Source organism: Megalops cyprinoides, chromosome 16 (assembly GCF_013368585.1).
Source record: "Megalops cyprinoides isolate fMegCyp1 chromosome 16, fMegCyp1.pri, whole genome shotgun sequence".
In the NCBI taxonomy this organism is placed as follows: Eukaryota; Metazoa; Chordata; class Actinopteri; order Elopiformes; family Megalopidae; genus Megalops; species Megalops cyprinoides.
The window spans coordinates 7,761,214-7,813,474 of record NC_050598.1 but is presented as its reverse complement, the minus strand read 5'-3'; the positions used below and the strand labels follow the sequence as shown (position 1 = coordinate 7,813,474).

The 52,261-nt window shown below is 45.6% G+C and overlaps 3 protein-coding genes across 5 annotated transcripts; all 3 read left to right on the top strand.

The window, feature by feature from the left end:
* The first annotated feature begins 1,601 nt into the window (after nucleotides 1–1,601).
* leap2 (liver-expressed antimicrobial peptide 2) lies at nucleotides 1,602–4,120 on the top strand. The gene is made up of 3 exons (XM_036548553.1): nucleotides 1,602–1,785; nucleotides 2,360–2,526; nucleotides 2,656–4,120. The coding sequence occupies exons 1-3, from the start codon at nucleotides 1,717–1,719 to the stop codon at nucleotides 2,693–2,695; spliced, it is 276 nt and encodes a 91-aa protein (XP_036404446.1). The 5' UTR covers nucleotides 1,602–1,716; the 3' UTR covers nucleotides 2,696–4,120.
* A 7,768-nt stretch (nucleotides 4,121–11,888) lies between these two features.
* phka1a (phosphorylase kinase, alpha 1a (muscle)) lies at nucleotides 11,889–34,182 on the top strand. Of its 2 annotated transcripts, XM_036547750.1 has the most exons (36): nucleotides 11,889–11,932; nucleotides 12,095–12,116; nucleotides 12,478–12,551; nucleotides 12,868–13,046; nucleotides 14,533–14,691; nucleotides 15,869–15,916; nucleotides 16,409–16,577; nucleotides 16,734–16,816; nucleotides 16,986–17,066; nucleotides 17,690–17,788; nucleotides 18,065–18,211; nucleotides 18,298–18,351; nucleotides 18,498–18,620; nucleotides 19,135–19,230; nucleotides 19,599–19,706; nucleotides 20,074–20,152; nucleotides 20,400–20,534; nucleotides 20,670–20,779; nucleotides 21,295–21,439; nucleotides 21,850–21,928; nucleotides 22,252–22,412; nucleotides 24,126–24,296; nucleotides 24,375–24,463; nucleotides 24,608–24,753; nucleotides 25,154–25,307; nucleotides 26,965–27,044; nucleotides 27,636–27,714; nucleotides 27,843–27,972; nucleotides 28,748–28,849; nucleotides 29,500–29,615; nucleotides 29,940–29,978; nucleotides 30,459–30,515; nucleotides 30,950–31,120; nucleotides 31,906–31,959; nucleotides 32,113–32,313; nucleotides 32,899–34,182. In XM_036547750.1, exons 4-36 carry the CDS (start codon nucleotides 12,969–12,971, stop codon nucleotides 33,070–33,072), a joined length of 3,717 nt encoding a protein of 1,238 aa, XP_036403643.1. In that variant the 5' UTR covers nucleotides 11,889–11,932; nucleotides 12,095–12,116; nucleotides 12,478–12,551; nucleotides 12,868–12,968; the 3' UTR covers nucleotides 33,073–34,182. The 2 variants fall into 2 exon arrangements, with proteins under 2 accessions (XP_036403643.1, XP_036403644.1); XM_036547751.1 differs by lacking the exons at nucleotides 11,889–11,932; nucleotides 12,095–12,116 and having other exon boundaries at nucleotides 12,410–12,551; nucleotides 12,896–13,046.
* Nucleotides 34,183–34,698: 516 nt separating this feature from the next.
* hdac8 (histone deacetylase 8) lies at nucleotides 34,699–50,566 on the top strand. Of its 2 annotated transcripts, none has more exons than XM_036547752.1 (11): nucleotides 34,699–34,898; nucleotides 35,240–35,292; nucleotides 35,924–36,054; nucleotides 36,633–36,774; nucleotides 37,869–37,981; nucleotides 38,369–38,446; nucleotides 39,201–39,309; nucleotides 39,483–39,655; nucleotides 40,393–40,487; nucleotides 46,397–46,502; nucleotides 50,315–50,566. In XM_036547752.1, exons 1-11 carry the CDS (start codon nucleotides 34,785–34,787, stop codon nucleotides 50,335–50,337), a joined length of 1,137 nt encoding a protein of 378 aa, XP_036403645.1. In that variant the 5' UTR covers nucleotides 34,699–34,784; the 3' UTR covers nucleotides 50,338–50,566. The 2 variants fall into 2 exon arrangements, with proteins under 2 accessions (XP_036403645.1, XP_036403646.1); XM_036547753.1 differs by lacking the exon at nucleotides 34,699–34,898 and adding an exon at nucleotides 34,953–35,013.
* Nucleotides 50,567–52,261: the final 1,695 nt, after the last annotated feature.

Below are 52,261 nucleotides of genomic sequence, written 5' to 3'. Positions count from 1 at the left end.
CTCCTTCACATCACCTCCTCTCGCCTTTTACAGTCAGCCATTTTCTCCAAGTTTCAATGTTTCTGTGCCTCCTCTTGTCTTCCGCTGGCATTTACTCTGAAAGTATAGTACTGGGTTCTTTACTACTGAGCTTTAAAATTCTCTGACCAAGTTGGTCATAGAACAAGTCATAGAATGTTGATACCTTATATTTATTATCTAGCAGAGTGAGACAGACCTGTATATTATTATGATGATTGCATGGAACAGACATTAACTATGATTATTAATTTTACTAGCCATTAAGTAACATTATTAGTAATATTTTTGGCTATATTTTATGGTTCTGCTCATAGGGAAATTTAATTTGTTTACCATTTTCCCTTCTCTGAACAAGTTATGTTTCCTGGTGATAGCTGTTAAATTCAACACAAAAAACCTTTGAATTTGAATTTAAAGAACATTATGATTAGATTGAATTTAGGCCTGTTTCATATCAATGGAAAGCACTTGAGTATGAAAATCTTCAACAAGCTTTTATACTTAAACTGTTTTTCCCTGTTTGAGATTTATATTTAATTTCTGTATTTAGACACAGACAGCTGTGAGGACAATGCCATGTGACATTAGATTGCCAGAACACTTGAATAATTTACCCTTCCAAAATCTCCTTCGAAGATACAGGAGAATTAGGGAGGATGTCCTAGCTTCCACAGTGCTGGAGCTGCTCGAATATCCACTAGGAGAAAATATAAGTCTCCCTGGATGAGGATATCTTTTAAAAAGATAATAATGATGCCAATGGGAGTTCAAAGTAAAGAACATTGAGTACAGAGAGCTCAGCATTTTGACTGTTCCCGGGTTCATGCTTGTACTGCGTGACAGATTTTTTTTAAAGGCTGTCTAATTCCGGCAATTTTCACGGTTCACGGTCTAGTCATTTGTCAGCATAGCCTTTTTGCCTGCGAATACGTGACTATGGCTGTGTGCTTGTAGGTATTTCATGACTGTGTGATTCTGTGCTTGTAGATATGTCACGTCAGTGTGACTTCGTGTTTGTAGATGTGCCACGACTGTGTGACTTTGTGCTTGTAGATGTGCCACGACTGTGTGACTTTGTGCTTGCGGTCATGAATATGAGGGTTTTTGGCAAGCATTCCTCTCACATAGTGTTGTCTGACTGCACATCAGAGTGAGACAATGACACTGGAGTGAAGTACAAAAGGAACACCGATGACTGTCATGTCTGTCTTTGCATCTTGTCATACAGCAACCGGAGGTGTGGAGCCTGTCTGTGAGGAGCAGTCACACAGCAGTCACCTCCGTGATGTCCTGTTAACGCTTTATGTTGCGCAGCCATGGAAGAGAGGCTGGAGTTTACATCTTCTTGAGTCTGCAGCCTCCTCTTCCCCCCGCAGCTCACCCACCCAGGCCTGGGGCGGATCCCTCCACAAAGATGAGCACGCTTGCTCTTATCCGCTTCCCCGTGCCAGAATGCCAGAAAGGGGGGGGGATTGCTGAGCAGTTTATCTGTGTGACGCTCAAATATTTACCAAACACGTGACATCATCGAGGGGCAGAAAAAGGGCGACCCGGGAGCGAGGGGGAAGCAGATAGCCCGAGCGTCTCCACGCGCTGGATCAGGAACATAAAGAGAGGAACACGCCGTGCCACAGCCTCTCCAGAAGCTCCCCCGAAAAAGTCGCCTGCCTCACTCCCGTTCCTCTCCCACTCAAGATGCACGGCCAGAACTGCGGTAGGGCGATGGCTGCCTGGTGCTTGGTGGTGCTGGTCCTTCTCCAGCAGGTAATGCTCCTGTTGTATTTCACCTTTTTAGCTGCAGCAATTGGGTTAACATCAGGACTTTGTCAAGACTTAACTATGCAATCAAGCTAGATTTAGCTGACTTAGCAGTGAACTGAACAAAGACGTACCACAGAAAGACATGAAGCAATGACACCTAAATTGTGTCAAACGTAAAAATACATAAGTGTTGCTGATCATGAGCATGAAATTTTAATTGAATATGCTGGGACATAAGCCAATGCATGTATTTTTTTGGACAAAACTTTTTTTTGCCAATTTACAGCTGAAGTTGAAAAAATTCAATATGAAAGGTGAAATGCAATGTAAATCTAATTCGATCACTGTCTGTGTGCATTTTTTAAATTAATTACCCTGAATTCATTTCTCTTTGCAAAAAACTGAGTTTACAGCAGACCTAAAGATTGTGTAGCTTTTTCTTTTCACCCTTTTCCTTGCACAGATTTTTAATACAACAATCTGTATGTTTTAGTGTCATAGTCAGTGTTTACTGTGAGTAGGCTTCCAACATATTGTTGACTGTGCATGTGTGTATGTGTGTGTCTGTGTGTGGTAGGTGTCCACTAGTCCTGTTCCGAAGCAGGACGACCCCTCTACCCACCTCCAGAGTGGAGGGCTACTAAGGCGGGTCGCCCGCATGACTCCCCTATGGAGGATCATGGGAAGTAAGCCCCACGGGGCCTACTGTCAGAACAACTACGAGTGTTCCACAGGAATCTGCAGGTAAGGCATGCCCTCCTCACCACACCCCGTAGGTAGGGGTCCTTCTTTAGGCACAATTATCTTTGTGCACTTTTACTGACAAGATACGCTTGTAATATTCACAATTTTTCATCTACATTTTTTTTCCAGGGGTGGCCATTGTTCCTTCAACCAGCCCATGAAATCTTAAAAGCAGTAACAAGCTGCCGTCATTTTTTCTCCAGACAGAGAAGACTGGTCTCCTGTAGACTAATAGCAATTTTTTTTACGCAAGTCTGGCTACCAGAGCACAACACATAGAGATGCAATCAGATGAAACCATTTCTTTTTCATTGGAAAAAAAATCCTATTAGGGAGGCATGTTGGCATGTACACATGAATAGGTAGAGGTGGGACATGCTAAAAAGCTGGACATGCTAAATGCAGCTGCAAGGTGATTGAACAAAAGTGGTATTATCGAATGACTTCAAAGGAAGTATTTTTTTTTCCTCTCTCAAAAAGACATTTTTAAAGGAAACCAGCGTGTCCAACAGCTTAGGGCTTTAAGATATGGTTTATAGCTACTGTTTGACATAAATTTTCAGTCTCTTCCAAAAAGCTGAGCATGGAAAGACCATAATTGTAGTTGGAATCAGGGTGAGCCAGCTCTCTCTCTGCCAAAGCATTTTTCTGTGATAACGTACTGCATTCCTCTTCTCTGGTGTGCCTTGTCCCTCCGACACCGGTGTTATTCACAGCGCATAAACAGAATCGTACTTTATAAGGTGCTGCAAGCACGCAGCTTGTGAGGCACTAGCACGATTTCCTTGCTGATGTAACTGGAACGGTCTCTGGAGCTGAACGTGAGCTTTCAGGCGATGTGAGCAGAGAGAACAGATCAAAGTCAATGTCATTGAACCACAGATGGACACGGAGTGAAAAAAAAAGGACAAGGGTCTATGGCAGTATTTTAACAGGTCCGCTGATGTTTTATATGTTTGCACACACATTTATTTTTGTATTTAAGCTGTTTAACTGAGTGCCTATTTATCTAATATATGAACTTGTCTGTTTTAGTGCTATCAAATACTCAGGTGCGTGAAGTGTATCTTCAAATGACTCATCCTCTACTGTTCTCCAGTCTCATAAATGCAGAACAAATACGATTTTGTTCCAGTTCATAATCTTACAAAGCCCTATTTTACTTATTTGACTCATTTCTACTCTTGGTGTTCCTATGTCACATTTCACTTGCACATTTCATATTTATGAATTGGGATGCATGTCTGTAAAGCTCCTCAATCCATTGTACGCAACAGCTACCGGGTGATACATGTAATATCTTATGTGTTAACAGTTTGATTTGAAGTGAGTTTGGTGAGTTTATGCTTTTTAGAACGAAGAAGTGTTAGAATGAATGGCACATTGTTCGTTGATTTGCCCTGGGCTGAAGACACTGGGTTGCCAAAGCATACAGATATGTTCTGTGATGCCATCTCTTATGTGTTTAGCTTAGATATTTCTGTAAAACTGTACTGTAAAAAATTACCATCTTTGTACTGTGGCTTAACACATGCACATTGCATGCTCTTTGTTGAATTAAAAAATGTAAATCTAAGTTTGACATTTTCACAATAATAAAGTTATTTTCCGGAAAATTTTGTGTGCTATCATTTCAACACCATTGGATCTGTGCATGTATTCACACACCACAAATAACAAAAAGCAAAACAAAGAAGAAAAAGAAAAGTAGAAATGTCCTGGCATTAAGAAATCCATCAACATTGTTGACAACACAGTTCACTGCAAACCAGGACATGAGTGTAGCTGAGTGAACATGAGCAAATGTGATTTAGACACTCCGTTGGAAGAAAATATTCCAACAGCTGATTTTCATTTGGGAGTGACCTCTGTGTCTGTGAAGGGTTACAGGCCGAGAATTCAGACAGTGATGTGGTAAATTGACCTTTATCACATCATTTGTTCAACACCAGAAAAAGAGATAAAGGTGACCTTTTGTCCACCACGGGCTAGCCAAGTGAACCGCGTAGCTCTGCATGTTCAAACAGTTCTAACTGGGACATTACCTGGGATAATGCTGATGGTCATTATTTCGTGGGGCTTTTGATAAAAAGGGTCGCGGTGTGGGTTTTAAATGTGTACGTGCAGTCCCAAAGGTCTGATGTGAGGCTTGGGACTCTCTGGCTCCCATCACTGAATAATGAAGTCAGAACCAGGCCAGTCAGAAGCAGTATAGCATCTATACTTTCCATGATATACTTGCTCCCTGAGAAAGGCTGTACTGTCAAAACACATTTCACAAACCGAGCATGCAGAAGTCATTTTGCTTTTGCTCATTTCTTTCTTGTCTCCACCATGAGAAAAAAAACCCCAATAGTTTTACAGTCTTTTTTGCAAGGCAAACATTGCTCTGTTCTGTTGATACTCTTCAACAGTCCATAAGGACCACAGAACCTCACAAATCAAACCTTTGGCATACCAGCTCACAGAAAATTGCAAAATGAGTGTCAGCGATGGTCTCTTTCTCTCTATAGCGGGGCCAGGAATGCAAATGAATCAAAATGTCAAAGCCTGCCATACAGACCTGGTTTGCATTAAAAGAACCCCCAACTAATTCTAAAGGTTGATCCCACTCATCATAAATTGGCCTATAATTCCCAAGGGACTCCTCTGCAAGCTTACGCAACTAACACACTGGCTGTGCTCCACCGCAGAAATTCTCTTCTAAAAAGTGTGTGCATCAGTGTGTCTGTTTGTGTGTGTGTATGTGCATGCAAGAATGAAGACTGTGTGCTCATACAGTTTGCCTCCCTGGAGTTTGTGGGGTGTGACGTGTTGACCATAAAACACAGAGACAACCAGCCTCGTTAAGGAGTGTTTTCTTGTCAGAACAGATGTTCTATCCAGAGCTGGCTGTGAACCCAGGGACCAGAATTCTGGCAGCAAGCGTTGGAGAAGGGAAAGTACACTATCTTCCCACTAAGGCGCAGAGCTGGGGGGACCAGGGCAGTGGGGGACATTCTCTGCAGGCCAGGCAGCGAGTGCAATGGTCTGCCCAACACTGCCAACAAGTCCCCGGACCTCATGGGCAAGATGCAGTGGATAGTTCACAAGGCTCACAAGCTGAAGGCCCTCTCCATCCAGCATGATAGAGTCTCCAGGGTTGACACTGCTGTCCTCGCCCTCACCGCAGTGTTAGAGAAAATGGCCAGAAAGTGTTCCCCTTGGAGTGAACAACATCATGTTCAGCTACACTGTGGGGTTTGTGTGTGTGTGTGTGTGTGTGTGTATGCGTGTGAGCAACACATGAACTTGCCTTGTTGGAAGGTCCCTGAAAAGCAACCATTACAATCATTATAAATAATACTGAACTGGTGCTCAATGAAAGAATGAAAGAAAATGGGTTACATCCGTGGTCCTTGTCTCACGAAGCACGAAGTGTTCATGCGACTGCACGCACGTGACAAACCATTATAATACTGTAGGGGAATACTTCTGTACATGTTCCATTAACTTACATATTATTTCTTTCTTTGGAAACTGAAGTTGAGGCACGTCTTTGATGGACCTTATTGACGTCCTCTGGTAGCAGCGACGACAAAAAGACTGAGAACCTTTTTCGAGTCTGCATTATTTAACATATCACACAAAGGGAAATGATCAGTACTCTGTGACCTCACTGCTACGAGCAAATACTACTGCTTAGGGTCTGGTCTAAGAGAGAAAATCAATCAAAGGAAGAAATTCAATTTAATGAACTGGCGTTGGTCTCTCTTTATGGCATGTCAAGGTTTTCCTTTGGTTTCCATTTCTGACATTGCTGTCTGAGTTGTTGCGGTCGCGTATCTCCGTCCACAGCCGTTTGTGTACTTTGAAATAACCTTCTCTTTTTAACAACACACGATATATTCTTTATCTTGTTTGACCTGTGTGTAAAACAAAGAAGTCATTTCAATTTCAAGGGCATGGCTGTTTGTGGAAGCGTCTGTTGCTATTTTCGCACTTGTTTTCTGCTTAATTGTCGGATTCTTTTCAGTCGCATATTATCCTGTTGGGAAGGATGAGAGACGCTGACTTCCTCACAAGGACAGCTATGGGAGACATACAGTAACCTTCCCCCCGAACCATTTTAGCACTAACACATTGAAACTGATTTTTAACAACGTGATGCATGCTGTAGATGTTTCTTTTTTCTTTTCTCGAAAAATGTCGACACTTTAGCAGAGTCTCAACTGTTTCTTTGAGAAACGGTTCTCCCGTTTCCTACGTTTACAAGGCTCTGATATCTTGTTAAATTATGAAGAACAACATCGAGACTTGCGGACCTGAAATGATATCGTTGGACTGATTTTTCAACTGCTTGCATAGCTCTTTTTAAAACCTATGGTCGAGTTTCCTACGTTGAGTTAATGAGACTGTTTTCAAACTCATTCCGGCGATGACGTGCTGTTGTGCCTCCTATAGGCCTACTGTGTTAGGTGCTACGAAGTGGTATCAGTGCCAAAAAGAAGCGAATTTACTTGAATTTTTGAACATGACTAACCTTTAAACTTGTATTTAATTTCGATAAATTCGAGCTTTACCTGTTTGGTCAGAGTTTGATCAGCTTCCGATTCAGTTAATATATTCAATAATCAGTGCTGTGCATGAACGCGTTAAAGAGCGCGTTCGTTGAACATGTTCACTTTTTTCGGTGAACGGTGAACTTGAACGTATCGTGAACTTGAGCTCGTTCAGTTTTGCGCGAGATTCGGAATCCTTGGGTGTGTTAAAGTTACTGCTTGATGAATAAACACGGACGGCGCTGTTCCATACTTGAGTCGTTTTAATTAGTGCAACTCATCAAACAGACAGCTCGACAGCTCGCAACCAGCTGCCCATATCCCGTGTAACAATTACTGCGCATGTAGACGTACGCATAAAATAGTCCCTGGAGCAGCTCATTTAAAAAATGGAAGAAATGAACTGGGACTGTGAACTTGCTCAAAATTCAAAATTGTGCACTATGAACGTGAACTTGTTCATTTTAATCTGTGTGAACTGAACTTTAAGATAGCTCTTGTGAAGTGTGAACCTGCACAACACTGTCACAATTGATACAAACACAAATTCAGTTTTATTGGGCACGGATTTCACCCCATAAACTGTTCCGCTCATGCATGACATGTGTGCCAATGCCCTCTTGTGGTTGTTGAGTGGAGTGTTCAATTCCTCTTATGAGGTAACAGAACTTTAGCTGTTCATTATTTCGAAGTGCTGTGTTAAACACACACACACACACACACACACACACAAATACACAAATCACGGGGTGTCTGAGGGCAGTGAGACAAAGAAACCCTGGCTGACCCGCCTGGTTCCCTGGTGGAACAAAGTCAATGTGTTAGCCTCTGTCGCAGTCATTGTCTGCAAATGAGACAGCCAGTTTTGGGATGTAGGGTTCAGCCTGCATTCAAAGTGAACACCTTCTCAGCTGAGTCACTCAAAACTACTAGCCCCTGAAATTTATTTATGCCTCAGCTGATTTTTAGAAAAATTCATGGCTGCTTCTCTTTTCATTTTTTAATACAGAATGCTGAAAGCACTGTCTGTACCTCTTCTGTAACAGCCCATATTTTATGTGTGATCCCAAAGGGCCCCAAGTCACACCCTTGTTCACTCTGATTGCGTCAGTGATTAAAGAGTCGCTGCCAGCAGCCAACCCTGATTCCACATTTCTGACTGAGGGGAGTTGTTTACAGACTGCTGATTCTAAACATTCAGCTCTCACGGTTAGATGGGGAAGGGTTTTTTTTGCCTTAATCTGATCTGATCATCTGATTTGAGTGGCCTTTATTTTGTGCAGTTATTCCAGACTCCATCCAGATATATAAAGCAAAATGAGAAGCTTCATTTATCATAGATTCAAGAAGTTAAGATCTTCATAAAAAGCAGTGGCTGCAACAAACATGGCTTGTTATAAATTGAAAGCTCAACTTTGCTGTTGTCTGACTCAATGCAATGGTGCAATGGATAGCACATTGGACTTCTAGACAAAGCCATAGAGTCATTTAAAGGGTTCAAGTCCCACCAGAGTCATGTTATTGTCTCTCATTGTGTTAAAAAATGAAATGTATATATGAGGTAAAAAGCAATCTCTACAAAGCAGAAGAGGAGATTATACCATATAAAAAGATTTCAGTCTCATGTAAACTGAAGCTTTCTTGAGTTTGCAGACAATTGTCTATTCTCTGAAACTTCTAAAAAAAAACCAATAGCATGAGATCCACCAACATTATCCACAATGAACATTACTTATTTTACATGGGAGGAAAGTTGGGTTTATGCATTAACACAGGTCTCTGTGGTGCCATTAGCCAGCACACTTGGTTAATATCCAAGAGGTTGGTGGCTGCTCTATTACCACTTGGTAATAGAGCAGTTTTTCTTGGACTTGCATTTCTTGGACTTGCATCATTTAGGAGTAATGTTACACAAAACACGCCTGTTCACAGCTGCCAAATTAATGTCTGAAATTTAAGATCTGCTGGACTCTGTGGTTCTCTGGCAAAAGTTGTACATGCTAATTCTCACCTTTTGAGGCATTTACGCTGTATAGTAACACAATCTGCTGGTGATAAACAGGATGTCTCACTCGCATGGAAGAGAAAACTAACAAAGCAAAAAATCTCCTCTGCTGCAATCTCATAATCAAGCATGAAAAGGATCTTTGGACACATTTTTTATCTTTGAAATACTGAACACCATGTTGACATGGGGAAAAAAACAGTAGCAAAAGACCTCTGTAAACCAACCAGGCAACCTCATTTGACCTTGCTCTGGCAACACTTTGGCACTAATTACCAGCAGAACGGACAGGACCGACACGCCTCCTACTGACTTAACCCGGAATCTTTTTATTCTCCACAAGGAGCATGAAATCAACATTCAAGTACACCAGATGGCACTCAAGTTTTGTTGTTCTTATCTTTCCAATGCAAGGTAAACACCACACTGGCCTGAATAATAAAGGTGTGGCATTTCCTCAAAACATACACTGTATATATGCATATCTGTATTAGGGACTGTTGGGAAAAGGAGTAGTTCCTTGTTTGTCTTTGCTGGTGCATACCTGTCTGCATTTTATGGTATTCCTCCTGAAACATGGATGCGCTTCAGTCACAAAAAATATATTCTACTGTACTGCACACTGTATAAGAACATAAGAACATATGATGATGAGAACAGGCCATTCGGCCCAACTAAGCTCGCCATTTCTTAATTAAAGAGTATCCAAAACTGCATCAAGTCTAGACTTGAACACAGCAAGGGTCTCTGCCTCAACTACATGACCTGGCAACCTATTCCATGTATTGACAACTCTTTGTAAAATAATATTTCCTTATATCAGTGCGGAACTTACTCTTAACTAGTTTCCATTTATGTCCTCTTGTTTTACAGACTGAACTCATCCTAAAGAATCTATTATAGTTAACCTTATTGATTCCTTTTATAAATTTAAATACCTCAATTAAATCACCCCTAAGCCTCCTCTCCCTTAGTCTAAATAGGTTAACTCAAGTAACTTGAGTCTTTCCTCGTAGCTTTTATATTTTGTGCCAGGAACTAATTTAGTTGCCCTTCTTTGAACCTTTTCAAGAACTTTGATATCTTTTTATAGTGTGGTGCCCAGAACTGCATACAGTATTCCAAGTGAGGTCTGACTAAGGCATTGTATAATTTCAATATAACCTCTTTATATTTATACTCAATACTTTTGGCTATATATCCCCGCATCCTGTTGGCCTTTTTTACTGCTACAGCACACTGCCTAGATTCTGTTAAGCTTGGGTCAACTATTACTCCCAAGTCTTTTTCAAATTGAGCACATTCTAGTTTTTTTCCACCCGTGAAGTAGTCTTGTCTAAGGTATGGTGGTGGGTGGCAGAGAGGTGGACTAGAGAAATCCAGCCAACGGTGGAGTTTGGGGCTGGGGGGTTGCCAGCGGAGACCTGATGACATTTACATTTACATTTATCCATTTGGCAGATACTTTTATCCAAAATGACTTACAAGTGAGGTAGAGTACAACACAAGTAAAAACTAGCGAGGAGTGTGTAGTGCACAGTGCCAGTGTGCTGCCTCCCCTCCAGATAAACAATGATTTCTTTTTCGATGGCGGTTGGTGTGTGTGAGTGAGAGAGAGCATGAGAGCATGAGAGAGAGAGTGAGAAAGAGAGAGAAATTCTGAGGGACGCTGAGAGTCCAGAGCTGAAGATTTACCAGTTGAAATGGAAAGAGCTGGTGGGCTGGCAGCGAGGATCTGATGATGCAGCCGGCTGCTGCTATCGAAAATAGTGACAGAGGAAAGGAACCAGAGGTGTGTGTACATATTTATTGATGGTGCTTCTGAACTGGCAGCATTTCTATGTGGGGACTGCGTGGGGCTTTGCTTTGCGCCCAGTAGGAGAGAGGGAGGGGTTGCTCAGCCAGGTGACAGGGCCTAAAGGGAAGCCCAGTAAAAGGATTTAGGATTGTGCAGTGTAAGCTGTGAGTAACCTTAGCCATCAGTGGGGATCACGGTGAGTGGGTCTGTGTGCAGATTGGTCCTACTCTACCTGTGTGTGCCTTTCTAACATTCATTTTGGCATGTTATGAATAAATAAAGCTGCCCTGTAAATTGTTCCTGTGTGGTCCTTGTGTTTTTGATGGGTTGGGCACCAAATAACTACAAAGGGGACAGGAAATGGCCCACACATTTTTTGACAGTTTCAGTGTTAAAAAAAAGGCCAAGATACTCACAGGTACAGACCATAAGTCTTCATACCCACAGCTGCAAAATTAGCTCTCTCACTCTGTAATGTCAATATGAGGACTACTTGGAGCTGACCAATTTGCGGACATTAAGACGCATGCTTCACTATTCCATATGAACGGTGCCAAATCTTCCCTCTGTCCTCATCGTGACCTGGCTCGGTGGTTTACCATTTTAGCATGCAAAGAAAATGCTCTGCGGGAGAATATGAGACGTGTCTATATGCTGAAAGCATATTTGTTAATTTATATGTGTGTGAGGATTATTTACAATTGCTTTACGCGTGCTTGTGCAAGCTTCCTGCTGAGTATGCGCACATGTGCGTGTTTGACTTCACGAGTAATGTGCCAGACGCGCCACACGTACCTTCCATTAGAAATGTCATCGATGTGTTCTTGTGTTGCCATCTAGCGGAAGAAACAGTAAAAAAATACATGTAGAAAGAAGCATTTGTAATAAGTACAGTTTAAGTACTCCTGAGTGTAAATCATGGACCAATTACCTGGATTAGGTCAAGAGTCATACTTCCAAGTAGCTTGCTAAATTTATGTTTCACTGTCAACCCGGTTTTCAAAGAAAATGTGCCTTGTATTTATAGTCTGATACTTTCTTCTGTTTTGTACCGATCAAAACGTAAGTTACTGTTTAATACATTTTAAACAATGATCATGTTTAAGTTTTTTAAATTATAACAAATAAACGAACATGAAAATACTTCGTAAGTTTACAAAACAGTAGGCTTCATTAAATCACTATGCTCCTCCTCCTCTTCTTCTTCTTCTTCGGCTAAAATAGACACAGGACGCATCGGAAACCGGTAAGTCGATATTTTCATTCAAACATATTTCTAGCTTTTCCAGGAACAAGGTTTTGGAAAGCGACGAATTCTGCCACCGGAGACGCTTTACGATATGCACCAATTACACTTGTTTGAGTGACCTCACTGCATAATGAATCTCCCAGTGTCCTGAAAGTAACTTAAAAACGTAATACTCTAGTTAGCACGCTGCCAACGACATGCTATAATTTAGCGATGTAAATATATATGAATGTATTTAACTTTGCACGAAACATCATATTCCGGCTTGTGAATCAGCTTTGGGTTTTATTCTACGTATATAAGTAGTGTTATGTGTTCAATTATTTTAGGATCTGTGAGTTGTCAATTTCTGTTTGAGGTTGCAGAGCTGGAGAGCACAGCGGAGGAGGAAGGGAACGTGTGGACTAAAGAGTTATTTTTTGCGTGTGAAAGGTAATTGTCCGAGTCGTATTTCCGATGTTGATCAGTTCATTTTAGCTCTACACTTAAAATCGAGTGCGTAGGCTATATGGTAGAAAACTCACGAGTCTACTTCGTGTTCGTAGTGTATACTGCTGAGCTTGTTTTTAGCTATTGTGAGCCCATAAATGTGTTTTCCCATGTTTTAATCAGAAATTCAGTTTTTAACTTCCATGGAAACAGTGAAACAATAGCACAATTTTCAAAACGTTTGAGAGGTCGTGCGAACTATAAGTGACATGAACTTCATGTTGAATGTTACTGTGTTGACATTTCCTTCCTTTTTAAGTTGGCGGTCGTGCCTTGCAACATTTTAGCGCATTGTGACAAGTGAAAAACGATGTCTGCAAACACCAAGAACTGAAGTTCGGTCAAGAGAGGACGAGCGACATGAGGAGCCGTAGCAACTCCGGGGTCAAACTTGACAACTATGCCCGGCTGGTGCATCAGACTATCCTCAGTCACCAAGTGAGTGATGCGATTTATTATCAATGTGGCTGCGGCTTTATAGAAATAACTTTAAATAGGTGGTAACTGTCGGAACTTTCTTGAACATTGTTAATGTTGTGTACGGTGCAGTGTCACTGTTGCACAAGAGAAAGCATCCTTGCAGAAGGCGTGTAAAAGCAGTTTGCGGTGAACTACCAAGTCTTTTACGTGGGTTCAGTTCAACTTTTGTACACGAGGAGAAATTGTATTGCACAGTGTGTGCATTCCCACACCACAAATTCACCCAGTAATCCACACAAAAGGTGTTTAATGTTATTAACACGTAATGAAAGTAACGAATAAACTTTGCAACGCTTGTGTTGAAGGCGATCACTTTAAGATGAGTTCCGGACTGTGAATGAGCTACATTTTTCATTTGCTATAAACAGTGCTAGATTTCTTTGTGTTGTCTTTTGTCGCGCTTGATTTGTTTTCGCTCTTGGCGGTCGTATCCTGAGGGTTGGTGCCAGTTTCCTCCTATTCCACTAACGCTTGTAATCCGTTAAATTCTATTCTATTGGGCTGAATCGCGACATAACGCGTGCACATTTCCAAAATTTTCCATGTGCAGCTTAGGTTCAGTATATTTCTGAAAAAGTACAACGACTGGAAAACATGTATTCTGCAGGGTTACCATACGTCCTCTTTTCCCCGGACATATCCTCGTTTCGGGACCTAAAACATGCGTCCCAAAAAGAGGACATGTCCGGGAAAAAGAGGACGTATGGTCACCCTGTCACTTAGAGAAACCACAATCCTGTCAGCTAACCAGAGACAACCACTGGCGATTCAATTACAGGGAACTCATTTGAATTGTTATTTTCTGTGTTTCTTAGTCATCCAGCCCTCGCAGTTCGGTGATCCTGCGCGATTCGGCCGTTATTATGAAGTGTCTAGCTTTAATGGAAGTTCCGAGGTTATGTAAACTGCAGAGAACAAGTGTGGGTCTATCTGATAAAAATGCTTTCAGTCTCGGTCCTCCCCATAATTTTCCTCTCCATTGCACTCAAAAGTTACATGGGTGGATGGCCAACTTTAGGTGGATCGACTGCGACGAGCACCGGAAAACGGTATAAATATATACGCTTTGCTTTCAGTAGCAAGCTGAAGAGTTTTTCCAGAGGAGAAGGAAAGGTCTAAGTGCTTTGAGCACGTTTATAGACTGTGAAAATGGGGAGGTGACGAGTGCAGTGAAGCCTTTTGATGGTGTATCCTGATAGTCCCTTTGGTCTCAAGTCTCAAGCAGGGCTGAGCAGCTAATGCACAGGAGAAGCATTTACTTGATTTACAGTATATGTGGTGAGAAAACTTCTAGCATATGTGTGTAAATATAAGTATGTCTTTCTATATATAACTCAGAGCACTGTATATTACCAAGACCTCAACAGTGTCAGCAACCTGATGTGATCTGACAGGACTTCCTGTCCTCACTGCACCTCTTGGCCTGTGACTGTGTGACACCCAGGATCCGGTGACAGGGCTGATGCCGGCCAGTGGGGAGCAGCCAGATGCCTGGGTGCGCGACAACGTGTACAGCATCCTGGCCGTGTGGGCCCTCAGTCTGGCCTACCGCAAGAACGCTGACCGGGACGAGGACAAGGCCAAAGCCTACGAGCTGGAACAGGTGTGAGAGGGGCGGCCAGCTGACGTGTGCGGCAGTCACGGCGATGCCCTTAGTAACAACATAAACAACAACAACACGATTATTATTAGTATGAGTATGATATTATTATTGTTGTTGCTGTTACTGTTGTTAGTTGTAAACTGCTTGTCACACTTCAAGCACTCCAAAGACAAGTGCTTGAATGGAAGAGCAGTGTATGACTAAGAGCAATAAAAATCCAAACTTATATAAAAACACAATAACACAGGAGATTAAATTCAATAAAACAAGAAACGCAACCAGTGAATCAGATGCTAAAACAAGTGAAACACAGAGTGTGTGTGAAAACATTTGAGGAGTTAGCAGGCTAGAAGTCAGTGAAGCATTAAAACCCTTGATAGTTGGGTTTTCAGGACAGCCATAAAAACGGCTTCAGGGTTTGTTAAGTCTGATGCAGCTTTGGAGGGAGGCCCACAGACAAAGCTCTTATGTGGCTCTGATGCTTTGCCAAGGCCAACAGGACAAAAGGAAGGCTTGCATGTAGGAAGTACAGTGCGGTGGGACATGAAATTACTACGGGGTGTTTTGTGGGAGAGTGTCACCCAGTGTTTGCCTGCCAGGAGCCCTGTGTGCTGTGTGGGAGAAGAGGGCATGGGGGGGTGGAGGGGGGAGGCCTCACGGCATCTCGAGTTACAGCGTTTGAGGAGGGAGAGGAGGCAGAGGAAAGGTCAGGGGTGAACGTGACTGCTGACTGTAAGCCACAGTGTCCTTCTGCTGGACTCTGTGCCTTGCAGATCCAAAGTCAATTTGAAATGCAGCTTTATTGACATGACAAGAAACAAACTGTGTTTGCCAGAGCATTTAGCTCAATAGACAATTGTCAATATGACCAACCATATATGTAGACATATGATTTGTTTTATGTATTTATTTGTTTATGTATTCTTTTATTTACTCACTGCTCCTGAGATTATGGCAGGATGGGTAGGAATTGATTTCTTGAATTGTGAGAAATATTGTGAACAGTATAACACCAAGTGCTCACTTGCAGCTCACATTGACTGCGCAATGATTCTCTTCCTCTCTCCCTTTCTCCCTCTCTATCTATCCCCCTTCAACATTTCTCTCTCTCCCTTTCTCTTTCCCCTTTCCTCTGTCTTTCTGCCCCCCCCCCTCTCTCTGTCTTTCTCTCCTTCAGAGTGTGGTGAAGCTGATGAGGGGGCTCCTGCAGTGTATGATGAGACAGGTATGTTTTGACCGCTTTGCTGGGTGTGTGCTTGAGGAGGGAAGCTCCGAGAGGGACGTAAAAACGAGGAGCTTTGGCGGGAGCAGTGCCTCACCCCTTTCTGTAAACACACGCTGCCTGGCCCACAGCCAGATGCCCATGACTGATAACCAGTCAGAACAAATGGACACTGTTCAGCCCGGATTTGTCACAGTGTCCATCACTGGCTCCCATCAGCGTGACCTTCTTAGGTAAAGGAATTACACTGTGTGCTCTACGGCATAATGCATCTTCCTGCAAGCAGATGGTCTTTTAGTCCGAATGCGAATGGGTTTCAATACGGACAGGAACACAAAGATAATCATGGAGATGTTCCTACTGTAAACGCTTAACACTAAGCATTGAAAACTAGCAATGCACAGGACGATTGCTGCAATGTAAAAAGCACAGACATTGTAAGATTTGTGTTACAGCTTCTCACGGTCTGGTTGTTTTTTGTGGACCTGCTCCCAGTTGGATAAAGTGGAGAAGTTCAAGTACAGCAAGAGCACCTTGGACTCCCTTCACGCCAAGTACAACACGCATACCTGTGCCACAGTGGTGGGCGACCAGGAGTGGGGGCACCTGCAGGTGGACGCCACGTCGCTCTTCCTGCTGTTCCTGGCACAAATGACTGCCTCAGGTACAGCTATGAATAAAATGTAAAACTGAACCCTGCAACCCATAGCTCCATAGCTGTCCCTTAACACACTAGTTGTGGCTTTCTGATGTTTCACTGAGTATCATTCAGGAGATCTGAGGAGAGGGGTGATTTTTCCGTTGATATTCCTCCCAACAGGCCTGCACATTGTGTACACTCAGGATGAAGTCGACGTCGTTCAGAATCTGATGTTCTACATTGAGGCAGCTTACAAAGTCGCAGTAGGTTCCTGTCGCCATCTGGCTTGCGAGTCCTGTTCTTTCCTTCCCATTTCAGTGGCGCACTTGCACACCTTCACTCTTGCGAGTGTTGTTTTCAAATGTATATGCGGCAGTGAGTAAAACGTTGGGTGAGCTGCTCAGCTGAGGTTCGACATCTTCTGTCCCGCAGGATTATGGGATGTGGGAACGAGGAGACAAGACAAACCAGGGGATTCCAGAGATCAATGCCAGCTCCATCGGCACGGCCAAGGTGAGCTGCTGACATCTGCTGTGCAACCGCAGCCCTTGCTTTGGATTGGCTTGTTTAACCGACATCTTCATACATTGCAGATCAATCCTGCACCAAAAAGACCTTAGAAATGCTAAAAGTTTTCAGAAGGAAATTACATTCCCAAATGAATTTGTCACAAGGCCAGTCCGTCCTACGTCTGTGTTTCATTGTCGGAAGGAACGTGAAAGCGATTCACGAGGTGTGACATGCTCCCCAGTGCTCTTTGTCACACTGTGGCTGGAGAGCTTAATGAAGACTGGCAGCACCAAGCGGTCTTCTGGAACTGAGCGTTCCTCTGCCACGTGTCCGGGGGGGGTTGGGGACGGGCGGAGCCATGGCGGTGACTCCGGTTACCCGCAGGAGCAGCTGGGAATGCTGCCGTGATTGATGGGGGACCCCACGCGCTTGTCTCGTGAAAGCGTTATCCTGCCATGCACCTAACCAACCCCACCCCCTGCCCCACCGACCTTGCCTGACCCTTCCGTAGCTCCACTACCACAGGACCTAGCCCTGGGCCCTGGGCCTGGCCCAGAAATGGTCCTCAAGCAGAGACCCCTAATCCCTTCATCGAATGCCAATCTCCCTGTTCTGTTTGGCCACAGGCGGCGCTGGAAGCCTTGGATGAGTTGAATCTGTTCGGCGCCAAGGGAGGTCCTGGGTCTGTGGTCCACGCGTTGCCTGATGACATTCAGCACTGTCAGGTACAAAGTGGCTGCATTATGGCTCCGTCCTGGCAGAGTGAAAGCAGGGCTCCCGTTACACCTCTGAATAATTCATCCCAGGCTTCAGTTTTGAGAAACATGAGCTGACTATCTCACTGACTTATCTCCGAATAACATACCTTCAATAAGCCCAAGTGTTACAATTTCTGCATTTTCTCATATATGCTGATTCATCTGGGAGGTTTATATAATAACAGCCAGTATCTATAACCTGTAACAGGAGTGTTATCATTAATTGTTCTTTCTGTGTCTCAGTCCATCCTTAATTCTATGCTGCCAAGGGCTTCAACCTCCAAGGAAGTGGATGCAGGGCTCCTCTCTATCATCTCTTACCCAGCCTTTGCAGTGGAGGACATTAACCTGGTCAACATCACCAAGGAGGAGATCATTTCCAAACTGCAGGTTACACATCATCCCCGCCACCCCCTGGCTGTCTGTACCAATCGCTACGTTTCTTAATTTTTTCATTGTCTGTCTTTCCTCCACAGGGTCGGTACGGATGCTGTCGGTTCCTCAGGGACGGTCACAAAACTCCAAAAGAGGTGAGGAGATGCTGAGGTGTGAACAGACAATGTTTTGCTGCCTGTTTGTGATGTTAGTACTCTGCTGTGTCCTGGTGTCTTTGAGGTGAGAGCTTTCACCATTTCGTGAGTGACGCCTGCCCCCCCCCCCCCCCCTCCCCCACCAGGACCCCAGCAGGCTGTATTACGAATCTGCCGAGCTCAAGCTGTTTGAGAACATCGAATGCGAGTGGCCTCTCTTCTGGACCTACCTCATCCTTGACGGGATCTTCATCAACAGCCCAGAGCAGGTGAGCAAGGAAGCATACGACTCTTGCCCACAAACCCATGTCCCTAGGGCACTTGAACATGGCTGCACTATTAAGTTCATTTACTCTTACATCCAGCTGTAAGTGGTTGAGAGCAGTTAGATCCAGATGGTGTTAGCTGCCTAGTACTCTGTGTTGCCAGAGCATGGCTATACTATGTTTTGCAGAAATAGGCGTGTTCATGGAACTTTGACGTATTACGAAGAAGGAAATATCCTGGCACAATGCCATGTTAAGAATGCAATCTGACATAAAAAGAAAATGTTTTTGGTATTGAGATCCAAAGAGAACATCAGAGTAAGCATTGAAAACGTCCAGCTGTACAGCCTGTGTGATCGTTCTTCTTGGAACAATCTGATTTGCTTCTCTCACAGACAGCACTGTCTTGCTGTGGATAGGAACCCATAACCCTCTGCTCTGTGCTCCTGGGCTACTGCTGCAGACAGGAGCAGCAGGATGTGGCTGTGTGGTCAGCTCCTCCTCTTCTGCCTTTCAGGTGCAGGAGTACCGTGATGCTCTGGATGGGATTCTCATTAAGCAGAAGCAAGGGGTGCGCCTGGTGCCTGAGCTCTACAGCGTCCCCCCGCACCGGGTAAGGCCCTCCACCTGCACGGCTCCTCCACCTGCATCTGTCTGCCACCGTGGGCAGCCGTGGCCTTTCCCAGTCATGCAGATCCACATTCCTGCAAGTTCCCTAATTCCCCTCTGACCACCCGCAGATCCACACCTGGAATATCAGGGGATTCAGTTCCCCTACCAGCCTGGGGGGCCTCTCCTGTGGGGCGGTTAATCACTTGGGGCAAAATGAAAGCAGAGACCACCCTGGACCTACAGGGCTGCTAGAGGCCACTGTTAACACAGTGTGTTTGTGTGGATCAGTCACCCATGATGAATCATGTTCAGCTGAATGATGCCTCTATTGTGTCTGACCTCCCTCCCTCTCCATGTCACTCTGCACAGGTGGAGGAGGAGTACGTGAATCCCCACACGGTAGAGAGAGTCCCAATGGGCAAGTGCCCTCTAAAGTGGGGGCAGTCACTGTACATCTTGGGAAACCTGCTGGCTGAGGTACACCTGGCTTTACTCTGCCTTCTGAGCCTGCGGGTGAACATACTGTGTATATATTTGGTATGGTGTGCGTGTGTGTGAATATATACAGTATGTGTACATTTTTTTTTCTCGCTGTCTCCAGTGAGACACATTGGAGAAAGGGCTCTGCAGGACAGATCTAAATGTAGACTGACAATGTATAAATATTTTCATATATACTGTATACTTCAGGGCATTGTGATTTGTCATGTGCCTGGATAGATGTTTCTTTCTGTGCCACAAAAATAGATGACCAGCAAGAAACACTTTGCATTTCTTCCTTATAAGCTGTACTTTTATGGGTAGCTTTTATTGAGTTTTTTAAAAGCTCTTCTCTGCTTTCCAGGGGTTCTTGGCTCCTGGGGAGATTGACCCTCTCAACCGCCGGTTTTCCACCATCCCCAAGCCTGACGTTGTGGTGCAGGGTGAGTCTGAATCTCTTCCATTCCTTAGAATGGACCAGCTTCAATAAAGGCATCCTCCTCTGGTTAATGGTACAAAGTAACCTGACTATCAAGTCACTGAATACACTAAAGATGTCCAAGCTACTGTCAATAGGGAAAAAGTCACCGGCATAAAAATTGGTTTATAAAAACAGGGAAGAGGACCATCTTGAAATCATCTTGAAACCAGATGAAACGGGTGGAATCTGATCTGCTTATTTGTTTTCAGTGTCTATCCTGGCGGAGACGGAGGAGATTAAAGAACTCTTGCAGAAGCATGGGATAGACGTGCAGACTGTGGCAGACATCCATCCGATTCGGGTGCAGCCCGCCAGGGTCCTGAGTCACATCTACGCACGGCTCGGTAAAGACAGCATGATCCTGTGGAGCTCTAATACTGATCCAGGACCTGTGTTATTTTAGAGGAGCATTACTATACCACTTCCCCAATGCATTATTATTAGACTTTATTTGGTTTTTCATCTAAACACTTTTGCAGGTCGCAACCCCAGGCTGGGGCTAACTGGAAGACCATACCGTCGCATGGGGGTCCTGGGAACCTCCAAGTTCTACATCATCCGCAACACCATCTTCACCTTCACTCCTCAGGTGAGCCTACAGGTCTGCAGGTGGGCGTCTGGAGCAGGGAGCCTCCAGCTTTCCCCATACAGGAAAGATCACCATGAGTTACCCTAATGATATTCATAGCTGAAAGTATTTTATAGAAGCATCTTTACCTCAATACTTTGTTGGAGTTTTAATAGTTTATTATGTCTTGTCTAGCTTGCTTTGCCTTCACCTGAGTACCGCTCTTTTCCAGCTGCCTCATGTCCAGTCAACCATTGTAGAATGCTTCCAGTTCAATTCATTCTCCTGCATGCTTTGCTAACATTTCACGTACTTCTCCTTTTTTCACTGACTGTGTAAAGTATTAGCCCAACTCTAACCCAATGATGAAAAAACTATGTTAATACCTATTAAAGGGGAACTCTATGAACTAAAATTGAACTAAAATTGTGCATGTTTCTAGGGCTGGAATTGGACACCTACCGTAAAAGTGTGTAAAGGGCTGTAACTAATAAAGCAGCCGTGGCTTTTTGAGCTCATTGTCCCTTGCTCTCCAGTTCATTGATCACCAGCACTTCTACCTGGCCCTGGACAACAGGATGATCGTAGAGATGCTGCGCACTGAACTGTCCTACCTGTCCTCCCGCTGGAGAATGACCGGCCGCCCCACTGTAACCTTCCCCATCTCACAGACCATGCTGAGTGAGTTCCAATCACGCTGTGCAGTTTTAGAGGTCTCCTGGAAAAAAAATAATAAGCCGTTATTTTCCTTTTTGTCTGTTAACCCCCATTTTGACACTAGGACACACAACACCTTAACACCTTGACACCTTGACACAGCTTCTGATCAATCACTGATCTGTAGAGATATGGAACATGGGAAAAGCATAACAATACAGTCCACCCCACCATCTCGAAAAGACTTACTGAGTCTCAAACTAAAAACTGAATTTCCCTTCATTTCAGTTTTTGCATCTGTAGTGATGACAGGTACCATGTTGAGCAGGTGATGTTCTCATTGAGACTGGATTCTGTAGCTCAGTCACTGTCTTTGAGCTGGCTGTCTGCTCAGAGTTTGTAGTCCATCAGTCTCCTTCATCCACGTGTTTCAGCTGATGACCGCTCTGACCTGGATCCCGCTGTGCTGGCCACTCTGAAAAAACTACAAGATGGCTACTTCGGAGGGGCGAGGTAAGGGCTCCAGCAAAGAGGGTGACACTCCACGGAGCACCCACCTTGCTTCAAGCTTTAAATCATGTGACACTAAAAGGATCTGTGGAACTCTGTCCTGCTCTGTGGTGCACTAATAAGTGTTAGCTGAAACTGCGAGCAAGGCAAAATGGCCAAACTGGTTGTCAACTGATGCTCACAGATTACCAGTCCAGGTGGGAGCAGATGTCACTAATGCTAAGTGGAGCACGCCAGAAAAAAACACAGCTAGGGCATGGTGTACATCTGTGGGGCCTTCCTGTTATCACCCACCCTCTGTGGGCTGGCTTCCTGTCCCCTCGCAGGGTACAGACCGGGAAGTTGTCGGAGTTCCTGACCACTTCCTGCTTCGCTCACCTGAGCTTCATGGACGGCGGTAAGCAGCAGCGCGGCGGCTATGGCAGTGATGACGAGGATGACGACGGCTGCTTTGGTGAAGGAGCTCTGCATGACTTGCACTTCGATGGTAAGGGGAGGATACAGAAAGGACACCACCAGCTACGGGTGGGCTCACCAGCTATGGGTGTGATCTGTTCTGCCTTCTTGAGTACGAGTGTCACGCTGGACAGCAGGCTTCGAAGGCAATGGATAAATGGTGCAGCCGTGCCCAGGAGCACAGAGAATAATGGCACTGCGTGTGTCTCGTTATTTGAAACATAATTGCAGGGTATCAGTTTGTTTCATTTTTAAGGCGGCAGCCCTTTGAGTTTTTGTGTTACAAGTGACAATTATGGAAGTCCTTAGGTGCTGATGAATCATTTTTTTTCTGCAGTGTCCTGGTATTTTATTCAGACATCCATTTAAGCAGGCAGTGAGATGAACAGTGTGTGAATATACGGATGTTTAATTTGATAGACAGTCTGACAAGCAATGGTTGGTTGGTTAAAGAGAAGATTCAAGTCTCTCTCTTAAGCTGTCAGCCAGAACTCTGTACCATTGAACAACCGTCAGATAACATCTCACTAGCAGTACATAATTCGGCCTATGCAGCAGGGATAATGTGGACAGGATGCTGGTTCATTTTCGGTCTCTTTTGAAACTGGGAAGGGGGTGGGGAACATCTCACAGCGCCTGCTAACCCCCATTTTATCTCTCCATTAAATCACTGACCCCCCTGAGAGTTAACTGTGGTGTCTGTGTCCTAACGTCCTTACCATCACTGCAAGAGGAGGTGAATCTCAGGTCTGTGCACTGCGCTTTCATTAGCAGACCTGTGACTGTGGCCGTTGCTGGTGTGTCGAACACAGGCTAGCGCTCATGCATAATGCCTGGGAGAGCAGCAGGCTAGTATTTGCATATATAGCATGTGCCTGTCAGAACATCAGACTAGTACTTGATCATTGAAGGCCCCTTGCGGAATAGCAGGTTAGCGCTTGTCTGTAGCAACAGCCTCTGGCCTCAAATGTTCAGTATGAGCACATGGAAAAGTACAGCATAAAGGTGATTCTTGCATGAGTAACAGTTTGTACTGCATTTCACCTGAGCTGTGCACATGCATGGAAAGTTTAAATACTTGTGTATGGTCAATTTTTTGAACAGTTCGGAAGCTGGAGTGGTTTGGCAGGTGATGGCATATCTCATCCTCACTCTGCAAATGCAGCTTGCGTGGGCAGAAAACGGTTTAATTTGAATTAAGTATTTTAACCATTTGAGTGAAGTATTTTATGTGTAAGTAAAAATAAGCCCTGATAGCTGAAGATAAGGATGCTCTGAGACTGAGATAAGTGCTCTCTTTATGCGCCTTCTTGAAGAGAAAGAGTCTTATTTTACCACCTTACGCAGGTATTCTGTTCATCTGGCACTGTGCTTTTAAGAGCATAGAGCTCATTGGTGTGTTTAGAATGACACCATCCTTGTAACAGGAGCCAGTTGAATTAACCGGGATAATATTTCCCCCATTTTAAAGCATGGCTTCCTTACTTTAGAATCCTACAACATTAATAATATAAATTTAAAATAAATAAAAAATGAATGATTAATAAAATTTGATGTGATTAATAAAATATTAACTTTATTAAAACCCTGCCCCCTTAAAAAAAACCAAAGGTGTATTGCAGAAAGGTGGTAGTAATATAGACTTGGCTGCACATTGTAGGTGCAGTTAAGTTCACGGGACTCTCTGTTTCCGGCTGGGGACCCTCCCCTTTTGGACCCCCCCCCCCCCCCCCCCTCCCTGCAGAGTCTGACGACCTGACGCAGTACCTGGACCAGCTGCTGATGATGACGGCGCCCAAGCCGATCCAGAAGATCAGCGGGGCGAAGGCCGGGCTCGGCCGCTTCAGGGCCGCCGCCCACAAGACCCGCGAGATGGTGTCGCTCGTGGCCAGGGCCAAGGATCTGAACATCCACAGTGAGTGGCCGCTAATATCACACGTGCTGCAGCATGTGTGCCTCCCATCACGCTGAACCGCGCCTCTCTCCTCCGCAGATGTGCACATGTACCTACCCACCAAGCTGTTCCGGTCCCCTCAGCCCTCCCTCAACCTGATGGACTCGTCAGGCCCTCCTGATAGCAGGGTATGTTGTCTGTCCAGTGGTGTGTGGTTTCTTGGGCCTGGATAAGTGTTTGCTCATTTGAGCTGATATGCTGTGTATGGAACCTTGTGTGGTCGCGCGGTCGAGATGCGGTCCGTGTTGACGAGGAGGTCGTCGTTTCCCCAGGGCCCCCAGGTGGTGGTGACCGCAGAGTGCAACCTGCCCAGGGACGCGAGCGGGAACATCGACTACGAGGCCCTGGTCCAGCTGCTGAAGGAGACAGACAATCTCCAGGACCAGGCGGATATCCTTTACATCCTCTACAAGGACAAGTGAGGCTCACTCTGTACCAGCAGACACCTCCTTAACTGCATTTTCACCCCTGTCAGCCAACTGGAAAGTCTGCATGCACAAGTTGCAGAAAATAGTGTTTTAAATATAAGACACCTGATCATCGAATTACTTCACATGTTCTCTTCACAGGTTCTTTAAAGGACTTTTCATGATCAATAATCAGTTGTCAATCATTTGTTGATTCCTAAGGAATAGAAACAAGTAAGATTACTGGTGTATTACTTTTATAAGTGGCCATGCTGTAGGTCATCTGGGTTATCTAAGAGACTACCATATAGTCCTGGGGATCCAGGTGGTCTGAGAGACTAGGCTGTGAGTTGAGCTGGCTGTGAGGTCCTCTGTGTAAAGCTGCCCCTGTCCCGTGTCTCTGCTCCACAGGGGGATGGACTGGGACACGCAGCTGCATGGTAAGGGCACGCCGGTGCGGAGCCTGCTGGCGGACCTGTACGAGAAGGCCGGAGAGCTGCGGCACTGGGGCCTCATCCGCATGATCTCGGGAATGCTGAGGAAGAAGGTGGAGGAGCTGGATGAGGTAATGCGCCTAACACGCATTACCCGTGTGGCTCAACACCCTGCTGTAACCCACTCCACCCCACCGTGGCCTTTTACACCCTGCTGTATCACTACTAAATGTGTATCGCTACTATCGCTTTACTTTTCCTCACTGTGACCTGCTACGCCCTGCTGTGGCCCTTTATACCACACTGTGGCTTGCTTTGCCTCCCTGTGGCCTGCTACGCCCTGATACACTCAGCTATGGCCGTCTACACCCGACTGTGACTCGCTTCACCTTTCTGTGACCCCCTATGCTCCAGTACACTCCACTATATGCCTTGCTTTAATATTTTGTTAAATCTGGCCCCTGAAAAAAATGTAGTTGATGAAACCAAAATCTGATTTTTGCTGTAAACATGAAACAGCATGTCAGAATTTTGTCTTCATTAATAAATTTGCGTTATTGTGTCAGCAACCTTTTACCTACTGAACTCCCCACCACAGCTTTCCATTTTAACCAGAGAGGGTCTGTCACTCATTGCTTCCTCTTTATTAAAGCCATTAACAGCCTCCTGCCAGGAAATAGTTTTGTGCTAAAACAACCCCATGCTAAATAGTGAAATAGCATAATATGTACATAGCATATGTACATAGCATAATATGAAGGCCATAACCTAAGTTGCATAAAATGTAGGCTCTAGCGCCTTCTAACTATTACATGAGATAAATCACCATTCTGATATTAACGATAATATCTTGTGTAGTGTGTGTGGATATCAGAGTGCTTTTCATTTAATAAGGTAATATCTCTAACCTTGATAGTTAATGCTGTAGGATCATTTACAAGCAGTGAGTCAGGACCTCAGTTTAACGTCTCATCCGAAGATAGAGACTGTTTTGTCACTGTTTTGGGTAGTTCCTCATACTTTGTCCGAGGCAGGAGCGCCCTCTTCTGGCCCACTAACACTCCATCCAGCAGGCTTTATAAAGGCCATTGTGGGTCAATAAGCTGCCAGTTGCTGATTTGTATGAACCAATCAAATGACGTTGCTCTCCATAACAAGTAAGTACTAGTTCAAATCAGTGAATCACAGAGAATCAGGGAATAAAAACAATATTGTAACCCACTTCGAACTTCATGGAGCCTCATGTAGCCTCAGACATGGGAAAAGTTTCAAGGATGTTGCGGCCTCTGGCAAGCACAATAGAACATAATCATACAATTACATCTGTCAGCTCACACAACATCTATTACGTGACCATAAAGTAAAGATATACAAACAAATAATAATCTAATAGTAATAATAAACTCTCTGCGAAAGTCTACCAAGGGAGGTCCTGTCACCTTGCTGCCTATTGTTCACTTAATATAAACAGCTATGCCCTTTCCTCCGCATGTTCTCCATACTTCCCCTTGCACGTCTCCTCTTGTAATCAAGGGAGCAATCATGAGTAATGTAATGAGCTGTAATGTAATATAATGTAATGTAAACTTTGTGAGTTGCTCTAGATAAGTGTCTGCTAAATGATGAAAATGTAAGTGTAGATGCAATACCTGTGATCTTGTCTTGCGCTTGTGCTGAGGAGCAGATCTTTGCAAAGCAGGTCTGCGTGTTACATGGAGAAGTTGGGTGGGGGAGGGCAGCGTGTCGATAGCAGACTGACACCGTGGTTGCTCTGTGTGCTGTCTGCAGGCCTGCTCCGATCTGCTGGCTCATCAGAAGCACTTAACTGTGGGCTTACCGCCAGAACCCCGAGAAAAGACCATCACCGCGTAAGTGCCGTGAAGACAGCCCTAAAGCTGAGGATCTCCTCACCATCGTGCCATGTTTTCAAACCACACGCTGAAGACTCACCAGGAGACAGAAATATAGGAAATATTCACCATTTCAAGGGGATAAACTCTAGAGGCCCCTGCAAATGGGCAAATCCACAAACACTGCACCTTACGGATAACAGATTTGTTCCCCACACAAAAACTGACTGAGGAGTGTATTCACATAGTAATACCATTAGCATGTGTAATATGTGAAATGAATGTAAGAGTGTGGGTATTGGCAGGGTGCTCTGCAGCCAGGGAGCAGGGCGTGATACAGGGAACAGCGCTGCCTGCTGAGAATATTCTAAACCACAAATGTTTATTTTAGGTTTGAGTTTAAGAAGATAAATCAAATCATGTTGCAGCATGGATTTAGCTCATTTTCACATCTTCCGTCTAACAGGTCATTAAAAATGACTGTCATGTCCTGTTTTGCGATGTGAAATTGAGGCTAACGGGGGGAAACGGGGGGAAAAAACACAATGTGGTTTGTCAGGTTTTTCCTGCACACTCCTCAGCCACGTTCTGCATCTCTGCGTCCTACAGCCCTGTGCCTCCAGACCAGCTGGCGAGGCTGATCGACGAGGCCAGCGAGAGCAACATCAGCATCGCCATCCTCACGCAGGTGAGGGAGGGGGAGGTCCTCGCCTGAACGCCCCGAGGGGAAGCCGGCAACGGGGCCGGTGATTACGGCCTGCGCTGGTGTTTGCGATGGATGCTCGGATGCTGACCTTTGACGCTCCCGTCTTACAGGAGATCATGGTGTTCCTGGCCATGAACATCCGCACCCAGCCCAGCCTCTTCAGCGAGATGTTCCGCCTCCGGGTTGGTCTGATCATTCAGGTCATGGCAACCGAGCTCGCCCAGTCGCTCAACTGCTCAGGTACCCCTCCGCCGGCGGGAACAGCCCAGCAGTTGTGCTGGTTTCAGTCCCTGTCCAGCAGGTGTGCTGATCTCGGGTCTGTAGCTATGCTCATTGTAATCTCAGCCCAGCAGGTGTGCTGATCTCAGGTCTGTAGCTATGCTCATTGTAATCTCAGCCCAGCAGATGTGCTGATCTCAGGTCTGTGGCTATGCTCATTGTAATCTCAGCCCAGCAGATGTGCTGATCTCAGGTCTGTAGCTGTGCTGTCTCAGCCTCAGTCCAGCAATTTTGCTAATCTCATTTCCTCTGCTCTTCCAGACAGAGCGCTGTCTTCTGTCACTCTGTGACAGCTGATGTTGCAGTGAGGCTTTGCTATCTGATAGTGTCCAGGAAACCCATGCTTTCACCACATTAGGGCCATTATAACTGTTCTGTTTTTTTCCACCTCAGAATAATGACTCTGTTTTTGAAACTTTCCTTTTAGAGGAACCAAAGCAACAAAAAACATAACCATTAATGTATATTTTGTGTATATTTTCAGTTTTAAATCAGTTAAAAACAGGTTTCTAGTGAAAAAATGAATGGAAATAAGACAGAATAGGAAAACCATTCAGTAGAAAGGGCTTGCTTTGATGCATACCTGTGTGTGTGTGTGTGTGTGTGTGTATGTGTGTGTATGTGTATGTGTATGTGTATGTGTGTGTGTATGTGTATGTGTATGTGTGTGTGTGTGTGTGTGTGTGTGTGTGTGTGTGTGTGTGTGTGTGTGTGTGTGTGTATGTGCACTCTGCAGGTGAGGAGGCCACAGAGAGCCTAATGAGTCTGAGCCCGTCAGAGTTGAAGAACCTGTTGCACCACATCCTGAGTGGGAAGGAGTTTGGAGTACAGAAGAGTGGTCAGTACAGCAACCAGCTCAACACATCTACCCTACCTCTCCACAGTACAGCAACCGTCCCAACATATCTACCCTACCTCTCCACAGTACTGCAACCAGCCCAACACATCTACCCTACCGCTCCACAGTACAGCAACCAGCCCAACACATCTACCCTACCTCTCCACAATACAGCAACCAGCCCAACACATCTACCCTACCTCTCCACAGTACAGCAACCGTCCCAACACATCTACCCTACCTCTCCACAGTACTGCAACCAGCCCAACACATCTACCCTACCTCTCCACAGTACAGGAACCAGCCCAACACATCTACCCTACCGCTCCACATTACAGCAACCAGCCCAACACATCTACCCTACCTCTCCACAGTACAGCAACCAGCCCAACACATCTACCCTACCTCTCCACAGTACAGCAACCAGCCTAACACATCTAGTCTACCTCTCCACAGTACAGCAACCAGCCCCACTCATTTAGCCTATCTTCACCACAGCACTGAGGAAATAACCACACCCACTTTATAAACACTGTGTATTGCGTTACCGGCTGTTCAGTATTACTGAGATGCTTTTTGGTGTGTGTCTGTGTGTCTGTGTGTGTGTGTGTGCGCGCGTGCGTGTGTGTGTGTGCGTGCGTGCCATGTAGTGCGCTCCGTGGAAACCGGCGCCAGCCCAGCCATCTCCATCCATGAGGCTGGCAACGTAGGCGCTACCAAGAGCGAGAGGGCAGGACTCACCAAACTGAAGAGTGACATGAAGATGGTACGGGACCTGCACTGTCACCTCCACCCCCACACTCTCTCTACTGTTTCCAAGAGGAAGTGAAAAAGTCTCTGATTAACTGTGGTACACCATGTCAAGTCATACCCCACAATATTTAGTAATGCCAATCCTCATGACCAAGGCATTGGTAGTATTTATCCACAGTAGAGCATGTTTACCATGTTTAAAAAGAAAAGAAAACAAAAAAAGCATTTGAACAGTTCATCAAACGAAGAACAGCTCCCTGGGCTTTGAGAAGATCAAAGCTAGTCATGTTTGTGGGTTAGCAGAAAAACCCAACATATAATTCTGTTTCCCTTTCAGATGGAGGAACGTAGGTTGTCATGGTCGGACCAGAGTCAGGTGATGGCGCGGTCTGGTTCAGTCTTGGGCCGGTGGCTGGGCATTAATTCTCCAGACCTCTTGCTCAGCCTGTGCTGAAAGCCCTAGTTTCATTGCTGCCCTCTAACAAGCTACTGCTGGTGTTTTGCGCTTCCTCACATCATTTGACATTTGTTTGAGAACAGTCTGTAGCAAAAATGTTTTGACTGAACCAGCGACTTGTTGGTCAATGTCCAGTTAGGTGCTCCTCACCGAAGGAGCTGTTTGTCAAATGTCAATGGATGAGCAGCAAACTGCAGCCTTCAGCATCAAAAGCTCACTTGTATGGCACGCAATCTTCTCCGCTTTGGGCAGTTGAGGGTTAATATGACCTGCTGCCTTGGAAAGATTCTTTGATGGCTGAATATCACGTGATTGGAAGGTAATTTGCTTGTCAGCGTCAGCAGGTGTCTCTATGCTTTACTGAGAACCCGTAAAACTTTATTGTGTTTTTCCTTGCAGACAATACCACCACGTTCACCTGACTCGGAGAACACTGAGTCCGGAGTAAGCGTCCAGGTCGGTGGGGCATGCAGCCGGTGCAAGAATAAATGATTAAAAAATGGACCTGAATTATTTTTAAAAATTGTGGAGGGTGGAAAAGGAGGAAATTTGGGACTGAAAAGTAGTATTTGCATTTATAATACGAAAAGCTGTTGGCATTATATCATACTTAGTTTTAACCATGTATTTGCAGTATTCGTCTGTACATTTAAAAATTGGTACTTTCTAAATTAGACATTTAATACTGTGTCATCTCCAAAATGATGCATAATCAGTGAGTAAATCGGTAGATATTGTTACTTGGCCAGGAGGACTCAAAGGGTGAATCTTTTGAAATGGTTTTAGGGGCTACATTGTGTACCCAGTAGTACGCAGGGTCGTGCCTTTCATGGAGGAAGGCTGCCCACTGCCCTCCTCACTCATCCCGTTTTGTCTTCTGTGTGTCGTAGCGGGGCAGGCTCCTCTCGCTGGACGGGTCCGAGGGCTCCGTCACAGTCCCCGTGGCCCCCGCGGCCCTGGACACCCGGCAGGGCCAGTGGCTGCGCCGGAGAAGGCTGGATGGGGCCCTCAACAGGGTGCCCGTCGGCTTCTACCAGAAAGTGTGGAAGATCCTACAGAAGGCGAGATGGCTCTGTTCTTACATCTCTACATGTGGTCCAGGCAGTCAGCTCCATGCACATCAAAATTCTGTCTCTGCCAGAGTCGGGCTCAGTTACATTCTAGTTCAGTCAATTCATGGAATGCATTGAAGTTCAATTCATGAATTGAAGAATATTCATAGAAAATGAAGGGCAATTTCAGTTTTTTAATTGAATTTCAATGTATATCTTGAATTGACTGAATTGAAATGGAATTTACCACAACTCTGGTCTGTGCCACTGTTGAAGCTACAGTTGTTTTGATCTGTGGATGATTATGAACACTTCTGAAAGGGGTGTGCTCTAAAACAGAACATCCATAGTTAGCAAAGGACGGGAAGACAGCATCAGAACCTCCTGTTACCAACCAGAGCGTCCTAGATGAGGGCATTAAGAATGCAGGAGCTCAATATCTGGTCATAGATCTTAGATTGATTATATTGCTTAGAAAGCAAGGATGATCTTTATTATCTCTGTTCTCATGCAGTGTGCTTGTGTAATGTAAACGCTGAACAGGCAAGGCTATACAGGTACTGATGGGAGTTGGAGTACACGGCTTTCCTAAATGTACTTCACATCTCCTGGCTGTGGACTTCACTTCCCATGAGCCCCCCACATGAAACGCTCACATCCTGAATATGAGACAGAGATCAGGGTATCTTAGAAACCAGACACATGCAGCTTACTGGAGGTTCACAGATAAACATGCAAAATGCTGTAATGCTCAGGCCAACTGACCTTTTGAAGTGTTTGTCTTTCTCTCACAGTGTCATGGCCTGTCCATTGAGGGTTTCGTCCTCCCATCCTCGACCACGCGAGAGGTAGGCCAAATGCAAGTATCTCTTTCCTTTCTTTCCAAACACCCAGTTGAACCCATACTCAACCTATTTTACATCCCTCTGTCTACCTGCCCATCTTTTTTCCCCTCTCTCTGTCTTTCTGCTACCCCCCCTTCCCCCCCGTCTGTGCTCCAGATGACTCCTGGGGAGATTAAGTTTGCGGTGCACGTGGAGACTGTGCTGAACCGCGTTCCGCAGCCTGAGTACCGGCAGCTGCTGGTGGAGGCCATCCTGGTGCTCACCATGCTCGCCGACGTGGAAATCCCCAGCATCGGCAGCATCATCCACGTGGAGAAGATCGTGCACATCGCCAACGACATATTCTACCAGGACCAGGTCAGCGTCTGCGAGTACAGCGCAAAGCAGGGGGAGGCAGCCCTGATCCTGGAGTGCCTGAGCTCTTTCTGTTCTCTGCTCCATGCCAGCTCTTAATGCCATGGTCAGGTTAAGTATTAAATGTTTAGGTAGCTATGTGGGATTGACGGAATGCCAGGCACCTCTAGAGCCAGCAGTGATTTAACATAGCAATCAATCCAGTTTTACAATTAAAGGCTCTCCATATGAAGATAAACACAGTGTTATATTGAGAAACATGTTGTTCAGCCAAAGAATATATTGCAAATACATTTAAAATACATCAATGCAAAGCATAAATATATTGTAATACCAAAATAGCAATGATTTACATATTTTAATATATTGAGCTCAAAAATACATTCTTTAAAATCAATATATGATTCTCAATAAATGATTTTTAAATATGGGTGAGGTAGAACAAAAAGCAGAAAGGTCTCCAGTGCTCCTGGTCCACACAGTGAACCTTTTCCCTTTTCTGTCCTGCACACATGTATTCTTTGAGCTCTAATACGTGCTCAGCCCATTCTCATCAGCCTGCTACTGTGTTACATGTAACCACTGCAGAAAGACCTGGGAGCAGAAGAGAGCCTGCTGGAGAGAGACCAGTCCAACGGGATCTGCAAGCTGCTGTACGACAGCGCCCCCAGTGGTCGATTCGGCAGCATGACTTACCTCACCAAGGCCGTGGCCACCTACGTCCAGGACTTCCTGCCCAGCGGCTCCTGCGCTCTGCAGTGATGCGGCATCAGGGAGCGTGCTTATAGGTCAACCGGTCCAGTGCAAAGATCTGGAGCGGGTCGCTTTAGGATCACGGTCACTTTCTTTGATTTTGTACCGAGGCAGCTCCTCTCTAAGGTGTCAGTAGGTGCAGTCCTTAGCGAAAGAGTCAGTTGTGGTCAGTTTACTATCTAATCCAGTGTTGAACAACTCAGTAATAAATTATCGTATGTATAAATTATAAAACGTATGAAACTATTAATGCTGTCAAACACTACTTTAAGTTATTGTTCTTTCATGGTCACAGTAGATAATATTTTGTTACAGAGTGTTTTTGTTTTGTTTTGTCATAAGTCTTTCTTTTTAATGACATCAGCCAGCATGGGTCTTGGAAGAACATTTTCCTTTGAGGAAATGCTACATGTTCTCACCTTGCTTTTCAAGTAAAAACTAACACTTCAGCAGTTACAGAAATGGTTGATTTTAGTGGTATTTAAAAGGTGAATCGAATAATGTCTGAATAGTCTTGGAATGCACATCTAGTTGTTTCTTTTGTCATTTTTATAAACATGTTTTTGAAAAACAATTACATAGACGTATGTGTTTTTAATATGAATAAATATAGAAAAAAAAAACTATACGGTACAGCTCAAGTGTTGTCTGACCTTTATAGTTAAATTCATGCGGGTGATACCTGGAGCAGAAGAAATTCAGAGCAACACGTTTTGAAAGAATGGTGGAAACTACCCTGTGAACTCTTAACTTTAAAGTTCTTATCATTGGCCGACTCCCTATTCTGAGATCATGACAACTGTGATGTAGCAAATTGTAGCATAGTGTGCCTTGCTGCACGGTTTACAATGAAGAGGGAATGGTATGCCACTTAGTCATTGTGATGCTTGTGCCTTTATTTGGAAAGAATAGAAAAGATAACGATCTGCCGCTTACGTGATTTAGTGTCACACTCCTGAGTAACAGCACAAACTTCGACTGAAAAGACTGATTTGCTTGGTATGTCATAATTTCAGTGATCATACATTTAACCTATAGAGCATTACATGTCAGTCATTTTACAATTTGCTTCAAAATGGTGGCAGGGCTGCACTTTGTGTCCGATGTAAACACAATAAAACTTTACTGTCTCTGAATGTGTTGCGTGCTTGTGTACGTCTTTCGGTTGACGACAAATGTTGTAAATAGTATTAACGGTAAGGATAATATTACGAATATTGTTTTAACGTCAGCGTTGTGATTGTTATCCTTAGTTTGGAGTCGTCGGTTTGTAATTAAGCTCAAAAACATGAAAATTAAGAAATGCGCTTAGAAATGTAACACTTACAGACACTCAAAATAAACGCTTAATAAACATCATCTCCCAGAAGGCTGCGGTGACTTTGAGCTCCAGTAAAATGGGTGTAAGTGGAAACAAAATTTAATACAGATAACAAATACCTGATAACTGTCGGAATAACAACAATAAAATAAGAACAATAAAATCTAAATTATTTTGTGAATTGCCCCATAAAACTATCGGAAATTTTGTCAATGTTTTCGCAGATTGGTTTCACTTCATGACGGTAGAGCAGAACCGTGTTTTATTGGTTATTGTCTCCTTTCATCCGTGGAGTGTTTATAGTGTGACACCACCGCTGGACCGCTCTGAAAGAACTTGGTGTCAACACAGCGAATATAGAATTTTTGCTAGTCGCTCAAAAATAAATTTAACGAATCTAATGAATACGAAAAGCGACTCTCAGAATGACTGCCCTTCCGAACGTAGTGTGGCTTACATTTACAGTCCGCAGTACATCGAAACTTGCGATTCCCTATCTAAAGTCCCCAACAGGGTAAGACATGAATTAACACACGAGGAATTGACAATAAATAGCTGGCTAGAGATACCTTACTAACGAATCTAAAGATTTGCTTCAGCTAATGGTATCTGATGAAAAGAAGAGTGAGGTAAGGTTGCTTGCTAGGTTATGGCTAACTTAGTTGTTGCTAACCAGTAAATCCTCTTGATTTCTTTTCACAAATGATTTATTTAACTGTGAATTGATAGCTTGCTATCAAAATAGAATTCCCGGAACGAAAAAAATCCTAGCAAGCCGGCTTCTGTGTTTGCTGTCCTTTGGCTAAATTAAGTACCCAACATTAATACAATTTTGCTATCATTCTTTCTGTCCAGGCAAGTATGGTGCATTCTTTAATAGAAGCCTACGGTTTACTGAAACACATGAGGTAAGTTAAGGTCGCAGAAAGTTTCCGTTGAAATATATTTGAAACTGTTTAGTAGCGAGGTAGCTAGATATCTGGCATGTAAAATCACAAGTTACATCAGTGAGCTTACCTTTCCTTGTGTATTCTTTCACCCAAACGGGAGAAAGAATTTCACGAATTGTTTGCGAGCAGCTACTCTCCACTTAAGTCAAAAGTTTGCCCATGGCCATTCGAATCTTTGGCTTGTGAGTCAGTTAGAACGTTATTTTTATGTCTAACGTTAACCCATGTAATCGGTTTTGGGACTTGTCGATCAAGCATGCTAATTGTTACTTATTTTGGAAATGAAGTAGTGCTAGCGAGCTTGCTACTTTTGCAACAGATTGTGAAAAATAACAACACAGAGTGTAGCTTTTGGAAAAAAAAATCTGAAGCGGAAAAGTGGGAAAAAACGCCTGTTTATACAAGATCGTTGAAATCCATGATAGATTCATAACTTAACCGATATGAAGATTAGTAAATCTAAGCAAGTGTCTTGCTCTTACGGGTTTATAAAATATACCTCACCTTTTAGCTTATCATTTTCCTGTTGTGGTTTTTTTATTTTCTTTGAGCTGTTGGTAAACTCTGAGGATAATGTTATGTGTACCAGTGTGGTGAAGCCCCGGATAGCCACCATGGAGGAGATGGCGGTCTTTCACACGGACTCGTACCTTGAGCACCTAAAGAAAATCAGCGAGGACGGAGACAACGACGATCCCCAGTCTATTGACTTCGGTTTAGGTGAGTTGAAAGGGAGAGAAAAGCATGTTAGAATTCCTATGGGCCAAGTCTGTGTCACAGACTTGTCAACCATTCTTCAGTGTACATGCTCTACTGTCTAAAAGCAAATATCAAGCCACCCGTAGGCTCACAGTAAACTTCAGCTACATTTTCTCGCAGACTGCAGGGGGCGCACTTTAGCCAAAGTGCAGAATCTGTCAGTTGCCTTACAGTTGAGTTCGTGATGTTTTTCAAGCTGAGGTGGCAGCGAATGTGAAGATTAGTATGTGGGGAATGAGTTTGTGTTGGCAAACATCACCTATTGTTTTGAATATCATGCTGATAAAGACTGACACTCGAGCCTTTTGTCTTTTGTCTGAAGTGTCAACACGAGCAGCACGTTGCGCGGAGGGGAAATGAAAAGACAAAAAACACGGCGAGGAGGGACCGTAGCTGGCGGACGGAAAACGTCTACCTTTTGCCAAAATGTCTGCACTTTCTAATGACCCTGTCTCCCCCTCTCCTTTGTCTCTCCTCTCTCCAATCTCTTTCTCTTCTTCGACCACCCTCCTCCCTCACCCCTCTTCCTCCCCTCTCAGGCTACGACTGCCCCGTCGTGGAGGGTATTTTCGACTACGCCGCGGCGGTTGGCGGGGCCACCTTAACTGCCGCCCAGTGCCTCCTCGACGGGAGCTGTAAAGTGGCAATCAACTGGGCCGGGGGCTGGCACCATGCCAAGAAGTAAGAGTCAAACAGCCGAACGGGCCGCCCACTCACACCGGCTGCCATTAGGCTAAATTATGCCTCCGGATTGATTCGGGCCTATTTACAGGTTCAAGACGGGCTATTTTAAAACAGCGTCCGGAAAGGGCTGTTGACACGAAGGATTTTGCTGGAGGCTGCCACGCAGCTCCTGTTGGTGTGATGGGTAATGGAGGTAGTGCCACATGCTCACGATCACTGGTCAATCCCAGAGACTTCATGGCTTTAGTGTTGGTCTGTTACATGGTTCAGGATGGCGGCTGTTGCCACACCGTTGAAAGGTGAAGGACTCGGTTGTGCCCTTTGCATTTCAGGCCTGGTGTGCGAGGGACTCCTGCACGTGTCCCAGATTGGCAGCTGTTCCCTTCCCTGTGTCCCCTCTGCTCTCCCTGTGCTGGTGTCCCCTCTCTCTTTGTGACAAGAGCCCCTTTCACGGCCGGGAGGTCCATCCACCCCCGCGGTCAGTTGTGCTCATGAGGCTCCGCTTGTGTAAAAGCCTCCTCGGGAAGCGAGGGTCCTCGCCCTTTGACCCCCCTGAGGTTCATCTGAGTGCCCCCTTCAGCGCTCCCACTTTAACCCCCTCTCGGTCGCCCCTCGGGCCCGTCCTCCCACACCGCCGCTTCCACGGATGACCGAAACGCATGCGGTTGCACAGTGGCTGCTTTCACCCCCTCTCCGGGGCAGCCGTCCCAAAGGCCGGCTTTGTTCTGCAGCTATTTCTGTCCCGCTCAGCTTGGTGCCCTCTCCCAGGCCAGCCTACGGCGCCGACGCTCCGCAAACATTCTCTGATCGGCCCCTGATGCTTCCCTTGCTCCCGAATGATGCCAAGTAGACACATGAAATGGAAGGAAATATGATGTCGACTGCTTATGTCAGCCAGTATAATATTGCATTTTCCAGTTCAGCACCTCATCCTCTGGGAGTGGGTTATTTTGTATTGTCTGCTGTAGTAAGGTTGTTTTGTATATGTATATTTTTCTGGATGTGATTCAGCTTTTTCAGCTTGGGTTTGCTGTTCAACGCGCCTTGTAGTTATGTGCGTTTACAGTGTGATGTCCTCCCCTCTGACTCAGGGACGAGGCGTCGGGGTTCTGCTACGTCAACGACGCCGTGCTGGGAATCCTGAGGCTGAGGGAGAAGTACGAGAGGGTGCTGTATGTGGACGTCGACCTGCACCATGGCGACGGTAACCGTGCCAACCGCGAGACAGTGGTGGTGGTGATGCAGGTCAAAATGGCAACAGCTGCAGTAAAATCTCCTGACTTGCAAAGGGGGAAGGGTGGGAGGGAAAGTGATCCGATGAACTGATGAGTCAGTAAAGGACTCCTCTTGATCACAAGCATCGTTTTCCAGGGGTAGCTTGTAACGTACCTGTCATGATTTTGTATAAGTCACATACTATATGCCATAGCATAACACTGATGTTTTAACAGGCATTGCGAACGTAAGACTACATACACTAAAATGTGAAAACAATACATTGCATTGCACAGTACAACACAGATAGGGTGAAAAAACTGCAAAAGTGGAAGCCAGCCAACAGATGGGTAATGGTTATTGTTTTTGGTAACAGGTGTGGAGGACGCTTTCAGTTTCACCTCCAAAGTCATGACTGTGTCGCTGCACAAGTTCTCTCCTGGCTTCTTTCCAGGTGAGTGCAGCTCCAGCCACCCTCTGCTAATGAGTGGTTAACCACAGGGGCTACAAAGTGGGATTACTCAGAGGGTATGTATACACACTGTCCTACCAAAAGCCATGGGACACAGATAGTATAACGTTCCTTTAGTTATTATTTTTTAATTATTCCATTATGATAACATTTCTCCTTGTTCACAATTGGCTCGCCTTTGAGCTTAACGGCTCCCTCAGCACGTTGTGGAATATTGAGTATTAATTTTTGGCATAAAGCTGGTGGTATTGTGCTCCACTCCTCCTTTAAAGCATTAGTAAGCTCCGCTGCTGAGGAGGTTGTCTTAGCCTTGCTGTAATGCTTTGGGATGAAAGGGAACACAGATGTTCTGTTGGGTTGAAGTCAGGGCTCTGCACTGGCCACTGCAATGTTCCAGTGTCATTCTCTTCAAACCACATGCAGTCACACTCGTACTCACACACATTTTCCTGCAGTCAGATGGGGGTCCCATGACTTTTAGTCAGATAGTGTACGCTGTGGCCAAAAGTCAGATCAATCTGAAGTGATGCAGATTGTTCGGAAGCTATCGTGAGTAGAAATGAGGCGTTGAGTAAGCAGAGTGCCCCAGAAGTGATGATGGGAGATGAAGTCCACTGACACATTAAATGTTTCCCACAATTTCCACCCTTGGACTTCACTACCCAGGAACACCTCTGTAGATCTGTTGAATGTACCTCCCAGTCCTGGAGTTCTGACTGAGCCTGTGGTCCCTCAGGAACTGGGGACCTTTGTGATACCGGGCTTGGGAAGGGACGCTGGTACGCAGTCAACGTCCCCTTGGAGGACGGCATTGGAGATGACAGGTACTTCCAGGTGTTCACCAGGTCAGTGTCTCACCCCTAGTTTTATTACAACTCTATTTTTATAATAACGCCTGTATTATTTCATACTGTACGTCCTGTAATTCTTGCTAATGGGATGAAGTATTACTTAGTGTGCAGACCTTCAGAAACATGTCTGCTTTGTAACTGTGTAACGCCTCTGACTTTGGGTTTAGCGTCATGCAGGAAGTGCACGCGCTGTTTAACCCGGAAGCGGTCGTGATGCAGCTGGGAGCCGACACCATGGCGGGCGACCCCATGTGCTCCTTCAACATGACTCCCGTGGGCGCTGGGAAGTGCCTGCTCTACGTGCTGGGGTGGGAGCTGCCGACGCTGCTGCTCGGAGGAGGTACTTGCGTCTGTCTGAGTCCGTCTGTCTGCATGCACGTGCCAGTCTGACTGTGTGCTGTCTGTGTGCGTTTGGTTGCGTGCATCTGTCTGTATGCATATGTCTGTCTGTCTGCATCTGCCTGACTGCATACGTCTGACTGTGTGCTGTCTGTGTATATTGGATTGTCTGCGTGAGTCTGCAGTGTGTATCTCTGTCTGCATGTGTTTGTTTCTCTGTTCTTCTGTCTGTCTGCCTGTGTGTGCACGTCTGTCGGCGCACGTCTCTGCGCGAGCTCTCAGCTCTCATCTTTCCTTTCCAGCCCTTTCAAAAATGGGAGAAACTCCAGCGAGAGTTTGGCATAAACATCTCCAGCCACAATGTCTTGATAGAAAACGTCCAGGGAAAGAGAGAGAGTGAGAGAGAGAGAGATCACTAGACAAGGCCTGAATCACAGAGACCTCCTTTTTTTTGTGCCACAACCATCCCTTGTCCCGTCCAGCTTTTGGCCAGACCGTTACCGTTTCCAGAAAGGCCATCAATGTGTCATTAAATTAAAAAAAGATAACTTAGGGATTTTTATCCCCTTTTTTTTTTTTTTTATAAAAACAAGATCTCCACTCCAGGCCCCTTATCCATTGGAACAGATGAAAGCTTCTAATTAGACATGCACAAAGAGGCTTTTTTACTGACTTCACTCCCTTCTCTCTCTCCCCCCGCCCTGGCCTGTTTGCTCCCTCGCCTCCTCCCGGGGACAGGGGGCTACCACCTCGCCAACACCGCCCGGTGCTGGACATACCTGACAGCGACGGTGCTGGGCCAGATGCCTTCCTCCGAGATACCGGACCACGAGGTAAGGGTCCCTGCAGACCCCCCCAACCCCCCCCCCTCGGCGCGTTCAGTGTTCGCTGAGTCATCCGCTCTAATCAAAGACGCCCGAGCGCCTCTCAATAAATGGGTTTGTTTTCAGGTGCTCGGGCTGGGGGGGTGGGGGGTGGGACAGAACAATGCCACTCTGTCCCCACAGACCGACAGAGGGGAGTCTGTGTTTTTTTTTCCCTCTCTCCCTCACGTCTTTCTTGGACAAACCTTGTGCTCTCTATTCCAACATTTTTTTAGTTGTTTTTTTGGAAGAAGGATTGTAAATTCCCAGATAATTACCTTAGGAGAGAGAAAGGTGGGCGGTGGGAAGGGGGGGTGATACAGTCACTGGAATATCTCTCTTACCAGCCACACAAAGAGGGTCTTTTTATTGTAATTCGGGGGTTTTTTGGTGGTCAACTAAATAAAAGATGTGCTTGTTTCTCCAAGTCCAACCTTTAACCCTTGCGTGACATGTGACCTCATTAAGGCGTGCACATGAAAACAAGGCCGCTCCAGTGACCTTGGATGCTAACGTGGCTAATGAGGCTGCTATGTCTCAGAGACAAACCGGAAAGATGCAAAATTAGCACTTAATCACACAATCATCCTTCTTATGTCTTTGCATCAAATGTGCATTCATGAGTTAGAAGGTGTGAATATCCTACCAAAGTAAGTATTGCATTACCACAATAAAATTACTTGCATAATTCACACTTATGTTATTATATGTGCGGCTTACAATGCACAGTATATTTGCAAAAATGTTCCCTTTATGCTTTGAGATAGGGTGCTTTAATTAGTGCCTTAATTATTTAATTTGATCGGCTGAAGCTCAATGAGATTACAGAGATACTGTGAAGTGTATATGTATATATTTATAGAGGTTTTCCAGAAGCTAAAAGTAGTTTACAAGTTGTAATGATAAAAGATTTGTTGAAAATTATATTATTATTTCCCTGATTTTAGAAGGGGAAGGGGGGGCAGAGACATTCTAGAATCTTCTCATGACATGCTCCACACCAGCATTCTTATGACATTTTTCTTTCTGGTTAGTCACTTTTTCCACATAGCTTCGTTTTCAGAGACATTCTCTTGATAATTAGGAGCTGTGTGTGTACGCTACGGGACAGGAAAATTCATTTAACCCCCCCTACCAAAAAATTGACAAATTAAGATGGTTGCTGTCATCTTTGCGACTTTCTCTGCCTCTGTTAATTTAAACTGCTGTGTCAGTCCATTATGGTATATGTAGGAGCGTCACTCCCATTCATACCGCAGCATGACTGAAAGGCCGAGATGAAGAAATTACGTCCTTTTTGTAGCCCTCAGAGACGCTGCGAGGGAGCGGCCCTCCCGATCAAGGCAGGGTCGCAGGAACCCCAAGCAGCCAAGCTGGACATGACACAGCGAACTGTCTCTCTCTTGCTCTCTCTCTCTCTTCCCGTCGTTTCGCCAGCCAAACGGACAAAAGCTGACAATGGCAGCGTTACCCCCCACAGTGCCACAACAGTGTGTCACTGCCCCCCTCCCCAGCTTTCTGTCCCTTTTTCAAGCACTTGTGAACGGTGCTCAGACAGAGGCGACCGGGATGAGTCCTCTCTCGCCCTTGTGGCCCTCTCAGCACCCCCCCTTGCCCAGCACCCCTTTGTCCCACATGCCTGGCGATCAAAGGACAAGACCCCCCCCCCACCCCCCTGTTGAAACTACCCCCCCGCCCCCCCTTTTCAGCCACTGTTATTGTCTGTCCGTTTACGCCAAACAAAACGCAATTTAACTGTGGCGCGCCTTGGGAAGGCGAAGAGAGCCGAGCAGGCAGCCGAGGGAGAAGAGTAGCCTTTAGCGGTGCTGCTAGGGGGGAGAGAAGGGGGGATGAACAAAAAGGACTTTGTACCTGACGGCCGGTTCCCGCCCGCTCCCCCAGCTGCTGCCTCTGGGCTCTCAGAGTGCTGTCAGCCCAGGACAGAGGCAGCCCTCGGAACAATGGAGCCAGAGACAGGGGCGCACAAGGGGCCCTTTGAGCCCCTCGGAGTGGGACAGTCTCGGAGAAAGAGAGGCTGCTGTCTTATCGCAGGAGATGGGGCGTCGGCAGACCCGTCCGGCTGCCCCCCTTCCACCCCCACATGTCCACGCTGAAGGCTGGCCAGCGCTTCAGGAGATGTCTTTTAAAATGTGGAGCGTGCTGAAGATATTTCTCTGGCGCGGTCGCCGTGATCACAGAAGGCACGGCGCTTGGGTTCCCACAGTGGCGGTGACCCGCTATGCCAGCTGTGGGTACCCAGAGCAGCCTATGTTTATTTACCTGGCCCCTAAGCGCGCGTGAGTCAGCTCGCAAAGTTCTACCCCGTGCGAAAAGATTTAATGCCTCCCAGGAAAGACATGCTGAAACCATTGAAGGGGAATGCGGGCGCAAGTCAAGCACTGTCAGATTCTGGTATGAGGAGCCCTGCTTCCCTCTGTTTGATACTGGCTTAAACCAGTGACGTCCCACGAATTCCACTTTCCCAGACGGTTTGAGGCTCCGCCACAGAGGGAACCTGGCACCACTTCAGAGTTCCGTGATTGGCGATCAGTGCATGGGTCAAAGGTTAAAACAACAGCACACGGGCAGGGTGACGTCTTCCACTGTTTTACAGATGCATAAGGGCGCTCTCTGTGTATGCCCCCCTACAGACCAATGGATGCCCCCCCACCACACACACACACACACCCCCTGTGGAGTTCTAGTCCATAGGTCCGCTTTCCGAGTCGCCAGCCATTCAGCCTCTGTGTATCCGTTCCCCGTTCTGAAACATGTTTTCGCTGGTTTCCGCTGAGTGATTCCCAGCACAGCCCTGGTGAGAAAACAAGCGCAAAACTCCAGCTTCCCTCCCACCTTTATTCTCCTTCTCAAAAACTGAGGCACTGAAGTCCTGTAGAGGGCCGGGAGGGGAGGGGGGGGGTGTGAAAGAGAGAGAATCGGCATCATTTCCCCCCATTGTGTGAGCGCTGTCGGGCCTCCCCCCTGGAAGAGGAGCCTGCGGCGGCAGTGAAAACAGAACGAGCCGTGAGGAGCTGGCCACAATGGCGGCCGCGGCCCCCCTCAGGACGCACTGTCAGTCCGGGCGGACAGCTGTGTCCGCGCGACTCCAAACCGCTCCTAATAAGATTATGCAGAGCCTCATCTTCCTGCGCAAAGAGCTCAGGGTGCAGGCCGGGGCCTCCCTGAATAAAAAGCCAGCGTCTCTCACATGGAGAAAGCACCAGACGGTTCTTTATGGCTGAAGTCATTCCACTTTAACGGCCTTAAGAGCCGTCGAGTAGATGCAGGTGTGACAGCAGGCCTAGCTCAATCAAAACTGTGAGACTGTGTCTTTAACACTGAGTTATGGCGCTGGTGTTGGCACCAGCGGCCTGCTGAGGATTAGGAAAGCTTCTGTAGGTGGAAGGCTTGTCGCTTGTAATGAGCGGGTGTAAGTTTAGATCACAGCGCGTCTCTTGTTTAAGGTGACGTGGGCCACTGGTTATTTTTTGCCTCCTTCCAAAGCCTCGCCTCACGCCTTCTTGCGTGGCCAGTCTTGGCCGATAGGGTTCCTCGCTCCAAGGTTAGCGTCGCTATTTTCGAAGTCCACCGGGCTGGCGGCATTTCGGTCGGAGGAACGCATGTTTCTGGAATCCTCCGATTGTTCCAGCAGATAGGGGTTTTCCCGCGGTCAGGCCGGGTGGAGCCGGGAGAGGAAGCCAGGCGGACGGGCTGCACTGCGCCGCATTGTTCGAGGGCTCGGACCCTGGCGCACTCACGCTCTTGCACTCCTCTCCAAAGGCACCCATGGATGAGGTCTTGCACCCACTCGAGGCTCGTCCACTCCCCATTGAAAGAGATGGTGTCTCTGCAGAGGCATGGATTTGAAAATGGCATCAATGTATCTAGAGACACCTGAGTTATGCACTAAGTCATGCCGAGGTGTACCATCTGCTTTTTGGCCATGAACACCTTAGTGCACACTTTAATACAGGATCTGTTCTACCCCAGACCCCAGCAATAAGGAAGAATATGTTTACTAGTTTTGTGTTTACTTGTGCATTTTTTTAGCCATTTTTATTATTTGCACCTGTAAGTTCCAGTTTTCCTGCATCTCGATCTCACACTAAAATTGGTTCTGATGGCCATAATTTCCCTCCTGAACCGAAAAAGCACCAGAGGCACCTTGGCAGGAAAAGTCTTTTGTCCACTGGCCCCTTCTGATTGGCGGGTGGGGCCCGGGTTATTGAGCTAATCAAATTCTTGATGTTTAGGAAAACTCCGTCTCCTTGAATAACGGTTTGGCCGGCACGCAGGAGCGAGGAAGGACACTGTGTTCAGAGGGGGGGTTCGGGATTGCTCCCCCCCAACGGGCCTGTTGCCATGAGTTTCCAGATTGGTCACTGAGAAATATCCGGCCCCCTGACACTTCCTACCCTGACTAGGGTGTGTCCCCCTCTGCCGGCCGGGGATGTGGCAGACACCCAAAAGGCCTAGGCTGAATAAATAACGGAAATGACAGGGTTTGGGTTAGTGGGGGGGTCAGCGGTCACGTTATAAGGACAGATGAGATGAGCGGTCACCAATGAAACAAAACATGGTGCCTGAACAATGGGATTTCCAATTTATCGCCTCTTGTTGCTCTCGCAAAAGATTCCTGTTTAGTTTCGATTTTTATCTGAAATGGATATCGAGCCATTCAATTTATTTACATAAAAAACTGTTTTTCGAGGTATTTTTAGAGGCATACGGAGCTACAAATGTGTAGATCCCTACGAAAAAATAATCACTCAACTCCCTTTCCATTTTGGCAGTTGCTATACTCTCGCAAAACAAACATTTAAGGAAAAACGAATGGGCCTGTTGCACAAAAAAATATAAGAGGCGATACACAACGTATCAGTTGAATGTAGTTGTTTGTTTGGATTGAAGCCTGATACGAGCTGTGTGGTAGAGTCAGACAGCTGCTCCCTACTCCCCCCCCCCCCAAAGTTTCAAGCTGGTCATGATCTGGTCCAAGCCAAACAGTCAGAAATCAGCAGTCCTCTCCGTGCCTCAGTTTGACTTGCTGAGGAAACCAGAGTTCATGGGAAAACTGGACAGTGGATCTTCACTGCTGGCTTGATTGTGCACTTCGCGAACATTTAGCTGGCATGTAGAGCGGTCTCGTACGTCCAGATACCCAAGGACCAGAGTTAGGGCAGGCCAAAGGAGCGATAATCAAGAACAGTGCAAAGCAAAGAATAGATTAAGGATTCTGCAACAGACTTGCAGTAACACCACCATTTTGCTGGGAAAAAATACCATCAATGTGGTGGAGTAGACTGTGCTGTTTAAAGTGGAAAGTGGAAAAATCTATCACCTCACTTTTTTGTCACTTTCCTAATGACTTATTTTGGCAGACATGTGAATAGGTACAACATTTTCTTCAGTTAGCTAGCTAAGCTAATTCCCTGCCAATTTAGCATGTTTACAGTAGAGATGCAAAATGTATGTGATGTAAGTTAGGGCCGCGTGATTACCACTTAGAAAATAAACAGCATTTTTATTTAATTTCATTCACAGTAGGAGACAATGTATCGCACAAATGTTTTTTGTTTTTCTCTCCCCACAAGCATCTTCATAACCAATTTCTTAAAGTGACCATCTAAAAAAAGCGGTTGACATTTTATGCTGTGTAGAAAAGTTAAAAATAAACCTTTCTCTTGCATCGTTGTGTTATATCTTTTTTATTAACATGTTAAAATATGTTTCTTTAACAAGGAATTTCTGTATGTGTTTATTTCTCCTTGCAATTTTGTTTTGGTCAGTTTTGTCAGTTTCTGGCCTGGGAGTTTTTAACATTGCACCCTCGTACTTTAATGTGAATTCCAAGTTCTTCCCTGTTTGTTGTTGTTTAGTTCTTCACAGAGTATGGACCGGACTACTCTCTGGAGATTAGCCCGAGCTGTCGGCCTGACCGCAATGAGACACAGCATCTGGACCGAGTCATCAGCACCATCAAAGGTAACCCGTAGGAACAACCGTATCCATCACTACAGATAGGATGTGGTCATACTTTAACATAACAGAGATTCATTTGACAAATGTTTTAATCTGAATTGGCACCAAAACCTGAAGGTGGAGTAAAGTGTGTCTCAGTTTGTGTAGTGCTTGTTCATAGCATTACACTTTGGTTGAGAACTGATGTGGTAGTTATTCACTGCTTGATCTGAGAATTATGGTAATTGGGATGATAAAGGGATTTGTTAAGATAGTATCTGATGGGACTGGGGATAGCCATGAGGCCTGGACAGTCACGAGGGGGGTAGGGGTGTGGACAGATTTGGGCCCATATGGCCAAAAAGCAAGTGTAGCTAAGGATGTTCCTAAGACCCCAGGGAGGGTGCTCTCTGTTCCCCTCAACCCACCCCCTTCCAGACCTCTTCCCGAGGGATCATTTAGACCAACTGCCATTCTCAACTGGACGCCAGGACTTCAGGGAAGTATCCGTTTCTGAGGGGTCTGGCAGAGGGGGAATAAATACTCGGGGCTGCGACCGCAGCCGCTGTGAGAGAGAGGAGGGGGGAGACTGTGGAGCTCCACATTAGACCGCGGCCTGGCGGCGCGTCTCACCCGCGTCTCACCCTCCGACCCGCGCTTCACTCCCAGCTCCGCTCGGGGAGGAATGCGCACCGCAAGTCTCCGGTCTCCCCAGTGAAGGCGGGAAGCTTGCCCCCAGGATGGCTCTGACCTCCAGGAAACAACATGAGGAGGAGGCGAGGTGGGGGGGGGTTCGATGGAGAATTGCGGGGGTAACAAGTGGAAAACGAAACCCTTGAAAGAAATTGAAAGCAACCGGGAACATATGCCGGCGGTCGGTGTCACATCTGCTCCAGCGCAAGTTCAGAGACGCCTTGTTTTGAAATTGAATTTATTTATATAGTTGTGTGTGTGCGTGTGTGTGTGCGCGCGCGATGTCTCTTTTCTTCTCGTTCGCCCCTGAGGCTGTGCGGTTCCCGAACTTAACCCTGTCGTGTCTGTTTAGTGTTCTTTCTCTCTCTCTCTCCGGCTGTTGCGGGTGAATGGCGGCCTTTGATGAGAACAGAGAACAGCTCGCAAGGGTGAGGGCAAGTTCACTGCCGGCCCAGCAGCGGGAGGGTCTGTGGGGGGTGGGCATCTGGTTGTAGTGGTGGTTTCAGGCATGACAAAGCGGTTATGCCAGCCGTCAAGGGGCGCAAAAAGCCAATTGTGGTACTGATCGTGTTTGTCGCTTGCCCCCACCGTGTCGTCTATGGCCACAGCCACGTTGTCACCGGCTGGCAGCATGTTCAGAGCCCCTTTAGGAAACCTGGGTCCACCCTTGCCGTTTCCTCGTGTCCGAGAGGGAGAGTGACTTGGTGGCCCGTGCGGTTCGGCGCTCCTCTCATTACAGAGGGCATCTTGTTTATTTTCAGTTCCCGTGCGGGGTGTGTGCGCTCGCTGGCAGCAGCTGAGCCGGGGACTAATTAAAAGGGATTACCATATACCATAACCGTCAGCGCCCGCTCTGGGGCCTCCTCCAGAGGCCTACGAGGGGGAGGGCCAAAAAGCACATGGCAGCCCAGCCCACTTGAAGCGGTTTAAGAAGCCGCCGCGCCAGGATTTGGCAGAGGCCGGGCAGAGGGGAACTCCGCGCAGCTGTGCGGCCCGTGCCCTCCGGCGACTCGCTCGAGGAGCGCGGGAGCCAGCTGCCCCGCGTGCCAGCTCCCTCGATCCGGGGGAAACCGCTGCGAAAATCCCGCACACGTTTCTCCCCAATTCTGAACCGCAGTCCCAGGGTAGCAGCGTGCCACATGGCGCGGCAAGTCGCTTGAAGAAATAACTAATCGGGTTGTTGACAGGCAGCGATACGTGCCCTGGGGTGAAGCAAATTGAAATTAGATTGTGTTTGTTTTGTGAATGAATCTGGAGTAGAAGCATCAATTTTTGATTGATGGAGGCAGCGGTGCTACATGCTATCTCACGAACAGGGTATCTCTTACGAACACATTGCTTATCTGTACGACACAAAAAAATCACACATTAAATAGCTGCAATAAAATGTCCTTTCTGATTTTGGAAGGATTTCAATGTCTGTAAAAGTCACTCACCGTGCCAGGCAGCCGCAAATCAAGGGCTGAAATTAATTAAGCGGCGTTTTAATTATGATTCTACAGCGGCAGTAACCAACTTTTTTTAGTTTCGCGTTTTATTTGTGTCATGTGCTGCGTTTTACGAGTCGCGGAAAGTGTCATTTCCCAAAGTATAGATAAACCGTGAGATTAGAGAACATCGTCAACCAGATGAAGCGATTGGGGAAACGACCGCCTGTGCGCGCTTGACAGCTTGCTCGTTAAAAAGTCCTCACGAGGGTTCCGCGGAGTCGCCCGATGGCGCACCCAAGAATATCACAATATTTAGCCAGAAGAGGCTGTGACTGATTAGCACAGGTAATAAATGCTGGGCCCCGCGGTTGTTCTGCTTTACCGGAATTTCGCAGCACATCTGGGGAACATTTACGAGACTGCGAGCTCGATAAAAAAAAGAGAGAATGAAAAAAGGACATTAAAAACCACACATGGACGCTTTTGCTGACCCTGATTAGTATACGCTCGAGCAATTTAAATCCTCCTTGGCTCCTTGTGCCTTTAAACATATGCAGCAGGCTTGCTATAATGAAGGGTTTATACAGAACACGCTATAATCCAAACAAACAGGAAATAATAATGAAGCAAAATGGTTCAAATGTTTGGCGACAGTGTCCATCCTGAAGACATATTCAGAAAGTAATGTTTTAGATATACAAAAAAGAGATTATACTACACCATTTTAGACATTCATACACACCATGTATCAGTGTTTAACAAAGCAAAGATCAGGATCATTGCTTGTATAAAGTAAATTATTCATTGTAGTGAGTAAAACCTACTGTTATGACAGCTTTAATGTACGGCTTGGGTCAGAGCTGAATTGATGTGTAGGATTCTTGTGCCAAGACAAGCAACCATGCGCATGTTCGTGTGTCAGTAGATGTGTGTAGATGAGATGTGTTATTGTTTAAGCTTGAAAGGATTCCCGTAATGCATTCTGACGGATGTGATGTTCAAAGCACGTTCAGTTACGAAAGAATATTACCAGTGTGCTCTTATCTTTCTTTTCTTGACTTGATCTAAACGATCGGGAGAGAATTCATGCAACGATCTTATGGCTGTTAATCTTCAGTGTTTTGCATGTGATCAGATATGTAATATCCATTTACATGTCCGCGGTTTCCCAAAGGAAATCTGTCACCCTGACATGCTTTGCATCTTTACAAAGCACTGCCTCCATTACTATCAATAGTGTAAATGCAAAGTCACATAGGAGACATAACAACTAACGTAAAATGTTTTAGTTCCTGTTACATGTTTAAAGAGTCACAGTCCTGTTTTTTCAGTATTTTCTGGGTCAGTCCCAAAGTTTTAAATAGCTGTGCTTAGCTGTCTCATGTGTTCATAGCCATTTTCTCTGAATATATGTACAACATAATAAGAACATGAAACAGACGTGTTTGCTGTAGGTTAGCCCCCAGCATCCACACTGCATCAATCATGTGACCTACAATAACAACAACACTTAAGTTTAATGCTAGAGCACTGATTAGGGGATGACTGGTACTTAAGAAAATAAAAAAGTAGCCTTTCAAACAAAAGCACTTCAAATCAGAAAGGAAAGCTTTCTTTTACAGATGCTTTGCACAGAAATGTGTGTGTATGATTAATTTTTTTACCCCGTTTTTCTCCTCTGCCCCCTCTCTCCCCCTCTCTTGTTGTTTACAGGGAATCTGAAGAATGTAGTTTAAGAGCAGGCTCCGGCTCACATTTCCAAATCAGGGCAGCCGAGCTAATGAAGACAGTATGTGGAAGCAATCGCCAGAGGGGAGCTTTGGAAAACATTACTTGAATGTTTCCAGGGAACTTTTTTAATGGGTAAACTAGTGCGCTGATGCTGTCCAACAAGTTTTTTTCTTTTTTTAGGGTGGGTTGGGTTTTTTTTTTAAATTAGAGGTCCATTTGATACTGTTATTTTACTGAAACACATACACATAGAATACAGAATATGTTTTGGCCATGTGTTTTACGATAAGCATATTCTGTAACACTTAAAAGATGCATATGGATTCATTCCCTTTGCTTATTTCTTGTATATGCAAGGTGTTGCTGGTCAGTGGGCTCTTGCCTGTGCTTCAGAGGGAGCCCTGAGCATTGTGTCTTCACAGCTGAATTGTGATTGGACAGCAGGTCAGGAGTTTGAATTAGGCGGCCACCCTTCACAGCCTTATCAGTGAGGCTCTTGACATCCCCAGGACAAGTGCTCACCCTGCAGAAACTCCCCACCCAAACCCTGGGCCCAGAATCGCAGTAAGGACCAGCTGTGAGACACTGAAGGCAAACTCTGGACAGTTCATAGGAAAGACCAAGCAGCCAGAAAAGCTCTGCAAGGTATACTAGAGTATCGGCTGTACAGTAAAGACGAGCTGGTCCTCCAGTGAAATCCGGGGCAGGGTACAGGTCCAGACTCTTGTCTGGGGTTCAACAGGAAGTTCAGTGTCGCATGCTATTGGGAAGGGATCCGTCTGTTTTTCTTCCACAGATCAAACCATCAAAAAAAGAAAAAAAACTGAATGACCAGTTCCAATTATTTCAGCATGTTCTTTTAAACAGAAGCATATTAATGTGGTAACGGTGGTTTTTGGTTTCACAAAAGCTCTGAAATGACATTGATGTTTTTTTTATTATTATTGTTGTTAACTATTTTATCTGCGCTCACTGTACATATTTCCTCTTAAAAATTAATCTTAATTTTTTAAAAAAATAAAACCAACTAGGGGATTTGAAATAAAATACTCAAATGTGAAGACTCAGTTTGTCTTGATTTTTTTTCCTCTGCGTGATCACTTTTGATGTTCGGGGGGGCCGTTTCTGTGACTAAGCTGCAAGTGCAATTCATTAGTCATTTATTAGTTTTGAAAGATTGAACAGAAAATGTAAATCTCGTAAATGGGTTTGTGATACGGAGAGAAGACCATAAACCTCTTTAAGCGAGACATGAGGGGCATATTAGGCTTTCCCTGGACGTCCCAATTACAGCGCTTTGATGCCGGGAGACCAAAACAACTTGCAACAGCATGACGTCCCTATTTTCAGATTGTTTTAACAGGGGTAGAGGTGGCGAGGCACGACTGGGAGCGCGGAAGATAGCCAACGAATAGAAAGGGGAAATAAAACCTTCATTTGAATACAAATCAGAATGATAATGGGGGAAAATCAGTGAAAGCGATATTCCCTGATTAAAAAATTCAAAAGATGTCATTTTTCACCTTTCACCATTTGCCAAAGACGCACATATGATTTCCACTGAACACGAAATTTTTTACCATGTTGCACGTCAAACATTCCCTACATTCTCATTGTTTTTTCTGAAGCTACCTGCGCACAGAGAATCCGGGCACACCTGCTCGGAACGTTGCGTCTTTGTGATGACTTCCTAACGAATTTCATGCAAAACAACCTGGTTTCCCCCTTTGAGTGTGAGCGTTGTTTGAATGTTTTATTCCTGGGCCATTTTTCATACAATGGACATATTGTAACAACGATTCATTTAAATACTATTCATTTAAATAACTTTAATGTTTATTTTATGCCATAGCGCTGTCACCCGCACACATGTATGCGCCTTTGTGTATTTGCACTGTGTATTTACTTATTGTTTACTTATTGTTGCTT

Bases quoted from the DNA above. Each gene is read 5' to 3' on its own strand.
- leap2 (XM_036548553.1), top strand. From the start codon at position 1,717: ATGCACGGCCAGAACTGCGGTAGGGCGATGGCTGCCTGGTGCTTGGTG. The intron at 1,786-2,359 runs GTAATGCTCCTG...TGTGTGTGGTAG, and splicing joins TGCTGGTCCTTCTCCAGCAG to GTGTCCACTAGTCCTGTTCC. The intron at 2,527-2,655 runs GTAAGGCATGCC...TTTTTTTTCCAG, and splicing joins TGTTCCACAGGAATCTGCAG to GGGTGGCCATTGTTCCTTCA.
- phka1a (XM_036547750.1), top strand. From the start codon at position 12,969: ATGAGGAGCCGTAGCAACTCCGGGGTCAAACTTGACAACTATGCCCGG. The intron at 24,754-25,153 runs GTGAGGCTCACT...TCTGCTCCACAG, and splicing joins TACATCCTCTACAAGGACAA to GGGGATGGACTGGGACACGC. The intron at 28,850-29,499 runs GTCAGTACAGCA...CGTGCCATGTAG, and splicing joins GTTTGGAGTACAGAAGAGTG to TGCGCTCCGTGGAAACCGGC.
- hdac8 (XM_036547752.1), top strand. From the start codon at position 34,785: ATGAATACGAAAAGCGACTCTCAGAATGACTGCCCTTCCGAACGTAGT. The intron at 34,899-35,239 runs GTAAGACATGAA...CTTTCTGTCCAG, and splicing joins TATCTAAAGTCCCCAACAGG to GCAAGTATGGTGCATTCTTT. The intron at 36,055-36,632 runs GTGAGTTGAAAG...CTCCCCTCTCAG, and splicing joins GTCTATTGACTTCGGTTTAG to GCTACGACTGCCCCGTCGTG.